Source organism: Oxyura jamaicensis, chromosome 4 (genome assembly GCF_011077185.1).
Source record: "Oxyura jamaicensis isolate SHBP4307 breed ruddy duck chromosome 4, BPBGC_Ojam_1.0, whole genome shotgun sequence".
In the NCBI taxonomy this organism is placed as follows: Eukaryota; Metazoa; Chordata; class Aves; order Anseriformes; family Anatidae; genus Oxyura; species Oxyura jamaicensis.
In genome coordinates, this window is record NC_048896.1 from 70163563 (window position 1) to 70235651 (window position 72089).

The 72089-nt window shown below is 36.0% G+C and overlaps 1 protein-coding gene across 4 annotated transcripts; it reads left to right on the forward strand.

Annotated features, from left to right (window-relative positions):
- Positions 1–1155: 1155 nt before the first annotated feature.
- On the forward strand, positions 1156–57752 carry GABRA2 (gamma-aminobutyric acid type A receptor subunit alpha2). 4 transcript variants are annotated; one of them, XM_035323921.1, is made up of 10 exons: positions 1156–1222; positions 1966–2054; positions 4625–4740; positions 25630–25697; positions 36819–37039; positions 39711–39793; positions 42676–42819; positions 43876–44028; positions 53311–53513; positions 53993–57752. In XM_035323921.1, exons 2-10 carry the CDS (start codon positions 1984–1986, stop codon positions 54299–54301), a joined length of 1368 nt encoding a protein of 455 aa, XP_035179812.1. In that variant the 5' UTR covers positions 1156–1222; positions 1966–1983; the 3' UTR covers positions 54302–57752. The 4 variants fall into 4 exon arrangements, with proteins under 4 accessions (XP_035179812.1, XP_035179811.1, XP_035179813.1 ...); XM_035323920.1 differs by lacking the exon at positions 1156–1222 and adding an exon at positions 1241–1427; XM_035323923.1 differs by lacking the exons at positions 1156–1222; positions 1966–2054 and adding an exon at positions 8264–8296.
- Positions 57753–72089: the final 14337 nt, after the last annotated feature.

Here is a 72089-nt window from a genome sequence, read left to right on the forward strand (position 1 = left end):
TCAGATACCTGATTAGATAATGAGGAACTGCGAGCAGAGGGTATTTTCACATCAGCGGACATGAGGCCATGGGATCTTAGGCCCAGGGTGAGAAGGCTGAAGAATGAATGATCTTCAGATTGCAGTTTTTGCATTCGTGTGCTTACCATCGTCATTTTACTGATTATTTAATATCAAAGAAAACCAGCTTGTTCCCTCTCTTGTCCCAGTCTTGCTGCAGGTTATGAAAAAAGCTCAGAGCTGGAAGAGACAGAACAACCTGACAGCCCAAGCACTTTCTTACTTCTTTTGTCTCAGGCTCTGCTGTGGAGTCGCTCAGCCACTAGAGGAGAAGGAAAACAGGAGGACCTCTGGTTGCAATCAGCAACAATTAGGAAGCAAGAAACTGAGGGAAAACAGCAGAGAGTAGGAATTCCTAAATCCCCAGATTTTTGCAGTTGATTCTATAGATAACTGGGAAAAAAAAAAAAAAAAAAAAAAAAAAAGTAACAATTCTTCCTTTTGCTCCTCCCCACATACACCATGTCTGTACACAAAATTTCACATGTTCATTCAGGAACTGGTCATGATTCAGAAGCAAGCAAAAACTCTTCACTCTAAGTGCAACAGACAGGTAGGCCAGCAATGTTAACAGGATAAGTGAGAACTGTGTTTTCTGCAACTAATGGTTTGAAAGGAAAGGAGATAGACATTGGCTTAAAAAATAAATAAATAATAAAATAACGCAATGTTATTGCTGGTGCTCTTTTCAAGTTAACAGTGAGGGTACTCTAAATATAAACCCTTATCTTTGTCAAGACTGTCCTCATCCACTTGCACTGGAAAACCTAAAATTCACGGGAAGGGATCCTAGCATAGGGCTGGCTGTTATTGAAGGAGGATCGCGCATTACCAAGGAGGGCAGCATGACTGAAAAGACAACACAACAGAAAGTAATGCCAAAAAAAATAAAAATAAATAAAGAAGAAGAAAAAGAAAAAAGAAAGAAAACGCGAGTTTCGTTTCCTTTCATTGTCTTGGCTGCATGCACCCTCCGCTCACTTGCAATGACAGACTTTTCTTCTCTCCGCATCTCAATTAGGCTGTGCCAACGGGCGGGGAAGGGAATGGCGATGACAGGGGGCCGGGGGGTGGCCACTTGCCCGCACCACACCGCAGGCCGTACCCACGGCGCGCTCAACAAGCGGCGACCGAAAGGCCGAGGAGGGCCACCCAAAGCGCTGTTTGTTGTTTATTTATTTATTTATTCTGGGGGGGTGGCGTTCCGTTGCGGACGCGAGGCCACCGCAGCCCCCCTGTCAGGAGCGGCCGTTTCGGCAGGGTGACTTGCATCTTCCCTGCCCCCGCGCCGGCACCGGGGCCGGGGGGGGGCCGTTCCCTCACCCTCCCCATCTGAAGCCCCCCCTTCCCACCCCGGCTGCTCCCAGGTAGGGTCCCTGGGGGTCGCCGCCGGCCGCGGGTAGCCCTATGGCCATTAATGGTCACTGCGTGGCCACTAACGGGGGCTGCCCCCCCGGCGGTGGGCGCTCGGCTGAGGGTGGCTCGACCGCGGTCCCCTCGCCGAGCCCCGTGACACCCCCGTGGCTCCCCTCCCTTGGCTGCGGTGTGCCGTAGAGAGGCGAGGAATGGTTAAACCCCGGTCTTTTTATACATGCGTCTTTTTTTTTTTTTTTTTTTTTTTTTTTTTTTCGTCTTGGGGCTTTCAGCTTACGGAAGAGGAAAGCATCTGATGCGTCTGCTCACATGCCACTTTTGGTCATACGTTGCCTCTTTGCACAGAGCAGGATCGCTGGGAAAGATGGAGATACAATAAGTTGCTAGTAGTGAAAAGTGCTGCAGAAATAAGCCGGCGGTTTCCCTTCTCCACCAAAGTGACATATTTTTTCCTTGGGTTAAGTTGAAACCGCTGCCTGGCGGAGCCTGACTGTAGCTGAGAGTGGGTTTGTGTTTTTCTTGCACCGTTAGGTTTTGCAAAGAGGAGCAATGAAGAGGAAGCTGGCACTCTCCAAGATGCAGTTGGTTCTTCTCGTTTTATTGGTGTGGCTACCAACAAGGTGAGGGGATGTTTAATTGTGTCATTTGCTGCAAACGTGTATGTTATGATCTTCTAAGGGTAAGCTTGTGTGAGAGGTTATTGAAGTGGAGTGTATAGTAATGTAATAAAAATCTCTCTTAGCTGTTCGAATGCAGTATTGCATAGTTTCCAGAGCAAATGCTGTGGGAGAAGGCAGTCCAGGGATAATATAAACGTTAACGACTTGTCCTTAAGCAGTTTGTGAATTGCTGCTTTATTTCATCGTGTCAGAGAAGAACTAAATTTTAAATGCCTTATTGTAAAATCAGATTCTTAAAGATATATTGGAGTTACCCTATCACAGTGATTCTGTACCATACAGAACAGTTAAGATGGAGAAATAGATTATTCTGGTCAAATAGCAGATCACAGTCTGAAATAATGTCTTTTTTTTTTTTTTTTTTTTTTTTTTTTTTTTAAATATGGGCATGTCTTTTTTTTGGTCTCTTTTTCGGTCAACATAACAGAATTCAGAATGATACTTAAGCTTTACACCTCTAGGTGGAGATAGCATACAACTTCACAATCACATATAATAAAACAATAGCTTCATTTATTAATCAACTTTTTTATTTTGTTTGAAGTTCCCCATTTCTAAAGTGACAACGTAAGAGAAAGCAATTTTAATCATACAATTAGTTTTGTGTTTCTCATGGACCCTAAACATCCCTAAATTGTAGTTTGTAACTTTGGTTTACTTGCTTTGGTTCTCACTGCAGTAGGTCTCGTCCTAATATGGTACTGGTCATAAGCTAAATAATGCAAGTTTCAGATGATTTAAAATGTCTACATTCATCTTTGTCTATTTCCTAGTGAACAAAACATTTCCTGAAACTATATTTCCTATTTCACTTTATACCTAACAGTGGTGCAGTATTAGTTGAGTCACAGTGGGCCAGATCCTGCAAACCCTACTCAAGTGAGTAATCGCACTGACGTCAAAGAGGCTACCTGCGTAATTAAGGAGTTTATGCCTGAGTAAAGTTTGCAGGATTAAACCCTAATTTTGATACAATTGTATGATCTAGTTTTTTTTTATGGTATCCTGACTTCAAAAAAACTGTTATATCTGAAAAAGAAGCTTAAAAATGGCAGATACTTAGAGCACAGAAATACATTAAAAATAAAATGTGAATCATCTAGTAATTAAGAATAAACTCACATATCAGTAATATCACACATGATATTTTGGTATTTGTTATAAGTTATCTGATTTGGGTTGATTATGTGGTTTGTGTAATGGAAAGCACAGACTGCAATGATTTACATGTAAATACTTCCTCCATGCTGTTGAATTGGGGACCAACAAAAAGCCATGTCTTTAATCATTTTATATCTTGCTTGAAAGAAAATGTCACCTAAGCACACTTCTGGTTTAGAGTAGGAAGAAAACATGCTCGTTTATATGTTGTAATTAGTTATTCAGAATGGCTTGATCAGTAGATTATTTAGGGATGATAACTACTCAAAATTTCAGATTAAACATGTAAATGGCTAAAAACGCTATAAATTATAGTGCATGTAGCAAATGATGCTTTGCTTCCTTAATACTTAATGCTCTGGTATTAAGTAGGTACGATAGATGAGCTTGTGCATTTCACATGCATAGTACTTAAAACTGTCGCTACAGTAACATTTGCATGTGTAAGGGTTTCTGCAAGGCAGGGTTTTCCTAGTATGCAAAACCTTTGGTTTGGGTGTCCAGGTTTGGGAGGACTGTTCCTAACCATAGCTGTCTGGGCAGCAGGTTCGTGCTCCAGCCTCTAGTCTATTCTACAAATATGTGACCCATAAATACTGGAACATCTCTTTCTTTGTCTGGAAAGTTTGCAGCTATCAATGACCTATAGATTCTTCTTGACACTACATATATGTTTTTGCTTTTTCTATCTAACTTTTATAAGGTTTGTCTGCATCTAGTGGAACCCCAGACAGTGTTTTTTATAACAAAACAGCATTTTAAAAACAGGAAGGCTATCCACAGCTATCCTGCAGCTTGCTAGTCAGCATTGTTGTTCCCACCCACCAAATACTGACATCAGAGGACTCCCTGAGCATGATTGCTGGAGTTTTCCCTCATGTTAGTTCTTCTGGTCATGTACTTAACATGACCATTGGGTGGAGGCATATCCACAGGATTTATCCAGAGAGAGAGTACACTTAGGTGCGGACTGGTAGGATGGAGCTGGAAGGAAACAGTTTTGTGTGTGGGAACTCAGGTTATCAGTCTGGGAGTGACATGCCACTGGGACCTGGGAAGCTCTTTCAGGCTTTTCTACCTGGACAGCCAAATGTGTTAGTGCAGCCTCACTGTGATGTAATATTGGATAGAAGTAGAGTCTACTGGAGAATCACTACCAGGAAATTTTAAGTGATGAAGTTATGTTTCTGACCATGTTATACATAAATTGTGTATTTGTAGACTCTTAATTGCACTCTTTGTGTTAGAAGGAAAAAAGATAAATATTCAAGGCCAGATGGCAAACACTGAATGTTGAGTGTACATTAAAACATAACTAGCACTTTCTAAAATGTAAAATGTCCATTTAGATCAGTGCTGGCTGACTCCCTGGAAGATGAAGCTAAGAATAACATCACCATCTTTACAAGAATTCTAGACAGACTTCTGGATGGTTATGATAATCGTCTTAGACCTGGATTAGGAGGTAAAAAAAAAGAAACAATTAAAGATTGATTTTAAAAAGCCAGTTTTACTGTACAGATTTTATGTGGTGATATATATATATTTTTTCCTAACAACTGATACGTATTTTTATAAATTATTTATAAATCTATATTCACACAGTTGAATCATTTGAAGTTTGAGGAAGTTAACATCTATGAATGGAAAGGAGGCACTTTCACACATTTATCTTAAGTAAATAGAAAAAAATCTGGAGATTTAACATAGTAAAATGGAATGAGAACAAAAATAACATCTAAATCTGTTATTCCAGTCAGGATTTTTTTTTTGAGCTACAAACACAGGCTTGATTTTCTGCAATGTGACAAGTGTATGTTTTCAGAAATATGCACAAGTGTTTTGTATGGTATATAAAATTCACATTTTAGATTCATTCCTCGGCCTGGTAAATCCAACGGAAATGTTGTGTTTTTTACTTCTTTTAAAATTAGGGTTTGACTCATGAATAGAATTTGTTCCTGGGTACCTTTGGTCATTAAAAAAAAGGGGGAGGGAGGAAAGAGAGAGTACTAGAGGACAGAAATCCCTGCATTTGTGCCATGTCTGTCTTTTTTTTTTTTTTTTTTTTTTTTTCCAAAATGTCAGTTCACATTATCATTTTCAAGCTGTATGCCAGCTCATGCAAGTATGCAAGCAAGGAGTTTAATTGGTGTTGCAAGTATTGTGCAGAATGATCTGTACGGTATGGGGAGGGGCACGATGCCTTGTTTTTGACAATACTTTGCCTACTGTTACTATTTGTGTGCTATTTATACTGAGTAACAAATATTTATACATCGATAATAACACTATTATTATTATTATTCATAACAGTTTTGGTAATGGTAATTTTCAGCCTGGGTACTATTTCAGCTTACTAAAGCTAATTCTAGTGCAAAATTCCTGGGAGCTGTTGCTGCTCCTGTTGATTTCAGTGAGATCAGGATCAAAGCTAGAGATCTGCTGTGACCTCCATGGAAATTACCCCAAGAAACTCCATTTGATCAAATTAGGAGTTAGTTAAAGCTCACAGTTTTAACAAACACTCTTCCATCCTGACCTGTGGCTCTGCTGCTGTTCTAGTTCTGGAGAATCTTGACTTGCATCTGACGCAGCATAAAGTGGGAGCTAGCACTGGCTGGCAACAGCTTTCTCATTTTACATTAGTTTTAATCTGAAATGTCTTCATTTTTTTCAGTTCTGTCCTCTGATACACTTGAGACTTGTGAAATAGTTTATGTTAAGGACTTTTTTATTTACATAATCCATAAAAAGAGACTTACAGCACTGTAGATGTGAGGATCCATATAATGATATTTTACATGGAGATTCAATTTCTCTGCAAAATACTTGATCTTAAGAACTTAGACATAATATGAACATACAATGCTTTGCAGGTAACTTGCAGAAACATTTCATATCACAAGCTTAAGTTTAATTTGCAGGGCTTGTAATCATGATTTTTATTAGAAAAATAATGGTAAGTTCTTTTCCTGTTTACAGAAAAAAATATGTGCTATTTAATGAGAGCAGTCTGCAATTCCTTTGCATATCACGTGTTCTTTTGAATATTATTTTTTTATTGTTTATAACATGAATTTTGAAAACAAATTTGCTAACATATATTTATTTTATATTTTCTATTAAATCTACTTCAAAATATCTTAATCTTTTTCTTTGCCAGGCCTTCTAGGTAATTAAAGTATACTTTGGGAGCATAAAAATTAAAGAATTAACATCTGTTTGGTACTGGCATACATGGCAATCAACCCATGCAGAACATGTGTGAAATGAAACTGTGTCATGCATATTAAACCGTGATGATTCATGATGCATTAATGTTAATCTGCAAGAGTCCTTCAGTTGTGGATGGATAGATTCGGATAGTTTAAAAGAATACTTGTAAAATTCAGTCGTGATAATCTATGATACAAAACACGCCAAGCAACGTTTTTTTAGATAATTCTTAATAATTGTAGAGACTCCTATTTCAGAAATTTTGTAGCAATTTATTCCCTTTTCTTTGTTAACCTGTACTCTAAAGAGGAAAATGGAAATTAGTATTCTGTTTTCCTTTTTTAAAGACACTATGTGCTTAGTGAGTCCTGATAGTTTCTAAAAGTGCTTTTGCATAGACTACAGCACTTTGACCATGCTGCATGTCATTAATTTCATATCCTTAGGTTCAATTCTGTTCCAGTTGCATTTATATGATTCTGAAATAATTCAATTGAAACTAGTAGAGCATTTGCTTTGGCATAGCAGCTTGCATTATCCTCCTAGGCTGCTATGACTGAGATCACAATCTGGCCTAACGCGTGGTACACCAGAACAGTCGAGGGGCTGAGATAGATTCTTTTAAAGTATTTTCTGAAAGCAAGAGTTGTTCACCAGCTCACTTTCACCTGTTGTGAAAGACATTTTTAGAGATGTCTTATAGAAAAATTCAGCTCATTGTAAAGAATTACTCAGCTCACAAATGTTTTTAAAAATGAAAAGAGCTAGCTTAACATTGGCTATTTTAGCTAATTATTGATAAGTAAAATGGAAATGTAAAGGCTTTTTCAGAGGGTGTATATAAATTCAAATAAATAATTGCTTGAGAATTTGTTCTAGATTTTAGGGATAGATTTATAATGGATTTTACAGTGAGACTTCTTGTGAGTGTTTTCAATGGGTAACTTGGTGCTTTACTGATACAAAGATACACTGGAGAACTGAATTATTTCATATGCACTCTTAGGGAAGCTTTAATGTTTACTGTTGATGCAGCGCTCTCATAAAACAGGTTTTGGCTATTGGAAAGTCTTCCTAGCATCTGGGATCCTTGAATGATGTATGATCACTATAGCAATGCAGAAGCTTGCAAAATGGATGTGGGTAGGGAAAGGAAGACACTGCACTGTCCCCATCTCATACCACTTAAATAATACTCAGACGTACTACATTGAAATGGATATGCATAAGGATATTCAAAGGGAGATAAAATTTTCTCTGCACTCATATTAACACTGGATTGTAGCTGGAACTGTCTTGACTACCCTCACATTTTTTGACATGAACTATTTTACCTGAACTTCACATGCAATTTCTGTTTAGTAATCAAAATAAATTCCAACTTCTGTTTCAAAACAGATTCCTATTCAAAACAAATATGACATTAGTACTATTTTGAAAGAAACACAGCCATTCAAATGACAAGCCATAAAGAGTTCCATTGTTTACAATATTCTTGAAAATCATGAAGGTATTTTCTTCTATTTATTTGCTGCAATATTTGTAAGAAGCTTGGATAGAATTTTTTTCTAAATCCTTTGATTTTTATTATCACATCAAAAAAGCAATCTACAAGCAATGGGCACTAAAAGTGAGCAAGGGAACAAAAGAGACTTTAGAGTTTTAAACAGTGAGACAACAGAATGTTGAAGCTGAGATACAGCTACATTCAAACTGGGAACTAATTAAATTATGTATGTTCTGTCTGCTTTCCTCTGCCCTATGGACAGCCATGATTAAAGGAAGCTGAGCCATAGAATAAGGTAATCCCTTCTTGTAATATTTTGATACTTGTTTGGATTAGGTATCTTAGCAATAACATACTTCTTTATTTAAATGGTAGCTTCTTTTTAAATACAGAAATGAGAAGTAAAGGATAAGTAATGGAGATGGTGCTAGGATTTTGATATTATGTTGGGTACTTCAATAGGCTTGCTATCTCTATAAGCTAGTCAGCCCGCATTCCTTTCTCATGTTTGAAATATATGATTGAATACAAGAGTTAATTAGAAAATACCAAATGTAAATGTTGAAAAAAAGTAGTGGGAAGTAGGAAGAAAAGACAGAGGACTGGACTTCACAGCCTAGATGATAAATTTTCAATTAACGTGTTGTCATTGAAAATAGCTACACAAATTTATACCACTTGAGAATCTTTCCACAAATTGTGATCAATCTCACCAACTTCAGGAATGGCATTGGAGATAAATGCTGGTTATTCAAAAAACTGGAAAAGATCAGACAGTAGGTAGGTGGAAACTACACACCATTGGAGGTCCCATTTTGAAGGATCTATCTCCACTGCGAGGTGACTTTCAGATGTTTTGGTTGATTTAAACAAGAATCTCCATTGTGTTTAGTTAGAAACATACAGAATTATTTTTTTTCACAACGTTTTAGAAATAAATTGAACAGGAAAACTAAAGAGAACTGAGAATTATTGCTGGTTATTGTTATGAGAGAGATGGTGAACAGTGAGCACTTAAGGGCTTGATCATCCATCTTTGTAGTGGTGGATGTATTGTTGCCTTGAATTGGTGTAGTAGTGTAGAAAATCAGACTGATTAAAAGTTGTATGATGTGCTCACTAATACAAGCTAAAAAGGAAGAAATATTTTTTTCAGTGAAATTCATTTTCAATATCAGGAGAGCTATATGCATTCAGATATGTATGTATCAGAGATACATATGTCTTCGGTTGCCAGGAAGCAAGGCCATCATCATATGCTGATAATCTGGAATATGCTAAGTTTAGGGCAGTATATTTATATGTCACCATGATTCAGAGAGTTTTTAATCAGCTTCAGAAACATCAATAGCTGTTTTAACAGTCCTTCAGCCAAGAATTCAAAACTTCAGAGGTTTTTGGTAGCCTTGTTGTGCTTGATACACATTCAGAGCACCTTAAAGGAAGGCCCTCGGACTCTTTTTGTTGCAGAACACTACAGGAAAGCTATCACTACTGTTTTTAAAGGAAAGTTTCACTACTGATTCTAAAGGAACATGTGCTCAGTCTGTTCCCTTGCTCAGTCTGGTTGCTACCTTAGTGCTTCTTTGCTTCAATTTAATCTTTTGGAGAAGGTAATGACTCTGCCTGTATGTAGTGCAGAGTAGTTCAGAGCAGCAGCTGCATTTTCTGAAAGCCCACTATATATGTAGTTATATTGGGATGCAAAAGTGTAAATACTGTATGCTTTTCTTTAAGGTTCACATGGAGTCTGGCCATAATGTTAGTTATTGTTAGTTATTCACATAATATTAATTAGGTCCTAATAGTTCATTCAGAGGCGTCATTGAGAAACTCAGATTAATTTATGTTAGAATTGCTGATAATAATAATAATAACAATAATCTAGGGAATAAATTGGTATGGGACTGGAAGGTTAAAAACCCTAAGAAACTTTTGTGCCACTGAAGAACAAACCAGTGAAAATGTTACAGAATAGGATACTGGCTGAGGAGCTTTTTTTTTTTTTTTTTTTTTTTTTTTTTCAAGGTGGAAGTCTGTGGATAAAACAACAGTGAAGATGTGAAAATAAAATCTTTACAACTGTGAAAAGTATTGCAATTATGGAAAGTGTTGCACAGTGCAAAGTGACAAAATGTTATGCTTCACAATGTTTACCAAAAATCTGGGTATTTTGCTGTAAAGTTTATACGCCTATAAAAGGAACTTGTCTGAAAAGATCTCCCAGTTCACTCTACATGTATATTCTGTATCTTTTTTATTTACTTTTTCTTGGCAAAGTATCAGCATTTGCTTATAGTACTAGAAATACTGCTGATGAAACCAAGACTTTATTAAGGATATTAAAATGTGGAAGAAGATACTGCAGTATCTTCAAATTTCTGTGGGGCTCATTGTAGCTCGTTGTAAATCAGACTGACAGGATTCTTTAGTTTTTCAGACAGTTTTGATGGGCTAAGACAAACATTACTTTTTTTTTTTTTTTTTTTTTTTTTTTTCCCAATGATATGTTAGTAATACATACCTAGAATACTAGGTTATTGAGAAACTGTTGCAATTCAGTGGCCTTGCTGGTCTCTGAGGTGTTCTACTGTTGGTTGCTTCCCTGTAAGAACTTTTACCATTTTAAATGAATCTTGCAATCAGTTTGCTATCTGAAATACAGATGTATTTTTTACTCCAGTTGACTGGTTTTGATAGACAAGGATCAAAGGATTGCATTTCTGTTATTCCAAAATTCTTATTACTCTTATGAAATGATACCAGGTATGTATTTGAATTAGAAGCATAAGTATTGTTTAATTAACTAACTCAGAAACATCTTCAGAAATATTTAAGTATATTGGAAATTCATCCAGGATATGTTTACTAGATTTTAATGAATTTCATGGATTTTATCAGTGGATTTTATCCAAGACTAGAGTGAATTTAAAATGTAGAAATCAATGTATATATTGCTTACAATTAAACAAACAAACAAACAAAAACCACGTTAGTTATTCTGTAGCAATAAAGACCCATTTCATAATACAAAATTAATAGTATTCTGGCTTACACTAGCAAGTGTACTTACAAACTATATCAGGAAGTATCAGGAATGCTTATTGGTATGATGTAGCCTTGGAGTATTCCATTTTGTATATTCTTTGTATAGTAGACATAGAGAAAGTTACATGTCAAATCTTTTCTTTAATAAGGTATACCAAAATAGAGTGCCAACTGAAGAATGTAAGAAGGAAGCTGTTGAGATCTCTTATTCAACTGTATAAACACACAAAGGTTTAAAAGTTTTGGTGAAAAACCGGCAGCTAATAAAAGCATTGATCTAAAAATAAAAATTCACAGAGCATATGTAGGACGCTGACAATATTTGGAGTAACTCTGCCTTCAGAGAGTTGGCAAAATGGACCATATGAATACGCTGAATTTAAGAAAAAATAGTAGATACATCATACAGTGTATGAGTCGATATCACTGTTTTGTTTATGTTTTTGGTTATGCAACAGTGACCAATCTTTAAGCAAACAGTTGTGCATAGCTATCTCTTTCAAGACAATTCATTAGCAAAAGTCGACATTTTATTTTTAATGGCAACTTAAATAGACATCAGAACTCCTTCAGCTTCTTTGCATACAAAAAAGATTTTATTTTTTTATTATTTTTTTTTTTAAAAACCTTAGTTCTTGCAGCATCTAATGGCAAATATATATTTAATTATATTTCCTGTGTTTTAGCACCTCAGAAAAAGCTGCCATGAGACTGACCTGTTACTAAGGTCTGGAGAAATGCAGAGGATACATCCATCATATGGTCTTTGTCTTAAATTAGTCAACATTCAGCAGAAACTGGTACTTGACTGATAGTCTAAAAATGACTATAGACATCTTTTTTTTTTTTTTTTTTTTTTTTTTTTCCCACCATCACAATAACCTAGAGTCCTGAAGGTCGTTAAATATGGGAAGAAGTATCTCTGAGGAGAGGTATTGTATTTCATCGAACATCCCCAGTATACTTTGTCATCATTAGATAGGCAGCGTATGGAGAACTGAAAAATTTTACGGTGCTGTCTGTGCATTCTGAAGCCTGGCACTTCCTCAGGGAACACCGAGGAACATGCTAAACTTTTTCTTTCTCAAATGTTTTCCTGAGGGAGATCTGCCTTTTTTCTTTGACATCTCTCTCTCTGTATTTTTTCTTCATATTTGCCCCTCTGTCCTTCTGAATATCAAACTAGGAGTATATCTACCTCACAGTCTGAGGACTCCGTTTCATGCATTCTTCTAGAAAATACCTAACTCTCTTCTTTATCAAAATTCCATCAATTTATGTCACTCCATCTAAATGCAGTTCTACCCAGATCCAGACCTGCTGTGCTGTACAGAAGCAGTTGTCTAATTTTGGATTTTTTTGTGGTGTGAAACTCAGACTTGCCTTAGCCTCCTCCCAGGTATGGTTGCTTACATCCAGCTTCCTGAAAGATTTCATATCTAAGAAAACCCGATTAAGGAGGTTGAGAGTGAGGCAAAGGCAGCTTCCTTGATAGATAGAAAATAAAGATCCTTTTCTACCCACAAATTGTGTGGCCTTCCTTTTGTGCTGGTACATTTTTGTTGGTGTTATTTAGTGGCCTGTGATAGACTGTTGCTTCTGGCAATATTGCTGTCTACATATTATGCTTCTGTTTTCATGGAGAGTCACAATTTCATGACCATTTTTAAGAATAATCTTTTCAATGCACAAACTAGTGTATTCAATTTCTAGAATTAGTAGCATGTAGAGAGAGAGTTATGTCATCAACAAGGATCATGCAGGACATTGTAATTGCCTGTACATTAATACTGGATTTACTTTTTTTTTTTTTTTTTTCAATATTTCTTGAAGTAGATAGATAAAATGGCAGTTGTCTGCTTTGAAAAAACTGTCAGATTAAGACTGCTGAATCTTTTTTTTTTTTTTTTTTTTTTAATACATTCTGAAAACTTGGAAGTGGAATAAAAAAAATCAGTTTTACCTGAGGATATGCATAATTTCCTACATAAATGTTGTTCAACAGTGAGTACTCTGTCTCAAAAACAGCAATATCAGATAAAGTTTGTGTTGCTGTAGAATTTGACTGCTAAATTAAAATATTGGTAGAAGATTTTGAGTTAATATTGTCAAAAGTCCAATATATTCTGATTAGAAGAATTAAGGTACTTTAATATGTCAAGGGTAATCTTTAAACACATTTTAATGTCTGTTTTTTTCAGGTTATACATGAATTAAATTAATCACAAGCTGAAGGAATTTTTATTTACCACTGTCAACCTAATAGCAGTTTGCTTTTTAATGCAAAATACATGAACGCTATTTTTATGAAATTGTCTTTACATTAAGATAGTATGATTCTGCTGACTTTCTGAAAGTGTTTTTTCTATGTGGGAACCATTTATATGATTATTTTGTAGCAAATAACTCTTAATTTAAATTCCATGATTCCTTGCCATATGTTGAGAGCTATTTAATAATTAGAGCAGTTAGCTCTGTGAAAAATAGTATAAATCAATCTCCCTCTTGCTTGGGATTATTGTGCACCTCAAAGGACATGAAACATTTTAGTTAAGTTGTGTAGCTGCTGTCAGAGATTGAATTTACTTATATCTGACCAAATTACATTAATTTGCCTGTCAGTACATTTGTATGTAGTCCTGTGCATACATTTCTTGTTGAACCAGTAGAAATCCTGCTTCAAAAGTCATGATATGCAACTTGTGCAGGAAAAAATGTGGATGCCCCATGTTCAGTCTGCTTACTCTATGTTTTGTACAAACTTTGTTATGTATCTCATAATCTTGTAATTATATGGCTATTAGAATTGATTGCAATCCAAATTCAGTGCAGTGGACCACTGACTATCATTATATTCTAACATACAGTTCAATAATTACTGGTTAAAAACTGATGTATGCTATAAAATATGCATGTCCATTATATATTCATCATGGCTCTCAGAGCAGTGACTCTGAAAGTGTATTGGAGAACATGGACTACTTTGCAAAAGAGGTAACCTTTCCATTTGAGTAAGTACTAAAGGTACACGAGGGTGAAATAACTGGGAAGTATGGTCCAACTTGATCATCCAGTGATGGAACAAACCCACATCTTCAAGTCCAAATACTGTGCTGTTTTACAGGTCCTATAATTTCTAACACTGATTTGACTTGAATGGAGAAGTTTATACAGAAAATACATTCCAGCTGGAAAGATGACTTCTAAATGCTGTTTCTTTTGACATACTGTTTTTCATCGAAGTGTACAAAGGTTTCTTGCATTTGGGATCTTTCATGTGAATGTAGTTTCCTGGAGTTACTAATTTGTATTTATCATGGTTTTTGTTTTAATTTCAAAAAGACATCTTCCTGATCTCTTAAATACCTGTATGGCAGAAAAAAAATAAATGACTGAAAGATTTTCCTGTCATTAGGAATGCTTCATCTCTTTGTTGGTGTCCATTGCTCGGCACTAATTCTCTCATCCAGGAGAGGTAATTACCTTCCTACACATTCCCTGATTTTTCTGTCTTGCATCCATTTTTAGTTGTCTTGAAATAACAGATTCTTCAGACTACTTCTGTGAGAATACTGGGAGTGATTAGTGTCATCCCTTTCCATTCCCTCTAGTGTGAGAGACTTTCAGCAGAACAGCAGAGAGCAGGAGGAGAAAGGATAGTCTATTTGTCTTTGAGAATTTAGATGTGGGCTGGAGGGACAATCCCTGTCCTGAGTAGATCAGTCTAATGTTTTAGATATTTCCTCACTGACAATTTAACAGCTGCTGTGGACACCTTTTCATTCTCATTATTTGAAGTCACTAATATTTTTCCACACTGAATCAAAGAATAAGGAAAAAAGTCCCTTTGCATGAGAAGTTGAGGAGCAACAGTAGTGTGGAGTATATAAATGAGAAAAAGCAGAAGGTTGAGCCTTACATTAAGTACTGTGTTGATAAAAACCCTCTGTCATCCTGAGGGTATGCCATGGTATTTCACTGACTGTATTTATCAGTGTTCCCAGTGTTAACTGAGTACCAAACCATTAACTTCTTTATACTAGATCTTTACATGTGAACTTGGTACTGCATTGCCTCATATAGTTTCTGAACAACAGTTTTCCTCCTGGAAAATGTAATAATTAAATAAAGATGAGAGGAAGAAAAATAAATGCCTGTTGTTTGAGATAAAGGAATGGTCGCATCCTGAATAATACCTTTCAGCCTGTGGGGTGTTAAAGAAGTTAGAGTATTCTATATTCTTGTTGCCAGGCTTTTTGTCTTCAGTTGACCATAAGAAAAATGAACAGATAATCTTGTTTGCATAAAAAGCTAATTTTAAATTAACTAAATGTTTTAAGATTCTGTGATAAATGCTGTCTGCATTCTCAGAAAGCCAAAGTATCTGCTTAGGAGAATATGTACATTAAGAAATTGGGACTTCACTGGTTCTAATTATACTCATGTTACCATCATTTTAAAAAATATAATAATACTGTTTTGTGTAGCCAAGACAAACATTTTGTATTTTCTGCCTGTACAAAACTGTTAATTTAATAATAAATGAAAATCCTGTGCCATATATATACACCTGTCCACATATAGAAGCTTGAACAGGTTCTGAAAGTCCTGTGGACAGCCAGCCAGGAATTCTTTTGCCCGAGCAACCATAAAAGACGAATTGGAGGCTGCTTAATCCAAGCTCTGGGAGTACTCTCAGAGTATGCTTTAGAGGAAATTCCAGGAGACACTGCTATCTGTAAAGTAGCTTGGAGACTCAGCCATGGTACTTTTGAGTCCTTCAGTACACTTCTTGTAGGCACATTACACAGCCTTAATGTAAAATGGTTTAAAGAATAAGGAAAAAATCCAGAAATATGTCTAGGTAATTAACTGCTATTTTAATCACTTGGCAGTTGATACCTCTGAGATTGTAAAAATCTTGCTTGAGGTGCCAAATGTCTGTGAAGTCCAACAATAATGTCCAAGAGTATCTAGTTTTTGCACTTCTGATTTGCTTTAAGCCCTCTCTTGTGCTTCAGTAGAAGCAGTATTCAAGATAGACACTGTTTCATTGGCTGGCCTGATGTGATATGGGTTGCTCCAGATAGTACTTCTCATCAGGAATGCAGTATATACTTGCTTAAACATCTTATTTATTTTTTACCTGATTTAGAAAATTTATCTGAATCTATGTCTCCTACTTTCCAACTGTGTTAACAAGACATAGGGCTTTTGGTTGCTCTGAGAAAGTTATCCCTTCCAGTAGGGATGTTTCATGTATCAGAGCACAGAGTGAGACCTATATTTTTTACTGCTGGACCGTAAAGCCATTCACAGTCTTTGGCCAATTTGCCCCATATATACTTAGATTTGGCAATGCCTAGCTTTTATGGACAGTGAAATTAATTGCTTCAAACATTCAGGTTTCCTTTGTGGAACACAGGTAAAGCAAGACGTTGTCACACCTTGGAAATGATGTGGACCTACCCTTAACTGTCTGTAAAAGCAGCTTAAAAGCCAATACACTCAATGTGGATCTGTCAAGATAAGTTATTAAAAGTGCTGAAGAGTTGCATGCAGCAGAAGCTATTTCTTGCCAACACAGGTGAAAAATCTAAGTTTGGGTTGGAAAATGCTACCAATCTCTACTTTTTTCTGTCCACATTTTTGTGCCCCCTCTAGAGCTCATGCTATTCCTCATCTCCTGAAAACAGAGCTGTGAGATGAGCTGACAGCTTGGGATGATGAAAACTTGGGAGAGAGATAGCATCCTTTGTCATGTGCTTGTACTGATGTAAAGCAGAGACATGAACTAAGTTACTGTGTATCGGGGTCTGTCTTGGCCACAAAGGTGAATTTTCTAACATAGGGCATGTTTCCTCAGTCTTTGAAAGGAATTGATCTGCTTTGTATAGATAATTAGATATTGAGCAGAAACCTCAGTTTCTGTCTGCTACATCCCATGAGTACTGCTAGGCTGTGGAATCAGTCTCTTGCTTGTTTTCTTACTTTTTTTCTAAGTGTCTTTCTGGCCCAGTAAATTTGTAATTATATATAGTTTGAGGAACTCAATGGGACTTGGTTGAGAGCCAGTTCTTTAGGCTGCTTGGCAGCATCAGGATATTTTTGCCTTAAGGTGGAAATATAAGCAGCCACGGAATTTTAGGTACTGACAATGTTAGACAGGAGTTTGGGACTAAGGGGAATTCGAACAAATATAAGTGAAAAATTTAGTCATTATGATCTGGACCACTGAGACATTCAGATTAACTTTTATTGATTTCAGTGGAAACTGGAAGTTTAAACAGCTTTGCGGAGCTTGTTCAATGTACTTAAAAGGATAATTGGGCACCAAGGTCTGTCGTTAGCCCTACCCTTCAGTGACTTTCTTAAACTTGAGTAGGAAGTCCACAATAAAGTTAAAATTGTGCCTCAAATATCACTTGGATCTAAGCTTTTCATTTATAGATCCCTTTGGAAATATATTTAATTTGCTTCTTGAAGCAATGAGATTTGTAAATTAAAGGTCTATTGGTAGAGAGAGAAGAGAAATTAGTAAGGATAACATTTGTATATGTGATCTATGTTCTTTTCTTCTTTTTGAGTGAGAGTTAAAGCCCAAATCTGTCACATACATGTGTAAATTATCTTTGTAATGTGTAAATGTATCAGCACAGAGAGAACTTCTAATTTTTATTTTGCTAGGTGGAAACAGTGCTTTTACAGTTTGCACCAGTATCTTACATGCAGGACAAATCCCAGTAATTATCTGACTGTGGAGACAATATCACATTATGTGAATTGCAGATATGCCTACATTTCATTCTGTGCACATTTTGTGGGTAACCTATACCTAAAAAAGACGTCAGCTAAAAGCATACCAGAAAAATGTTATACAAAGTCATATATTTTTCTCCAGAAGGAGGAAGGTTGTCCAACTTCATGAGTTCTGTGTAGGCCGTTGTAGGGTCTCTGACAGTCTTTACATGTAGCTGTGTATTTACTGTTGTAGTGGATTTATGTGGCAAGGTTTTGGTAGCAGGGGGCCCTAGGGGTGGCTTCTGTGAGAAGGATCTAGAAGCTGCCCCATGTTTGGTAAGGGCCCCACTGCCGACCAGAACTGAGCCAATAAGTGATTTTGTTTGCGCCTCTGTGAGAGCATATTTAAGACAGGGAAAAAAAACACACTGCGCCACACAGCAGCTGGGAGAGTGAGAGGAGTGAGGAACAGCCTTGCAGGAGCCAAGGTCAGTGAAGAAGGAGGGGGAGAGGTGCTCCAGGCGCCGGAGCAGAAGTCCCCTGTGGCCTGTGGTGAGGACCATGGTGAAGCAGGCTGTCCCCCTGCAGCCCATGGAGTACCACGGTGGAGCAGGGTTCCACGCTGCAGCCCGTGGAGGAGACCACGGTGGAGCAGGTGGCCCTGCACCGACGGAGACTGCGGCCTGTGGAAGACCCCTGCCAGAGCAGATTCCGGGCCGGACCTGCAGCCCGTGGAGAGGAGACCACGCAGGAGCAGGTGACCTGGCAGGAGCTGCTGCCCGTGGGGGACCCAGGTTGGAGCAGTGTGCTCCCGAGGGATGGACCCCGTGGTACGGACCCATATCTGGAGCAGTTCTTGAAGAACTGCTGCCTGTGGGAAGCCCACGCTGGATCAGTTCAGCAAGGACTGCATCCCGTGGGTGGTACCCCACAGCACAGGGGACGAGAGTGACCAAGAAGGAGCGGCAGAGAAGAATTTCTATAGACTGACCATAGCCCCCATTCCCCCATTCCCCTGCGTCGCTCGGGGGGAGGAGGTGGAAGAGGGTGGATGGGGGGGGAAGGTGCTTTTGGTTTCTTTCCTTTGTTTCTCACTTCTCTAGCTCATTCGTAATAGGCAATAAATCTTACTATCTCCCTATGCTGAGTCTGTTTTGCCCATCACAATAATTACCGCGCAATCTCCTCGTCCTTATCTCAACCCTTGAGCCCCTTTCATCGTATTTTCTCCCTGTTCCTCTTTGAGGAGGGGGAGTGAGAGAGCGGTTGTGGTGGAGCTCGGTCACCCACCCAAGCGAAACCATCACAACTGTATGATACAATGTCTGCTGATAAAAGCTCTTCAGAGGCAAGTCTCTTTGTGTCTGTTGGCTTACTGGCTGTCAGTTCCTGTGTCTTTCAAGTATGTCTTCAGTATATGTTTTCCTCCTTTCTTCAGATTTTCCACTAATGTCCTACTAAGTAATTGAGAGGATGGAGTTCTTTAATCCGTAACACAGGTGGATTATATGTGAATAAAACTTCAATGATCTCTTGAAGAAAAGGCATCTCTTACTGGGTGTAGTAGATTATTGTTCCTGCCCTACTGCCCAAAGTGTCTGTCTGGACCATAAACATCTGTCCTTTTCTAGGCTACTGTCAGATTATCCTTTATACTGTTAAACTGCTATAGACTGTGTTCAAACAAACCACTGTTTTGCTGCAAAAGTAGCAGAGAGCACATTCTTGTTTTGGTTAACACCACAAGACATAAAATACAGGGCCTGATTCTGTTTTCATTTATACCAAAGAGAACAAAGAGAGTAACTGTTAACAGTCACTCTTGCAGATATTGCTAGGTCTTAATGGTAAGCACTCTACATACACATTGTTAAAGATGGAGATTTGAAAGAGGAGTTTCCATGTATTAAGAAATTGTCTTGCCACTAGATCAAGGATAGAGTGAAGCTATTGGAAGTGAAACACTCATGTCAAGGAGAGAAGTGAAGTTGCTTCCTCTGCAAAGCCCTCTTCAGTTTACAAATTGCAACTGTATTTGTGTATGTCCATGAAGCTTTGAAACTGTTCTAAGTTAACGGTGGTTAATGAATGGAGATGGTAAGTACTTGGCTAGATAAAACTGTCATATAAAGCGCCCCCCAAAAATATAAACAAGAACTGGCATAACAGTATTCTGAAATATCTGCATTCCTATGGATTTTACTGCTCCCATGGCTCCAGATTGCTTGACCTTCTTTGACCCTTCATTCTATTGCAGCCAGAGAGTGACTTGAGCTGTCGATAGACACACTAAAGAGCTTGTCAGATAAGGGCAGCATGTTGAGTTCAAACAGTGTTTGATGGATTAAGACCCTGGCTGTTTCACCTGTGCAATTCCTGACTTGTATTACGAATGACAATTTCAAAGCCTTTGGGCAACACTGCCAAGCATGTCCTTGGAGACCATATTACAATGTCAGAACAATGTCAATTCCAGTTAAATAATTTTAATTGCAAAATAATTAAACTAACGTCAAGCTTTTGACAACACTTCCACAAAAACTCAGAAATCCTCCATCAAGTCTCCCACAACACTCCAACTTGATCTTTTTTCTTTTTTTGTTGATGTAATTAAAGAACAGTATTTCATTTTCAAATTTTTATGCATGCTGTAGCAGCCCTTCAATTACAGTCTTGCGCTGTTCTCCTGGGTACTATTTACTCTACATTTAAAATAATGTTTTTAAGAGAAAGATGAATTGTTTCATTCCATGCATTAGAACTATATATATGTATACTTTAAAAGCTCTGTCCCACCAATAAGTATTTTTGATAGTTTTGATTACTTCAGGCAGATTGGCTTTTATTTTAGCTGTCCAAACCCTGAACTTACAATTTTAGTATTATGACTAAAATTTTGAATACATAAAAATTCCAACCCAATCTAGGAACCTTTTCATAGGACTTTTCTGACCATCTGCATTACTCAACCTGTGATTGATTTACATTTCAGCCACTGCAATTCTCTGCCAATTGATCTACTTTAGCTGAGCCAGCTCTTCTGCTAAGGAACAAGTCGGTGGTATTTCATACCACCAGAGAGGGTATCCCAAGAACAGGAGAGCTGGTGCATTGAAGTGGACTGATACCAACTCCAGCTAGGCTCTGAACTCCTTTTACAATTTCAGACAAGTCAGTGAGCATTTTTCAATATGGATATTTAATGTTGGACAGCTAAATCCAGATTTGGCAAACACCTATATTTCATATTATTTATATTTTGCTTAATCCATCAGAAAGCTTCAGCTTCCCAAGTATGGAAAAACGCAGATAGTAGAATTATTGTCTTCAGAGAGAGGTTATTATAATTAAAGTTTATAAAATCCTAAATGGCATTCAAACACACAATAAAACTCCCAGCTAAGAATACATATGATCTATAAGTCTTCTGCAGTTTGGTATATTTAATACTTTTTTAATTTCCTGTTTTGTTTTTGTTTGTTTGTTTGTTTGTTTGTTTGTTTTCAATATTGATAGCATGACAGATCAAATAAGGAAAGCAAATCAGAAGAAACCAGTGTTTGAGAATCATCTGAAACATGATCCTAACAGTTCTTGCATCTTGCATTTACTGATTTTTTTAGGATGGGCGTTTCTTCATCTCTTTATTCTTAACTATCCATTTCTTTTCAGCTACTTTTGGCTTCTGCCTTCTGAGAAATTAGCCTAAGCTAAGTCAGATAAGACTATATTTCTCTTTTAACAGCTATGGCTACTTTCATTAAAAATATATATATATAATAAAAAAAATTATTTTAGCTGAGCTATATTTACTGAATTTCAGGGCAGTCTGTGTAATGTTGGCATCTATATATCATATTCTACATCTGAGACTTTTACCCCTTAATGGGAGCATCAGAAGTGAAAAATACATTTTTACCCTTTCCTGTTCCTGGTTCATTATTCAGCCTTCAAAGGAAATGATTCAGAATAACTTAAGAGATCACAACTATAAATATTAACCACAACTCCTCCCAACAAACAGTTCTTTAAAAGCTGGACTGTTTTTCAAAAGCACTAGGCTTCCATTGATTTAAGCACTTTCAAAAATCAGGCCTTTCAGTGAGGTGTTGACATATCAATTTAAGAAAAAGACTTTATACTGGAAAAATCTTGACTTTATTTTTTTCTCACAAAAATAACTGCAGATGTGTACACAAATGCATGTTGCATTGAACATTCATTAGCTGAGTACATTCCTTTGGCTTTTGCAGAAGTATTTATGATACAGAACTGTTTGAATCTCCAGTGATTTAAGAGAGACTGAGATAACTAGTGCTGTTCTTAACAGAATGTGAGTTATATAAAGCCTGCAGCTGTAGTGCCTGCTGGATGAATTCTCATCAGAAAGTCTTCTGAAACTGTCTGTTTTTATCTGAATTGTTTTCAGTAAGTTACTAGTCGGACAAAATGATATGCTCTAATTCAGACTTTATTTGAAAAGCATGCATACATTCAAAGTGAAAACTAGAATATTTGTTGCAAAAAAAAGGGATTATCTTATTTTTTTCTACATAGATAATGATTACAAAACACTGCATTCAAATTTGTAATTCAGATGAACCTTTGTTGTAACAGTAAGTAAACTAATAAATGAAGAGGCACAAGGCTCAGTCTGCTAACATTAACATATTATAACTGGAATAATTCAAGATTTATTACATTTCTGCTTCTTAAGGACCATTTTCCTTGTATGTAGGATATGAATAGAAATGTAAAATATGCAGAACGTTGAGTGGAGGCAGAAAAGGGTCTGCCAGTTCCTCTTTTCCGTTCTTCTGTTCTTCAGTTTATTATTATTATTATTATTATCTTATTTTGCTCTGTTTTTGTTTATCCTTCCCTTTCCCTCAGTCTTCTCATCTGTTGTAACTTTCCAACTTCTCTTGTTCTCTTCATAACCCTGTTTCAAGATGTTCTGCACACTCCCTTCATTCTGAGCTGCAATGTGACTCTCGCCTGAGGAGAAGCAGCCTGGTGGAGTGCCTGCAGTTAGGATGAACCCTCACTTCAGGGAAAAGTAACTGGTTGCATTGAAACTTACTGCTGTCACCACTACCTGGAGCTATGATGGCTTAAAGGCAGTTTTAGCAGACAGAAAATAGTAGTTATGGATAATTTGTATTCATTCTCATTCCTGAGGCTATCAGGGATGAATTTGCCCCAGTACTTTTTATATGCATTGAAGTACTTTTCTTAATTATGATGACCTAAAATGAAGCTCTTACAGCTGAGAATCTCTGGATAGCATGCCTCTTCTTTCCCCCATCCATTCCTCCTCCTCTCCCTCAGTCTTGGTCCTTGACTCAAGGATAATTAGGATCCCTGATTTGAAGTGGTTAATGCACACCAACAGGAGGAATCTACAGGCTGTTGTAATAACAATTCAACAATTTCAGTCTTCTTTGCTCATTTCTGATGGCAGGATTGATCCAGAAGTATCCAGAAACAGAAATAATGTTATTAGATATAGGATTTTATTTTTTTTTTAATATAAAAACTTAAAATGCAAGGCAAACATTAAGATTTTATGTCCTTTAATTTACTACATGCAAATTGTAAAGACAAATAGTATGTCAGATGCAAACAACAGGTATCATTAGGGTGAAGTTACAAGAGGACCATGCTCCAACCATGTTTTTTTTTTTGCGGGGGGGGGGGGGGGGGGGGGTGGGGGAGTGGGGGAAGGGGAAGGAAACAGATTCAGATTTGCCAAATGATTTTCTTGCCTCTGACAGAGTTCCTTCAGATTATACCAGTTTAATTGAAATTAACCCTGGTTCTTTGCCATTGGAATACTTGATTGTCAGTCATATATTTGTAACAGCACTGTTTTTTGTGGAATTGTAATTAAGATTGTGTGTTATCATTACAGTAGAGGCCAAATTTCACAGTTAGTCCCTGCAGCACTGTTTTACCCCCTGAAGAGTAGTCTGTCTTGTCACTTCTCCGTTGCATCTCACCCTGTGCCAGGTAATCATTTGGAGAGAATAATTCTTTTTCTGGAGAGTCTCCCACAGGCACCATGCAGTCACTAGTCTTTCGAACTGTACCTGTTTCAGTATCATACTTCAGCCAGACGCATACTTTATGTGTGTTGAATATTAAGAATGGTACAGACACAGCACTTTCTGTTGTCCATTGACTTAAAATTAGTTTCTAAATTCTTTGGAGTAGAAATCAACTCTGCTTTTTTTTTTTTTTTTTTTTTTTTTTTGTGTAAATGCTGCAGGAAAAATTACTGAGATCTCTATCACACAAATAAACAACTCTCAAGATATGCAGGGAATGAACTTTCAGAGTGCCTGAATGACACATAGTAACAGTCTGTCTTATTTATTTGCTTGAAAAGCAAAGACAGTCCTGGAAAGAAGGTTCTCTTTTTGGAGGAAAGGCTTTACCAAGTCTTATATTCTAAATAATATGTGTCTAGTGTTGGTCTAAGGAAGCAAATTCAAGTTTCCTTAAAAGTGGAAGTGTGGGAGTGTGCTCTCATCATGCTCCAGAAGTTCATTGAAAGCATTGTATCACCTCCATCTCTGCTTTGGGTGCAGCTACATCTATTTGATAATACACTGCTCTCTGTGCAGCCACACATGGAACAGTCTTGCCTTTGCCTGGTGGCTGGTAGAGCTTCTCCAGTCATGGGTGAGTACTGCTGATTTTTTCCAATAGAGGGCAGTGATTATTGGCCTCAGTACAATTACACATAAAATCTGTCTGTGCCACATACTTGTCAAAAGGTAGTTTTAGCAATATAAAAAGTATTAACCATACATTTTATATGATGCTTAAATATAGAAATGATAATACAATAGCAGGATAAGTCATGTCACAGGCATGTATTTTTTTAGGAATGGAAAATTCTGGGTTGAGTCAAAGTGCGGCTAGTTGTATTCAAATATTTATTATCCAGCCAGCAACTGGCTTTAAGGCAAAGAATTCCTTGTGTTTACTGCTTTGAATGCAGACAGCAGCTGGCAATGGCTGTGAGAAATTTCCTGCAAGTGTGTGCTATCCCTCTTAGCGAATATCATTCAGTTTTGAGTCTAATTGAAAACTGAAGACAGAAAGCTCAGCAATTATTTTTCCCTGCAGTACAATATTTAATATTCTGATTTCATGGCTGTCTGGCTCCAGTGATTGGGAAGCACTTTTTTTTTTTTTTTTTTTTTTTAACACTGTTTACAGTACCACAGCAGTATCTCAAGATCATCATGTATCAAGGGAAAGAACTATTATGTTAAAGCATGCCACTTAAAAAATACCCAATTCAAACATAGAACATGGTCGAGTGTTACATTTGGTGTAGTGTGTAATTGTTTTGTAACGTCTTTTTTGTCTTTGGCTTTGAAAAAACCTGTTCAGGATGAAGAAAACAGCCTTGAACTAGAAAGGCTTTAATAGGAATTATCTGCAAAAACAGAGATAATACCTCTGCAAAAAAGTCATTACATGTTTAGAACTGCACTACCTCATTCAGTCCAATACAGTGTAATTATTTATGCTGATAGAGATATGGGAAATATGTATGTAGTTTCTGATAGCTGTATAGTCATTTAACTGAAATGAACTACACAGTGGGACAAACTCTTGCCTGATAACCTCTTTGTAATCACAGTGTAACTAAGTGGGGTAGAGACCCCAAGTATTTACCACAGGATTCTGGTTCAGAGGAATAAATAAGGGCATAAACTTGCTCAAAATGTTGCATAATTTTGTATACAGAGTTTGAAGTACTATAGATTTAAAGTGATTACTTTTTTTTGTTTTGTTTTGTTTTGTTTTGTTTTTTATCAGATAGTATTACTGAAGTCTTCACTAACATCTATGTGACCAGTTTTGGACCTGTTTCAGACACAGATATGGTGAGTTTCTGAGTCTTTTGCTTGTGTGGTAAAAGATGTAAAGAGATATGCTATAATCTTGCTTTTAAAGTTGTATTCTGCTTTCATTTGTTGTGGGAAGATTAGGCGCAATTTTCCTGAAGTCAGGAAGTACCAAATCTCAGAAGTTCCAAAGATGGAAATTGGTTTATAGACCCTAGATGATAAGTACATCTGTATTAACTGTTCAGTTTGTACCAGTGAATCTCCTGATTATTGCGCCCTTGACTATACTTATGGTTCATATTCTGAGAGCAGTCTTGAGGTGGGTGAACTGAATTCCTTTTGGATGAAACCAAACTGCAAAGTGCACTGTAAAAAGCACACTTAATGTGGGACTTGTCTGGAGTTAGTTTGCAAAAATAGTCTTGAAATTTAGCTTGGAAGTTGGCTCTTCAGCACTGATTGTGTGGTTTTACTAATCTGTCCTGCATCATTTGCACTGTTTAGTAAACTAACTTTGTGGAAAAAAGGTTTATCAAAATTTCCACTATTTTGGCAAGTTTTTTTTATGGATTTTTTTTTAATGAAATTCATATAAACGTAGTCATCAGTGGATCACCTTGTGAATTGACTTTTAGCAAAAATTTCTGTAATGATAATATATGAAAAAATATTTCAGGGAAGCAAGATTTTCTGGCCAGATATTCTTACGAGCCCCAAACCAAGAGGTTATAATTTTTATTGAGCGCTTAAGGTTTTCATAGTCCCTGGATCTAGTAGTGTTAGCAGGAACCATCTAAATGAAGTCAGTGACATTATAAAGAAAGAAAATATCAAAATATTGCTCTGGATCACAATTTTTCATGAAAACAGCATTGGAAAAATACTCTGAGACAAGGGGTTCTTTGTAGGCTCACTGCAAATCAAATGCAGATTAGGGAGAATGTGTTGCATTAGTGAGAAAGATCTTCATGGATAAAACACCTCTGATAGGAAAGAAGGGAAGAATGACATAATCAGAAAGTTCATCTAGCTGCCGTTATCACTCTCTGCTGGTCCTTTACAATATGAGAGCCCTATGAGTATCTGGGTTATTATGTTTCTAAGACACATATACCAGATGAATGGACATAGGACTAAGTGAGATACAGAAAGCAGGTTATGTGTAATTGTGGTGAAAAAGTGATAAAATTATTTATGAAGAATTTTAAACATTATTGGTAACATATGAAATATAACACACTATATTTGTATATGCATAAGAAAATTAATATTTTTAAAGCCAGTCTATATTTACTTTTTTTTTTTTTTTTTTTTTCCTGTGAAAACTTTCACATTATGCATCATACAAAACAGGAAGCATTTTGATTCTACATGCTAGGTTGCAATGGAACTAAATATTATTTATAGCACAGTGTGTGTTTTTAAAGGTATTCGTTCACTGACTAGCAATCATAGCTATTGAGAATACATTCTGTTATTTTATTTTATTTATTTAATTATTTATTTTTGTGGTGGTTTCATTTTTTGAGCTTTGTTTCCACTGTGAAGAATAAATTACTGATGCTTCACATGAAAAGTTGTTTTCACAGAAAAAATGAATATTTGTTTTCTTTTGACACTGCATGTGTTACTAATTCTCTTGAGGTGTTTTTCCTAATGATGTTAAGTTTCTGAATTGATTCTTGTTTATTAGGAATTATAAAAAATGGGTATCCACACTATACACAAAGGCAATATGAACATCACTTGACCTGTAAAGCATGACTTCACAGTCCTCACATCTACAGCATTCCTGAAAAATTGGGAGATGAAGTTAAACCAAGTTTAAAGATGTGATGTTTGTGGTACAGGGATATATATCAAAGGCTGTGCAGGTGACTTGTGGTGAAATGGGGCATTAATGAAAAGCTCCTTGACCAAGCTCCTGGAATACTTTTGACATAAGTGTGTAAATGTATGGAGAACTCTGGATATCCATTTACACAGGCAGATATGACAACACAGTAAGCTCTCAGGTCATTTGATGTCACTACTGTAACTGCTGTATTCAGAGGTATTATCGAAGCAGACTGTAGTATATTAGAATGGCAGCTGTTACTGTAATGGGGAGGTTTATTTGAAAAAAAAAAAAAAAAAAGTAGATAAGAACATTTTAATACCTACTGCTACAAGTTTCAGGGTTAATTTAACTTAAGTAGCTAATTATTACATCATTTTGAAATGATTTGTCTTCCGAAGTCTTCATAGGAGCCCAAACTGAATTGCAGGGCTTTTTAGGAAGGTTGGGTTCCAGCCCCTGAGGTTCTCCATTGTTCCAGTGTTAAATGAAGCCTTCAGTCCCATCAGGGTTTCAAGCTGGGCACTGCTGTTGTCCAAAACTTTCATAGTCACTGCTGCCAGCAGAATTCCTTCCCCTGGGATTTTTATTAACAAAGAAGGTCAGCAGACATATGACTGGACCCGTTTGCATTATCTATTTTTTTTTTTCCTTCTATTTTTTATTTATTTATCTTTGGCAGTTAGCATCTTGTGAAAAGCCAGAGTGCTTAGGAAGAAAGCTTATTGAAAACAGGAAGGGAACTCACTACTGTTGGAGATGGTTGATATGTGATTATAGCATGGAACAGAGAAGTGGCACACTGAAAATTACAGGTAGAATTACAGGTTGATTGGTTCTAAGGACGCTGTTGTTGCATAACAGTTTTGATTCAAAAAGTTGATAAAATGTCATCCTAACCTTAACTGGTTTGGGGTTCATAGGAATTTGTGAGGTTTCTGTATTCCTCACTAGGTACAGTAGTTCACATTAATGATAATATGTTATTGTGTACAGCCTGTGACTCAGTATGATTGCTGGAGTGTAGGATTTCATACAAATTCTCTGTGTTTTTCCAGTAGCATGAAGTAATTGACATAAAGAGGTAAGTCCAGGCAAATTTGATCTCTGACCATTTTTAGACTAGCTGAAGTTGTAGTTGAGAAATTCAGGAGGTAAAATCTGAAGCTCAGATTATTCTGCAAATATGTTTAGAGTCAAAGTTTTTGATCCTCCTGAATTAACATTTTGACTAAATAAATAATAATAAAAAATGCTACTTTCTGTTCTGCCCCAGATAGTCATCTACCTAATCTGTTTAATCTTTGCTAGAACTCTTTTGCAAACTGCAATTCAAGTGAACTGCTGTGACTAAAATATGGCTGCACCCATATTATCTCTGTTACAAAAATGCTATTGTATATTACCCACAGTATGTAATGTCAAAGAAAATGCCAATATACAACAGGATTTTTTTTTTTTTTTTCAAACTGATGAGCATCAAAGAAGGAAAACAAAAATAGGATTAAACAGGTTTTGTTTTCACTGTTCTGTCTTTCTGAGATGTTATTTCTCTGAAATGTTTAAGTTCAGTATTATGATGCTACGCCTTATGGGCTTGCAGCCAGATCAGTAATACAAATTTACTTTGACATTAGCCTGGGAGAAGAAAAGCTGCATTATTTAAAACAAAACAAAAGAGAACAAAACAGAACAAACCCCCCAAAATTAACAGAACAATTGAAAAACAAAACATCTCTTAATTTTCTAAGGAGAATTGTAAGGTTAATTTTAATTTTAATTATTTCATTTCTGAACATTCTAAAGTGAAAGATAATTTTGGTTGGAATATGGTCCCCAGGATGACAAAATGGAAATGATTTAACTTAAGAAATTATTATTATTTTTTTTTTCAAAATTAGTAAATGATATTTATCCTAGTCTGATAGACTGGCATAGCTTTATAGATATGCCAATAGCTCTGGTTTTAGTACTGCAAGCAAATTACTTTTACAGATTTTTCTCAGAATTACTTTCCGTCCAGACTCACCTAACACTCTGGCTTCTATAATTTCCCAGATAAGTGCTGCTCTGCTTGAGAGGAAAAATATATATAAAAAAATGAAAGCTTATTTGCTCCTCCAGCAACAGTTATTGTATATAAGACAGAGCATATAGCCACTGAGAACTTTTATATGAGGTCTGCTGAGGAGAAAACTCTGCCAAGCTTTTGCAAAGTATTGCCTCACAGCAGCCTTTCTAATTATCACTGGGAACTGTCTTTCCTACTTCCCTACAATACACAGTTAGTAGGTGACAGGACTTATATCAGTTTTGCTTAATATTAAAACTAACAGGCTTTCTTACAGTTTTATATTTCAACCTCTAACCTTAGCTTTTTATTGTGTTTGGAGAATTTTGTTTACTGTGGTTATGTCTTTATCTTTTCTTTGTGTTTATACACAATATTTTTTCCTAATCTCTTGCCGAGAGACTTGTTTTTCACTCACTCTAGCTTTGAGAAACATGACCATTTCTCTGCATAGATGGTTATACCTAGACCACCTACAAGTTCATTGCAACACAGCCTTTCATATTGTCAATTTGCAATTAAACTTTCAAGATGCATTTCCGATTTTTCAAATATAGCCAGTACACAATTTTTAATGAAGACTGAAGGTCAAACCAGAAATGACCACAAGGACTGTTATAACACCTCTTGCTGCAATGGAGGATTGTTCTTCAGAGAAGAGGCTGAACTCCAGATCACATTTATTTTTGTGTGTCTGCTTTTCAGATTTCATAATTCCATTCTGTATTTCAGATTTTATTTTATTTTTTTTTCTGTGAAAGGTAATGTCTTAGCTGTTTCAAAACCTGATTATTAGGTACGTTTTCATAAATGCGAAGAGGCTCTAGAGGGGATGTGTGGTCCAGACAGAATAAGGGAATGCTTGATTATGATTTTTTTTTTCCCAAGGATTAAAAAAAAAAAAAAAAAAAAAAAAAGTAAAGCAATTATTTTACTGTAGATTTTATTTTAGTTCAGTTACAGAAGTGTAGATTAAGACTAAAAGGCAAACAGAAATGGTAAATACAATTCATTCTCTAGGGCACTGGGGAGCTTCTAGGTTGTCTTTTTATCATGGATATATTTCTGAAAAGTCAGTAAATTGGTAGCTCTATTCCCTTTTATTATAGGCCAAGATCATTGCCTTTGCAAGGAGATCCATAGGCAGTTTTTAAGGAGGATACCTCACATGATGGTCTGCACAATTTCTGTCCTTTTATCCTCTTAGGAAGCATTGTTTTCCTGTGCAGTATCCTGTCAAGTGGATAAATATCAGAGTTCCATTTGTCAGAGACTGTGCCCAAGCACTGATATTAGCTCCCAATGTACTTTCTATTTGGATTCCTGTCCCTGGCACCAGGTATCCATTGTGTTTCAGGGTTGCTCTTTCTCCATGTCTGAACTAGAAAGGGTAATGAGAAATGTTTGTATTTTCAGTGACAGTACTGTGAATAATATTGTTCAATCTCTAAGTAAGCCCAATTTATATCTTTCCCATTCCTCTCTTATCTGTCCTCAGTGCTTATTTTAGACTCAGAGTTCATTCTGCATCAGATCTATGGAAAGAGAAAGAGCCATTCAGAGAATCACCTTTTCATAAATGGATATAAATAAGAAGACATTTTCTTCCCTTAGACACAATCATTCAAACTGGTTAAACACTTTTTTCCAGACTTTTTTCAAATACTTAATTTAGATTAAATGCTTAGATAAAAATGACTGAAGTTGACTTGAAATAAATTCTTCAAACAGAGGAAAAGCTTGCTACAGTTCCCTAGAAATATACCACATTTTCTTTATAGCATTAAAAGTCAAAAATATCTAGCAGACATTTATATATTTAAAAATGAATGAAGGTTTGTTTGAAATGTAGTGCTTGTTAAGAGAATATTTGAGATTTTAATAGAGCTGTTAAGTATTTTGTTAAAAAATAATGAACAGTGCCATTCAAATCTCAGCCCTGCTCCTTGAGGGTGTTTATTTGTAACACTTTCAAGATTTCTATTCACCAGCGTATAAGACCCGCTTCTCTCAAAAACCTAAAAGGAGTATCTGTCTGTCTGCTATTTTTGTCTATGTTCTGTGGTTTATACACATCAGAAAATAAAGTTTGGAAAAGGACAAATGGACTCTATACATCTGTGCAGTAAGTTTTACTCTTAGATACATGGCTAATGTACTATTAGTACTTCTACAGAGCCCAAGTAGCCAGTGTTTGTGACTAGAGTTTTGAGGGATTTTGTGAGAGTGAATTACATCCAGAAATCTTTCAGTCCCAATACTGTTAGATGAGTGGTTTTTTGTTTGTTTGTTTTGTTTGTTTGTTTGTTTGTTTTGAAATATTTATGCTTTATTTATGATGGATTTTAGAAATATTAGAAATATTTGTCCATATTAGAAATATTTGTCCATATTAGAAATATTTGTCCAGTCTTCTAGGCAGGCCAAGGTCAAGACAAAACAAGCACCATCCAACTGTGTATTCCAAGAACTACTGGGTTGTACAGAATGTTGTTGGGTGTTAGCCCTTGTGTATAACATTTGTACCATGGATAAATCTATCCCACTGAAAATTAAATGACCAAGAATAAAAACTAAGATCTGTTCTTCCTGCTGTAAAGCTGATTTCAGTTTTAATTTGAAAGATAGATCTAAATACTTAAGATAGATCTAAATACTTATTGAGGAAGTTTGGAAAATTAATTTGCAGAATTTACATTATGCATTTGCACTCTTCAAACACACAATATCAAATTATAACAAAAATTCAGATGTATCCAAAATGCTCAGATGCCAAGCAGATGAGTTTGCTTTGAGCAACTGCATTTTTTGAGTTGCTTTTTTAAAACTGCTTCTTTGGCTTCTTGGAAGAGGTTTTGATATTTGTTTACCTGCCATGGTAGTATTCAACAATATCAGTCTCATGATAATGTTGTTAATGTTTTTAAACTAAACTAAAAGACATACTGCATTGCATCAAGGTAGATATGAATTATCCTTTTGGAGAAATAAAATCAACAAGTTGTGTAAAAATTAATATGAAGTCCCTATGAGCTATTCGAGATTTACGTCCATGAATGTCCTGTGTTTATATTACCATTGTATTAACTACAGTATTTTTGACTGTCTTTAAGCAATCAATAAAAATATGTGCTATTTTCAGTTCCTTTGCTTTTATTTTTTTATTAGTATTATTTACCTGTTTTTATTTATTTATTTATTTATTTTATAGTATTTAAAGCTTGCTTTCATGGTTATATATGTGTGTCAGTTGACAGCTTCAACAGTTGACAAGAAAAGGCCAAACATTTTAGAGTTTACTCAGAAAAATCTTTACAAGTAGGGATTGAGGAACTTTGGCCTGAACTATTCACTAAAAAAAATGCTGTGTTCCAGGAGGTTATTTAATAAAATGTTCAGTCTGCTTCACAACAATACAGCTTGCTAATGGACACTTGCAATTTTGAGATGCTTGGAACACTTCCATCTTTACTCTAGATAAAAACACTGCCAAAATCCCAAAACCATTATCTGAGAGGATGGAAGTAGATTTTGTTTTTGTTTGAGCTTTTCCCATACAAATTTAGCCTTAGCAAAAATAAATTAAAATAATAATAATAATAATAAAAGATGACTGTCATATAAAGAGAAGAGATTGCTTATACTCAGTTAAAGTTTCCCTCAGATATACTAATATATATATTTTTTTTACTGTGCATACTATTGTGCAAAACTACGATGCATTACAAGAAGAGTGCAGCTCCTTCACCATTTTATTCTTTTAACCAGTGAACTAGTAGAGCCTCAGTGCTTCTTAGTACTATTACAGTACTATTACAGAATCTCATCCTCTCCTTAAAATTAAGTGTAAGCTGGTATAATACATACTTGAATTGTTATGTTTAATTGTACTGTATTAGAGTCCAGCTATAAAAGCACCATTTCAGACATAAATCACTAGGAACCATTTGCTTGTCTAGAAGAGATCACAGAAGTCCTTTGTACTTCTGGAAGTACGCTGCTGTGATTTTGTGGAGATATTGTACTGAGCACTGGACAAGAGTTTGGTACTGTCCAGAGACATAGTGGTCTTTTTGTCATATAGGAGAATATCTGCATATTGTATTAAATGAATATCAAGTATAAATTTGAGTCTTTTTTTTTTTTTCTATAATCCAGATTTGCATTTCTAACAGAATGCTAGTTTTGATTGGCAAATAAGTACTACGCAGCATTTACCACAAAATTATATGTAGATGGAATAGGAAATGGTTATATAACATTTATGTAGAATCTCTTGGTAAATGCTGACTTCATATCGTAGTGATTAGATTCAAAATATTTTATTAGCTTCCTGTTTTGGTTGCACGGTGATCATAGTGGTATTTGTGGTCATAAGTAGAATAGATTTGGTTCAGGAAGGAACATGGATGAGTGAATACAGCACTGGGATTCAAGAGGCATGGATTGTACTTTGCATTTTGTAATCATTCTGTAAATGGACTGAAACAAGTTAAGGTCATCTCAATGTTTTAGTTTCCATTTGTATAAAATTGAGATCCCAATACTTCCTTTGCAAATGCATTGATGTCTAGAAGAACAGGTAAGAGCTATGTGGGATTTTATTGCTTTGTGATGAATGGAAGGAGGTGATATTCATGATCATTCACACCAGATCTTGGGTAACTCCCTCTTTCCATTTTCTAAATCAGATGTTCTGTCAAACAAAGTTTTCTGGCATGATTTGGTTGGAAATATGCCAATAGAGAGAACAGAATTACTTGTAGATAAATTGGGATTTATCAGTGTAAACTTTCAAGTCTGCAGATCAGGTTTTCTTCTGTTTGTTTTGCGTCCTAAGCTGTGTCCAGACATCAGATGTGCATTTTTTTATTTTTTTTTTTTAAGTATTGCTGTTTTGATTTAGTGTCATTTCATGTCTGCTTTCTTTTTCTCTTTCATATCTCCAGTAATTCTTTTTATATATGATGGAAGACAGTGAAGAAGTGGGACCTTTGAAATTCTTTTTTGATGGGCACATTACAAAAACTTATATTCTAATCATTTATGTGCAGGAGATATTTTTCAAAGGAACTTGTAGAACTTATCACTCATTTCTCTTGAATTTTAGAGGGATTTAAAAGACTTACTCCCTCAGGCTCTTCTTTCCACTTCTGTATACCTCAAACATCAATCTTCTCATGCATGGCAAGAATTTATTGGCAAAGTCCCTCAGACAGATATTAAAAGGAAGCTTCTGGGGCAGTTGTTTTCCATCAATTAGCTGCTGTTCCCAGACAAATTTCATATTTGCTGTAGCTTCAAGCATGCAGTTTTTGCTGCTCTTGTTCTTCCATTATTTTATGTGTTTTGTAACTTTCCCTGGTCCATAAATGAACTGCTAGATAACTTGGAATTTGAAAATGGGATTTTAAGTCAGAGTAAACAACATATAAATCAGAAAATAAAGCAGGACTATTAAATGTGGTCTGTTACAGAGAAATGGGCAAATTATTTGTCATGAAGCAGTGTCTGTTTACAGATATGTTTACTAAAATATTATTATAGGTAGTAACAACTGATGTTAAAGAAATCCAAAGAAATTAATTTTCAATGTATGGTAGTATTAGTTTTGTTTAATATTTGTTTGAGTAATTTCTAATTTGAATTAGAAAAATTACAAAATTGCATTATGGTAATGTAAGGTCTTTTGATATAGCTAAAAACTGGGCTTGTGTGTTTTGTCAGGCGAGTTTACAAGTACCTCATTATACCATTCCTAAAGGATCCTCCCAAGCACCTGTCACAGTTCTTAATTACAACCACTTTCTCCCCTCCCCCAGTCATGATCTTTCAGATAACAGAATTTTCTTTCCTTTATTCCACATAAAGATCTTCTTAGCTTCTGTCTCTATCTTGGAAAAGACCCTTGCAGCTCCTGGGCTTGCAGAGAATAATAGAGTCATAGAACCATAGAATATCTCAAGTTGGATGGGTGCCACAAGGATCGAGTCCAACTGCTGGGTCCCAAAAGGAACACCCAAAAAAATCAGACAATGAGGAAAAGGAACTGAGAAGGGCTATCACTTCTTGCTGTCTGCTCAGCACAGAAGGGAGACAGCATGAAGTGATGAGGACTGTTAAGTTCCTTCCAATCACTTCTGTCTGGAAATAACTTGAATATTTTATATTGGTAGAATTTTATTAGGACTTATCCATTCAAAGATAGCATTCTCAGAGATGGTTTGCTTAAGTTGTATCATTTGCAGAGTAATTTTAATAGTGCAGGCTTTTGTAATATAGTTATGCTTTGAAATCATAGGCCCATTTTGCACCTGTCCAACAAAATTGAAGATGCTCCAAGGTAACATTTGCTGGTACACAGAATGCAGTTTATTTCCAACAAAGTTTTTATGGTCCTTGATTTCCAATTTATATGTTGTGCTGACAGTAACAAACCACTAATCCATTTACAGCTTCAATTTAAAGTTAATGAAGTTACATTATCAATGTTTAATCAGCATTATTATTATTATTATTATTATTATTATTTAGAAAAGCAAAAACAAATAGCAGATGGAATATCTAGTGCTGTGTGACACAGGCATCTGGTATAGGTCATCAGTTTGTTTTGCTTGCATACTTTTCCCCTTCCTTCCCAAGATTAGGCGTCAAAGCAGACAGTTCAGCAGTGTGTGGGTCACCTGTTATTCATCAGCTTTGCTCCTTATCTCAGTATTTTTGCTAATAAAATCTATACTTCTATAGGTCCTTTTCCTTTTCCAAAGATCTTCCTTATACCCATCTGCCTGCATATATTTTACAATTTATGGATAGGCTTGTTTTCTTCCTTCCAGTCTCAGCCATTCCCCATGCTATTGAAATGCTGGATTATTCTCCTACAGGTGCATCTGCTACATGAGTAACGCTGTATCTTTCTGTGGATTTTTTCTTACTTCTTAATGTAAAAAGCTAAGTTTATTGAAATTACCTTTGTCACGGACACTAGATGTATGATGTACAGAAATCTAAATGCTGGAAGGATTTGACATACAAACAACATTTAGCACTTGTCAAGGAGAGTGTCATACCAATAGTACTTTGAGTTCCTGTTTATTATTCTCAGTATTATACAATTTCATGTGATTGTTGTTTTTCCATGACATAATCTTACCAAAGGAATTTTGCAACCACAGCTTTTCTGTTTTGGTCCTCAAAAAGCAGATACATTTTTCATTGTGTCAAAAAGCATATCTTTATTCCATTACAGGAGTACACAATAGATGTTTTCTTCCGTCAGAGATGGAAGGATGAGAGATTAAAGTTTAAGGGCCCAATGAATATTCTTAGATTGAACAACTTAATGGCCAGCAAAATCTGGACACCAGATACATTTTTTCACAATGGGAAAAAGTCAGTGGCTCATAATATGACAATGCCAAACAAGCTTCTACGAATACAAGATGATGGAACTCTCTTGTACACCATGAGGTATGTCTTTTCTTCTGTTCTTTACTCATGCTATTTATTGATATGACTTTTCCAGGTAACAATTAAATAAGATTCCAGGAAGACTCCTCTTCGTTCCATCTGTAGCCCAGCAGAAAAACACTAGGAAGATGTATGTTTCGTTTCAAATTCTGTTACAAGTCTGTTGGTTGATTTTGAGTAGATCAGTTTTCCTATGTGTTCCTCAATTTTTATACCTGTATAGCATATTAAAAGATACTGACAACCTGAATTAAGTGCTTTGAGGCCTTCAAATGGGAATTACTGTGCAAGAGTTTACAATCTCCATCTTAGAAGGATAAAACAAGCATATGACCTCTGCCTGTTACTACACACATTGTATGTAATGCCCATGTGAGCCATTAGAAAACTTTATTACTGAGATCAGTGTCAACAAGAATGTTAAAAGGAAGTGAAAGGGGTTAATACATCCTCAAATTCTTCCTAAGAACTATATGGAAAATATAGCCTACTTGCTAATAACTATTTATTTAGATCTAATTACAATATTTTACTTATTGTTTTCATTCTTGCTTCCTGGCATGACTAGAAGCTAAGATGAACATTTAGCTGGTAAAATATATTAAATTTGGTTGGAAAATAATTTATTTAAAAATTGTAAACATCATGTATGTGTAGGCATAAGCAACGTTTTTATAAAAATTGATTCTGAATCAGAAAACTGATTTCTTCTTTGATTACTCTTTTTGTAATAATGCTATCTATATGAGATTTTTGGAAATATTTTATCCAAATTTCCAGAAAGTCCTGAATTCATTTATTTCTTTTCCTTTTATTTAACAAATTTAATTGGTTGTGAAAAGAGACATAAAATCCCTGGCCTAAGTAAGATATAAAAATGTGAGCTGTAAAAAAAAATAAAAAAAATAATAAAAAAAAGTGTACTGTGCAATCTTTTCCATGCAGCCATACTGGCATCCCTTAAGCCCGATTTACTGTACAGCTCCCAAGCTCTTGTAGTACTGAGTGTAGGCAGGTAGGCTGCTAATCATATTGAATTATATGGTAGCTGGAAAGGTTCAGAAAAGTGTGCTGGAAATAGAGAACCCTAGTTATGGTATTGGGCTCAAGTCAATATTTCTAATTGTTTCTGTATAAACTAAATGAATTTCTCTCCCTCCAAAAGGTTTTCTAATTATGTACTATAAACAATAAAAAATACTGTTTGAAACTGTTTTTCAGCATGAAGAAGAAGAGAAGGCTTCAGGGAGACCTCTTTGCAGCCTTTCAATACTTAAAGGGGGCTTTTAAAAAAGATGGAAAGTGACTTTTTACTTGGGCAGATAATGACTGTACAAGAGGGAAAGGTTTTGAACTAAAAGAGGGAAGATATAGATCAGATGTTAGGAGGAAATTCTCAGAGTATGGTGACACATAGGAACACTTGGATGGGGCTTAGTCTAGCGGGTGGCAGGGGAGGTGGAGTTAAGATGATCTTTATGATTCTTTCCAACACAAGCCATTCTATAATTCTATGATCTATGATTCTATGAAACTGTTATGACGGTTGTTTTTATTTTTTTAATAAAGTGGGTCAACTCAATTAGAATTAACTAATTAGTTCATGACTTGTAAGTATGTTTCTGAGGCTGTGAGATTCATGTTTCTAAACAGCCTTCATTGCATGGATTTTAAGAAACCGTTTCTATCTCTTTCTGTTTAAAACAATATTGTGACTTCTTTCCTGTGCCTTCAGCTGTTTGCTGACTTTTTTCTGTCTTTTCACCCCTTGATTTCAGAAGCTCTTTCTTGGGGAATGGGGAAATAGAAACATAGAATATTTTTGTGTGGAAGGAGGGCAAAATATAGTGGGGAATACAATGACTGTGAACCACTGGAAGTACAGGAAAATGTAGCTGATATGTGAGGATGGATGAAGAGGAATGAAAAAGTCCAGAGAAAATCTTCACCCAAAGGGGACTTACAGAATAGAAAGGAGAAAAAGAACTTTAATTAATTAATTAATTGAGTTACAAATAATGAGGAAGAAAAGTATGTCATAACTCATTCAAACTTTTCAAAATTAGTTTTCATTGTATTATTCCACATATTTTATACTGTGATACTGCTGGGAATTTTTCACCAAATGCACAAAAACAAATGCATTGATAACATATTGTCATGCCTATAAATAAACAAAAACAGTAATCAATAGTAACAGAGAAAATGAATGTCAGCAGTGTTTTGAAAAAAAAAAAATTTTTTTTTTTACACCTTCCAATCAAACTCTAAAAAAATCAGAATACTATGGAGCACAGTCCTTTGACAAATTAACTGCATTTTATGTGCTTTTGTAATGAGCTTTTGAAAGTCATATAATCACACATGTACCTCAGAATATTATGAGAAGAAAATGACTGTTCTTAACAACCTGCAGTTACATATTTTATATTTTCATTTAAATGGCCATTCCTCATAGTTTTGAGGTCAGCTGTTTTAGTTTTCTGATGTGATAAGTCAATGCTTTCCAAAGGAATACATAAAAGGGAGGAAGCAAGAGCTGATTTAAATTTTAATTACTTTAATATAACATTTCGGTTTCATCTCCTAAATCAGCATTAACTGCTCATTTCTGTTGAATTGATTTTCTTGTCCTGCTGGCTTAAATGCATAGTGCTCTTTTGCCTTTTAGGCTTACAGTCCAAGCTGAATGCCCAATGCACTTGGAGGACTTCCCTATGGATGCTCATTCATGCCCATTGAAATTTGGCAGCTGTGAGTATATAACCAGAAGTATAGTTTTTGATTTCTAACATTGCTCGAGCATCACTTTATTTCAAAAAATAGTTACAAGAGAGGTTTAAAAAACAAGACTACATTATTATTATTATTATTATTTAATTGTAACCTGACATATGGAAATCAATTTTCTCCAATGAGTGTTTTGTCTTTTCATGTATTTTAAAGCTATCTGGGCACTATTTAACAATAAGTGCTATGCATCTGTTTTATCACTGCGGTGATCTGCATGCAAACCATACTGATGAGTATAGACCTGGGTGCACACAGCCTGTGTATAATGTACATATTGTATTAATGAAGAGCACAGCAAAGGTTTTGAAGAAAGTTTGTTTTCATTTTATTGAAGCCTTTTTTCACTTTATTTTTAATGATATTTATTTTTACATTTTTAGTCAATGAAGGCAACAAAAGGCTTCTTGTGATAAAAAATTGCACTTAGCACATCATCATGTTAGATAGGTGGACTTTGATCTCACTGGTATTATTTTTAACAGCAGTATAACTTCATTCACCTATATAGCAGTCTCTTTTTCTTCTTTGTGAATTAGAATTTCATTATATGTGTATTTCCTGGATTTCATACACCAAAATTTTCTCTTTTTTTCTTTCTTTTTTTTTTTTTTTTTCTTTGGCTGTATACATTCTCTGCTGTGTTGAGCATAGTGTTTTGTTTGTTTGTTTGTTTGTTTTGTTTTGTTCGTAAATTAGTTAATGCCAACAAATTCTGTTTAATTTTAATACCAATAAATTCTGTCTGTTCTATTAACTGTAGCCACCACAGGATGCAAAACAGGTGATGGGCTGCCACTAACAAAATTCACCATATGAACACTGTCAGAGAACTGTGCAGAGAACTGTCTTTCCATAACCCAAATGTAACCCCTTTCCCTGGAGGCTGGTGGGGTTGGTGGTAAAAATATGAGCAAATTAAACCAAGTCTGTGTTTCTGATTATGCTGCCACACAAAAGGGGATTCTTAGCTGTAGAGATAAAATATGGTTAGAATTAGTGATATTTTTTGTCATGAAACCTTTTTTCCCCTAAATATTATATTAAATTTATGTTACATACTGAAACATAAATAGGTAACTCCAGAGATCTTAGCCCAAACTAGCTACTGTCTAACAATGTTTATATATATATATGTGTGTGTGTGTGTGTGTGTGTGCAGCAAGATACTGTTGATTTATAAGATAGGGGGGAGAAAAATACTCGTGTAGTCTCAAAAAAACTTTAAACAAAAACAAACCCACAAACATAATAATGAAACTGATACTCAGGCCAAGCAGAGATTTCATAGCATTACTTGATCTTCATGTCTATGTTGGAAACCCTTCTGACGAGGTATACTGGACTTCTTGTGACAGTTTTCCTCCCCCCCCCCCCCTATTTTTTTTGGTTACTAATTTGTTCTTTGTTTTCTGCCCATGGTTTCTGCATTTCTATCAAACAGTAGAATTCAAACTGTGAGAAATGTGATGGTGATGTTAGAAAAGCTGTCTTTCTTTTCTCAGTGAAGTCACCTGTGCTCCAGCCAATTGGCACAAAAAAGACTTATTTCTGGTCATTTTGAATAGCGTCTCACTCATTTCTATTTCTTTATCTAGAATTTATTTCTAGGCCACTATACATTTTTCAGCTTTTATTCTGGGATATAATTTGAATGATAAATAGTCTTGAAATTAAGCCAGAATCCTGAGGATTTTGGTTTAGCTGAGGCAAGTCTGCCAGTGGTAGATATATGACACAGCTCTCCACATTCTGCTAAGAGGATCATCAGCCTGCAAGATTGTCTCAGTTTCTTTGTCATACTCAAGAGAAGAGCCAAGGTGAATGTACTGGAGATGCTGCAGTTTAATAAATTGCCTTTCTTCATCCTCATCAAAAAGTCTAACAGTGGAGAGGATAAGGGGTATATTGGCAATTGGAAAAAGTACTGATTTTCATTAAAGTAGAGGTCTTCTTGTGGGAATCTGAATAGTTTGAAGTGAAGTATTAAAAATTTCTGCATGCTACCACCCTGCTTTTTTTTTTTTTTTTTTTTTTTAGTCATACAGTTTATGGCTAGTTGCATGAATATGCTTCTTTCAGGACCTCCAGAGATTTCTTGAATGAAAATGTTTGCAGCCCAGCAGAAATGTTGCTTTTCTTTTTCACTTCAGTACAGATATGGATAAGATTTAAAATGTACTTGTCTCAGTTAATCAAAATGAACATACAATTTCTTCCATCAGTGGTTTACCCTTTTCCTTCATACTGCATTTAGTTAGAAGGGTATTAGACCGGAAAAATTTGCAGCACATATCCAATTTTATTTATTTATTTATTTATTTCCTGGAGAGGCTTTAGTGCTTTCTAAAATTCGGTGTTGATTTGCTTCCATTTTAGTTTATTTTGACATACTTTAAGCTAAATATATGTTTTCTCATGAATGCAATGACAGAGTATTGAAGCAGCCTGCTTACTGTCAGCACGTCCCACAAATAGATGTAATGATAGGGAGTGAAATTTAAGAGGATACACAGACCAATGCACAGAGCTCCTAAAATCTTTTAAGGGCATTGTCAGAGAACCCATCTTGCCATATTTAGGTATGAATTTCAGTTACCAGTAAAATGTGTATATTTATATATATATATATACATACAAATTATATATTTTCACCATATTTTATTATATTATATTTATTATATTTACAGAATAATATATCTTTTTAGCTTTTTTTTTTTTTTTTTTTTTTAGGTTTGGGGGTTTATTTTTGAAAGGTAACTAAGTAGTTTTTCAAATTTGGTAAGTTTTCATGGAAGCTGTTTGGTTTAAATTACTGACAAAATATTATATCTTATTTCCCACAGATGCATACACAACTTCAGAAGTGACATATATTTGGACTTACAATGCTTCAGATTCAGTACAGGTGGCACCAGATGGTTCAAGATTGAATCAGTATGATCTTTTAGGCCAAACAATTGGAAAAGAGACAGTTAAATCCAGTACAGGTTAGTAAAAAACTATCTGAGGAAAAAAAGCACTCACTTGGCTAAACAGAACATAGGCATTGCTGATGGTGGTAGAAGGCTACTAAAAACAAAACAAAACAACATCAACAAAAAAAATTACAGATGTGAGATATCAGCCAGAGCTTATTAATATATGGTACATAGAGCTCACAGCAGCACACCACTTCTTCTGATTCTCTGTAAGTTAATAAGTAGCAAATGATATTAGAAGCAAAATCCTCAGTGATTTTTTTTATTTTTTTTATGCTAAATGGAGCTCAATCTTGAATCCTAATGTTTTTAATGCAAGCTTTGGATAATTGTTTAATTTCAGATGGTAAATGACAATTTTTTGTCATAGGTGGTAAAATATGCTGGTTTCAACCCCCCCCCCCCCTTTTTTTTTTTTCCCTTTCATCATTCTTTTAGTATTAAACACTGGATTATTCTACCTGGTTCTAAACTGTGCTCCTACATGTGCAAGGCTGTGATGGACCACCACGACTGTCTTCTGATTGTAGACTTGGTGTGTTCTTATCGTGCCTACCTTCCTCAGAGGGTGGTGAGGCACTGGAACAGGTTGCCCAGAGAAGCTGTGGATGCCCGGTCCCTGAAGATGTTCAAAACCAGGTTGGATGGGGCCCTGAACAGTTTAATCTAGCAGGTGGCATCCCTGCCCATGGGAAAAAGATTGGAACTAGATGATCTTTAAGATTCCTTCCAATCTAAACCATTCTCTGGCACTCTGATTGTGTGAATGCAGAGGGTTGCTTTTGTGCAAAAGCCTGCAGGACTGAAGTTCTCCTCAGGGCATACAACAGTTCCTGTCAAGTCCCTGAACACTGATCTTTCCTGGATATCAGTGGGAGTAAGATGTAGTTGTACCCAAAGTTAAAAACATTTTTATATATCGTACTACAAAGTAAATTTTGTGCAATTTAAGTCCAGTGCATTTGGTTCACATAAATATAACAAACTTTCTTTTACCAGAGACCTGGACTTTCTTAGGATGATAACCCTTTTTTTCATTGTATTTGTTTGTTTGTGGCACCTTAGGTGAATATACAGTAATGACGGCTCATTTTCACTTGAAGAGAAAAATTGGTTATTTTGTCATTCAGACTTACCTCCCCTGTATCATGACTGTCATTCTCTCTCAAGTGTCATTCTGGCTGAACAGAGAATCTGTACCTGCCAGAACAGTCTTTGGTGAGTATACCAAGTAGCACATGTTGTTTGCAACAGCTAAAGCTGTGAGAAACCATTTCAGAAGTCTGCTTGGCAAAGGCCTTTTTTGTTCAAGTTTGTTTGTAGAATGTGATACTATTTCTAGTTCAAACAGGTTTCAACAGCAGCTTACAGAACTGCAGAGAATCCTGAAGCTTTTTGAAATTAGAACATGTGAAAACTGTCCTTATATCCTTGACTCTTTTAAACAGAAAACAAAAATCACAGGATGGAAGATGATGATAATGTTTCCATTTTAAAATTAAATTCCAGTGTTTGCTGAAATGTCTTTCTTACACTGATATTACATTACCCAAGTATTTTGGTTAAGAAGATAATATATAGTTAATAATAATAGTTAAGAATATTTCTAAATAAGTTTTTAAATTAAACAAATTAAAGACTTGAATTATTTGAATGTGTTAAACTTTGCAAACTGCAGTTCTTTAAAAGAAACTGTTTTCTGGGGGTGTGGGCAAATCTTTCTCACTTATTATATTGGAATGTACTGTAAAGTAGTGAACAGCCTCAGCAGTGCAGGATGATGGTGTTTGTCTTACATGAACGTTTTGTTCTCTTTTTAATTAAAGCAAAACAAAATCTTTCTTATATGTATACAATTTAGAGCTATTTTAATTTGTTTGATTTTAAAGAAAAAGAATAGCAGAACAAAAATAAATGTGGAACCAGACATCAAAAATGCTGCATAAGATCATATCGTTAGTCATCAGTAAACACCATGCACTCTTCAAAAAATAGGCCAAACTTAAATGCGTATTAAGTGATGCACAGCAAAGCACTCAAAGTCTCTCCTGGTGGAGAAAATGACACACAAAGTATAATCAAAATTGCAGGTTTGAACATGAGCCTTGCTGAAGTCAGATGAAATGGGTCAGTAGTTTTAGTGGGACCAGAATTCTACTATGTTTTTCGAGGCATTTAAAAGGCAGATACAATATTTTTTCTTTCTTCAAATTCTTCCGTCAATTTGTCCATTTCTGTATAACAAAATACATCTGTTAATGCATTTTTCCTGCACCTTCTTGTTTGCTAGGCTTGCAAGTACACTGTCAAATCCTACTATTATCTCTGTCCTTGCCCTTTTCTGTACCCCCTCCCATATGCTTAGGAGACTGTAGCTGGTTTGTCCAAAAAATCTGCCATCTTCTCTTCCTACAATCAACTGTTACTTATCACCAATAACAAGACACTAGGATAATTTCCCTGGAATGTTATGTCCCTTCCTGCATATCTGTTTCTTGTCCTTCATTTATTTTTTATTTAATTTATGTTCTGGGGAAAGAAGTAATATTTGCATAGTACCCTGCTGCTTTACTCTGCTGGGGCTTTAGCATAATCTAGATAATGAACGGCATGTATTAGTGAATAATGTGATATGTGATCATTTTGCCTGTGTCTTGAAGAAACTGGGTAAGGTGGCTGCAAGAACAGAACCACACCATCCAGTAACATGAAATCTGAATTACATTTACTAAGCTCAATGGTTATAGGGAGCAAATAGCAATTTCTATTCTAGTATTTTCTTACTGCCACAAAAACACACACCTCAGGCACCAGTCAGGGCTTCATCCCCTCCAGGCCAGCTTGTCCCGGCACCATGAACCCAGGACACTTGCTGTGAGTTTTTGATGTGTCTGGGCTCTGCCTGATGGAGCAGCCTAGACCCTTCATGCAGAAGTTGCACCACATGCTTAGCCTTCTGCACAGGGTTGGACGTTGCCGCAGGAACTGTTTTCTAAAAATTTTTTTACACTCTAGATGAGATTGTCAGCATAAGCTGCCGATGGTTGCTCTAATCATGTAGCCCAAGGCAAATCTTCCAGTCTTTCTCCATAGATACTGGCAGCAGTTGTCACTGGGATTTCTATTACCCTCTTGTCTCCTGCCTAAATATATTATAAAAATGTGAGGTTATCCATGTTTTTATTACAAAGTTCATCTATTGCATCGTAGAGTCTTCTGGCTTGTACTAAATTAATCTTGACAGAGCTGCACAGGTGTACTCACTGTCTCCTTTGTTTGGGTGGTGCTTTCAGGTAGATTCTACCTAGTGATACAGGAAACCCATATCATAGCTAAGGTAATAAAATAAACTACTTCCAGCATAAAATATAATCACTTGCAAGACAGCTTGCATTGATCATACTGTGGTGGTTTTACCCTACTGGGCAGATGAACTCCACCATAGCCACTCTCACTTCCACTCAAAGGAAAAGGGGGAGAAAATATGATGGCAGGGGCTCAAGGGTTGAGATAAGGACAGGGAGAACACTCACCAATTATCATCATGGGCAAAACAAACACAGCATAGGGAGATTAATATAATTCATTGCCTATCATGAGCAGTCCAGCACAAAGACAAAGTAAAAGCAAACTAAAAACACCTTCCTCCCTATCAACCCTCTTCTATCTCCTTCCCCCAAGTGGTACAGGGGAAAGAGGAATGAGGAAGGGGGACTGCAGGCAGTCCCTAACTCTTTGTCTCTGCTGTTTCTTCACAGTTACTCTCTTCCCCTGCTCCACGTGGGGTCCCTCCCATGGAATACTGTCCTTCCCGAACTGATCCTGTGTGGGCTTCCCACAGGCAGCAGCTTTTCAAGAACTGCTCCCACATGGGTGCATATCATTGGGCCCATCCCCCAGGAGCAAACTGCTCCAGCACAGGTCCCCCACAGGCGGCAGCTCCCCCCAGACCCCTGCTCCATGAGCTCCCGTGGGCTCCTCTCCACGGGCTGCAGCTCTGGCCCGGGGCCTGCTCCTGCGGGGGCTCTCCATGGGCCGCAGCCTCCTCCAGGCCACATCCACCTGCTCTGCCAGGGTCTCCTCCACGGGCTGCAGCGTGGAGATCTGCTCCATGTGGGACCCATGGGCTGCAGGGGGACAGCCTGCTCCACCAGGGGCCTCTCCACAGGCCGCAGGGGAACTGCTGCTCCCTGCCTGGTGCACTTACTTCTGTGCTGAACTTCATGTCTGCAGGGCAGTTTCTCTGACATTTTCTCATTCCTTGCTCTCCCAGCTGCTGTTACACAGCAGTTTTCTTCCTTCAGTCTGCTCTCCCAGAGGCCCACACAGTGTCGTTCCCTGGCTCAGCTCTGGCCAGCAGCTGGTCCCCTTTGGAGGTGGCTGGAGCTGGCTCTGATCTGACATGGGGCAGCTGCTGGGCTCTGCTCACAGAGGCCACCCTGGAAAACCCGCTGCTGCTAAACCCCTGTCACGTAAACTGAATCTACATACTTATTTTTTATATGGAGTGGTCACTTGCTAGGTACCCATTTCTGCATTGCATAGTAAATATAAGAATATTTAAAAATAGGATTAAGTAGAAAGCATTAGTTTTGATGAGGTGTTTTTCAGAATTGGTGGGATTTATTTAAAGTATCTTAAGAGTTACCAAGTCCTGGAAAGGATTAACTGCTTGAGTACTGTTCTTTCAAAGAAACATAACTCCCAGTTATTCAAAGCACCACTTAGCATTTGGTATTTCATGTTTGCAAGTTACTTTTTCTTTCTCTTTTCTATTCTTTTGCAATGTACTTTCAAATTGTAGGTTAACATTAAGGGCTTGGTATAACGAGGCTCTTTTTGTTGTTGAGCTCCTTAATCCCTTTCCTTTATGACATCTATTTAATATTGTTGACCTAAGCTATCCCAAATGAATTATATCCTAATGTTATATTGCTTCAACTTTGCTTGAAATTATCGGAAGAAAATTTTATCACTGTTAATTAAATAAGCATTGAATGTGTTTTCTCTAACAGATAAAATTGAAAAGTATTTGACTGCCTTTTTAACAGAAAGGAATAAACCTGATTCATAATACCTTAATTTAGTGCAATATTATGATCCGTTTCATTTAGTAATATTTTTATTGTTACGCATTTAGTATCAGCAATATTAGCAAACCTAATCTTATGCAGGTTATTGAATTCTCACTTCCTTTTTAATGAGTCATTACATTTAGAAGCATCACATGTATTTGAATAGCAACATTAGATGCAGGTGACAAAAATCAGAATTTAGTTTTCTTAGTTCCACATTTATCTATGTGTTTTAAATCACACACAGTACGAATGAGAATGTTAGAACAAATGCACTTAGATTTATATTTCTTGATCTCTGAAGTAGGCAAGAACAAATATAAGTTGTATTTTTTTTAGTACATTGTCCAAGATGTAGAATTTTAAATTCAGAACTCTATGACCATTTTATTCTTATGCTCCCTTCATTTCCCTGTGCTTTTTTTTTTTTGTTCTTGGTTTATCTTTTCTGAACCTTGATGTATATTTTGAGACAGAACGCCATTAAGACCTTAAACAGGCAGATTTTTATTTGTTTTTAATTCTGCATGTACAGTAATGGTCCTAAGTCGAATTCAGAGTTCTTCTCTGGTTGTTTATATATGGGAATTGAATGAGGTAGACCCTAAGTTTTGAACAATTCTGTATGTACAAAGTTTCTTTTTCCTATTTTGTTGGAAAAAAATAAATCTCACCTGTATTTATTTCTTTCGTAGGCCGCACTTCCTTTTGTGCCCTTAGAGTTATCCCACAGCTCTGAACCTGCATGCTATAATTTCTTAATTAGGGATTTTTGTTATCTGTAAACATAGTATTCTAGTGGTACGCAGTGGGCAAGCACACCTGCTAAACTGTACCACTTGGTTAGAGGCTGATCTGGCTGCCAACAAACTAGTGTCTTCCCAGCTCATTGCTGGGCCATAACTCTAGCTCCTGTGCCAATGACAGTGTAGTCACATAAGAGCAGTATGGAAGCTGGGGTACACAGCACTTGCTGTTCAGCTTTGGCCAAGCCAATTCCCAATTGGAGATCTCTGTTCCGCTGCTCAGTATTGTTACAGTGAAATAAAATATGCACCAGCTTTACTATATGTGTATACATAGCTGAACCACTGGCTGAATGCAACCTCTCTGTAAATAGATAGTGCTGTGGGTCTTGTCCTTTCATGCTATTTAAAAGGGCTTCTGGCCTTTTGAGCTGTTCCTTTAGTAGGAAGGGTGGACAGGGCACTTGAGCTATTTTCTGCAATCTTTATCTAGATGGTTATTCAGAATTGCCAGGCTGTGTCTAGGCAGAATCAACCTACACTCTGTATTGTATTCTGAAGTAGTATATATATATACATTTAAACAGTATGGTGTGTAGCCAAACGACATAATACTTTAAAATTACACTACCTCCAGAGGTTATCTACTTTTGTTTAGGCCTTTTTTTGTTTAGGCCTTAGTCCTTAGGCCTTAGGACTGTTACACTTGGTGTAGTAAGTTTAAGCAGTAATCTGTGTTTCTGTAAAAGGACAAGAGTCTTTACTTTCTTTTATATTCATGTTTATTAATCTATTCCGTTTTTGTACCAGATTGAGTGATTTAATTACCTGTCAACATTTACAATTACTGTTAAAAAATGGAATATTAAAACAATAGAATTATCTTCTTAATAAAAAATAATTCATTTCTTAATCCTTCTGTGATATGTTCTTCAACAGTTGTGTCTATATTTTCAAAGTGTTGTGATGAAAAGATAAAAGTTGTGGAAAGAGCAGCATATTAAAGGACTATGTATAGGACTATAGGATTATAGCTTTCATACAAATGATTTGCAAAGCTGAAGTACTTCTTTTGTTACACAAATGTCCTTTTGGAAATTTGTTAGTTAGGCCTATTACTTTCGTTTTCAAAGGAGATGTCCACATCCAAACACAATAAGGTTAGAATGTGATTTAGACTACTAAATCTGTTCAAATTAGAAAAATCAGTTGATAAACAAGACATAACATTAGGATATGAAATAACTTGTCCCTCTGAAGGAATAGGCTGATTTTTGCGTGCAAACATAGGCATAAACCTAGTCATCACAACAGACTAACTTGAGTATGCATGTGCCAGCTCCCTTAATTTCATTATGTTTTTAGTTACATATTTTCAGTTTTTCAGTTTCACTCTTCAGCTGTTGTGTACTGTGCTCTGTACTGTTGAGTAAGAGACATTGCTGAAAGGCATCTGCCTACCTTTAAACACATCTTGAATGGTATCCACGTATCCTGGCATCAAAATATGGCAGAGATGGTATTTTTCATATATGTAAATTTAGTGCCAGTGAAACGTGTTGAATTTTACAGCCCAGTAGATGGATATTGTCTCTTCAGTGAGCAGATGAAGTTTCAAAAGCTGCACCATAAATCCTAGGCAATCAAATAGTTCTAATCTCATCCTGAATGGATAAACCCATAGTGCTAGAAGATATTAAGCTTTTACAGACATACATTGTTGAGAAGAAAAGTTGTAATCATGTGGTATATTTACTGCCAAGTATAAAATGCTTGATCCTCTTCAGAGAAAGGAAATATTATCAAAAAGATCTATTAAAAGCTTCTTTTCTGGACACTTTTTAAAGACAAACGGATGATTGCTTGTTGCTGCTTACAACATAATGTTGTCCTTGTCTTTCTGACACCCATTCAGTGCCACATCTGCTGGATGCTGAGCTGTAGAAGATAGTTCTTACCTGTATAAAAACTGTGGTGTTTCTTCACCATAGTGAGATAACATGCAGTCTTTACATAGACTGTGAAATTATTTAGGCTGTTCAGAGTAGTATATGATTTAGGATAGAAGACTGTTTTCCTCTAATATTCTGACTACCTCTTATTGTAAGAGGACAGTTTATTTACTGCTTTTTATTACGATTTTAGTTCACTGGTGTTATGAATTAGATAATGCAGTGGGGATTTGTATTTTTTATTTTTTTATTTTTTTTTTTTTAAATCTGGTCAGTGTATGGGTTTTGTGGGGTTTTAAGTTAATCTCTGTGAAATAAATAGATTTTATTTTACAACAATTCGACCATATTCCTATATATTAATAATTTTTCAGTCTTCTCAGGTTAAGCAGTCACAATGAGACAAGTTTTTTCCATTCAGTTCTTTTTCTTAATGATGACTTGACAATACTGCTTTTTGAAATTAACTATAGTTTGCAAAATAATCTGTCTTTTGAAAAAAGAACAGGAAGTGCAAAAATGCAGGAGCTTCTTAAGCTGACAGGCATCACAGACTAAATTTTCTGTCCAATTTTTTTTGCCACTCAGTTCAGGTTAAATGAATGCTATAGCTTGACCATCATTGAATTTATAGAATGAAGGAATACATGAAAATACATTGGCAACTGTCCGACAATGTGCTGTTTGATTAGCATTTGAGTGAGAAAGTAGCATGGCTTGCTGAAATTTTTAGAGAAATTGTCAACTGGTAGCAAGACAAGATGTAAATTCATGGTGTTTTGAGACTAGAAAAAGTGAGCAGTTAATCTTAAATTAGGTTTCTAAAGAAGGCAATGGAACATCAAGAAGCTTAGTTTATTCTAAAAGGCAGGACTTAACCAGAATAATACCTTAGCAACTGTATATATATGGATAAGGTCATCTTATCTCTGAGAAACAATCACTTCATTGATACTTCTGTGTAATTAAGATGATTTATGAGCAGCTCAAGACCTGTGTTAAAATTTGCATGTGGTAATTTTAAATGTAAGATAGACTGCATTTTTCTCTGAGGTATGGGAAAAAATTAAGCCATGTATTATGTAAGTATAAGATGATAAGTTTTTCAGAACTACTTTGTCTACATGTTTTCATACAATACAGTGTTATAGCTGCTTCCTTGTCATTGTATAGGTTTTTGGATCATAACAGTGTAACAGCTGATTCCAGACCAAATCTACTTATTTCATATATGGAGGCTGAAAAATAGCAATTAGTGAATTATGTTTGCTTAAGTGTGTGGACACTGCATAAATCAGTGGGATGCTTCTGTGCCTTGTTTTCCATTTGGAAGCATGGCTTTTAGAAACATTTCAACATTTCAGCACTGAGGCTGAGTCCACTTAGGTTTTCTCCATCATCCTGTGGTACACAGGATTCTTTACAGAAGGAATGGAACTTGCACAGTCTGAAGAGGACTGAGTAGGTGTAATTGCCAGTTCTTTTTCATTTTCCAAAGTCCTTAAAAATGGGGGAAAAAAAAAAAAAAAATAGGTTGCTAAGTTGATCCTGCAGAACCTTGGTAACAGATTGCTAACAGTGGAGGATCTGATTTAGAGAGTAACTTTTCTCTGTCTTGGGAATCAAAGAATCCAATTACAACAACTTTATGAGTTTGTACTCGCTGAAGCTATGATTTGCTGTTACTAATATTTCTGCCTGTCAATGGAATGTAGGTTTGCTATCTATGATAAGTATATCTCTTTGTATTGCTTTTCATTCTGGAGACATATTTAGCGGGTGCCACAAAAGGAGTAGTTTAGTTTGTCTAAGTATGATTGAGCCTGGGCTGTAAGAACTGATTTGCTTAAGGAATGGAGATTGCATGTCTAGCCGTGGGTTTCTGCTTGCTAATACTGATTCAGAAAAATATTCTCTTTCTTCCTTTTTTTTTTTTGTATTATAATTTCTGTCTTCTTACTAGGTTTTCATTAAGCACTGTAAAATGCTTTTAATAACGGCCACAGTGAAGAACAGTCTTCTTGGATTATCAAGTCTTATTTTCTGACGTCATATGCATGTGATGTATATATTATATAAAAATCTGACCATTTCAAATCAATATAATAATCTAGAAAAAAATCTATGTTACCTGAATGAAAAGTAAACCTCTTTACATTTTCAAATATGTTGCTGGATGGTTAGTGAGAAAGCTACTGGCAGAAAAAAGAAATCATTATTTCTAATAAAAAAATGGCAAGTTGTGTGATACTGTCAGGAAAAATGCCAGACCTGTAGCCACTGCAGAGAAGCCAGAAGCCAGCCACCAAAGATGTGTGGTAGGCAGCTGTCTTCAACCTTTCTTAAGTGAGAATCTATACCTGTATGGTTAAGATGTAGTGGAAAGACAACATTTCATTAAAGAATTGTTAATTTTGTCCCTTACCTATCCTGATAGCCAATAAACAAATAAATAAATAAATGAGTAAAAGAATGTTTATCTCCAAATAAAAATATCTGTAAATAAAATCTTCAAATGATTAAAAAAAGTGACTTTTAGACAATTAAGTTGAGCTAAAATACTTCAAGGGAAACGCCAGATGCAGCCTTTAATATGTCACCACATTAGACAGGCAATATTTTCCATTTTGTTTCAAAAACCTACCATCATAATTTCTGCTTTGCATTTTGTTAACATTCAAAATCCAAGTAAAATTGTTGATCTCCTTTTATTTTATCCCCCTACAGGAGTAACAACTGTGTTGACAATGACAACACTGAGCATCAGTGCTCGAAATTCACTCCCCAAAGTAGCATATGCAACAGCTATGGATTGGTTTATTGCTGTTTGTTATGCATTTGTATTCTCTGCATTAATTGAATTTGCAACTGTAAATTATTTCACAAAACGAGGATGGGCCTGGGATGGAAAAAGTGTAGTGAATGATAAGGTAAGTTCTAAGGAAACAGCCTGATTTCCAATCAGCTATAATAAACTGTTTTGATAAAATTGGCTATTACTAGAAAATACATGATGTTTTAAATCAGAAGAAGATCCTCTAGTTCTCTTAACTGAGGACACTTTAAAGATCTTGTAATTATGTTGTAAGGAGTTAGAAACAAAACAGAGTAAGACTGATACTTTTCCAGTTATTCTTACAAACGCAGTAACAGACCTTTACTCATATAACTTCAGCAAGGCTTTTGATGTCCAATGTCCATGTTTTTAGAGCATTCTTATGTTATCTGCACCTTCTTTTTGGATAAACTGCAAGCATGTTTCTTCATATTTGAATTGATCATTATGATATTCCTGGCACTTATTTCAACGTACTCACTTGTTTATTTTACATTTGAAATGTTGTTTTATTAAGTCTAATACAAAAAAAAAATACACATTAAATACTTGACTTCGTGCTGTTTCCAATAGAAAAAAGAAAAAGCGTCTGTCATTAAGAAAAACAATGCCTATGCAGTGGCTGTTGCCAACTATGCTCCAAATATTACCAAGGACTCAGTGCTACCAACCATCTCCAAGAGTGCTACAACTGCAGAACCCAACAAGGCAAAACCAGAAGCGAAGCCACAGGAAGCAAAGAAGACATTCAACAGTGTTAGCAAAATTGACAGAATGTCTAGAATAGTGTTTCCTGTCTTATTTGGTACTTTTAATTTAGTGTATTGGGCTACATATTTAAACAGGGAGCCTGTCTTACTTGGCTTTGCGCCATCAACCTAAAAGCTGAATTGCACTGAGGACTTAAAACATCATTCTAATCAGATAGGTTGTTCGCTATGTACAGTACGACTAATAACTGCTAATCTGTGAACCATTATGTACAGAGTGTATATAGATGTCTTATCTGTGTATCTCCAAAGGAGGGACACAGTGTTAATTCATGGGTCTGTAAACAGATACCACCCATGGCGAATATAGCCAGCTCTTTAAAAGTTATACCCAGGGGAGTTCTGTTAAACTACAATTCAAATATACAGAATTATATTCTCTCCATACAATGAAATGAAGATATGATCCTACTTAATTATTTAGGAACAGTATTTTTTTAATTTAAAGTTAAGATATTTTTCTATAAAGTACCTAATTCTACTTTAATGAAATAAGCTGTCATTTAAAAAAGTGATTTTTTTAAAAAGGGTATAATTGTTTCGTACAATAGTATGAAACAATGTACATGTACCCATGTACATAAGAGTACAGAGGTCGTACAGTTCTATTGTTCACAACCATTCTGGATACTAGTTAGGCTGAAGAAATAGTAAAGGCAAAAGCCACAAGTTTCTTACTTCTGTCCTGTTTGAAGTTGTTAATAAACTATTCCAATTGATTTCAGGGAAAAGTAGGTGTTAATCAAATTTCTAATATCAGGCAACTTCCAGTCATATTCTTTTCACTGTTTTCTTTATATGATGTTGCTAAACCAGGTTGTCTGGTTCAGCAAAGTTGGATTTTTCTGCTTCTTGACTTTGTTCTTAATTATATTATTGTCGGGTTCATAAAAGCACTCAAATTTTGGGGGATTAAGTTTATCAGTAATATAATATACTCTTTTCCTTGCTTAGTGATATGCTAAAACCTGCCATTGAAAGATTTACCTGTGTTTGTCCCAGAAAGCATATTTTTCAAAGGAAACAAGCATTCATGATTTAAGTTCAGGAAATTGTCCATATGAATAAAATTTACTGCTGCTTTTGTAAATTGCAACTTTACATTTCGCTGACATAAATTTCCAACAACTTTGTATACTAGAAATGATTTTGCTAAGATTTGAATGTTATTTTTTTAATAAAAGGTCATGCATCATCAGTAGGCATCAATTGTATTTCATATATACGATTATGACAAAATTGGAGCTGCCATTTGCAATTTTATATGAACATTTAATATTGATCAGTATATATATATTTTTTTTCTTCTAAGCCTTTGCAAACATTCTTTATGCCCCTAAAGGCCTGGTAAATTATGACGTAAGTAATAACTGTGTACTGTATTTAGATTTTAGTATATGTGGCCAATCCAAAATATTTTGATTCACACATACATTAGCAGTTATTAGTTGACCTTTAAAAAAGATACACCTTTATGATGATGTCTTCTAGTAGAGACATACGTAGTCGTATAGTGTCATTTATTGCAGTTTTGTACAGTATTTGAGTATAGTGCATAAAATAGGTATGTTCAGAGTTTAACAAAGTTGTACAAATATTTCTAAAATCAAATAAAAGAGTATCTTAAGACATGGAAATGTGCTAAAATCAACAAAGAGAAACTGCTTTCATTTGCTGTTTTATTTTTTTGATTTTTTTTTGCTTTTAATGTGGTTCTGTTTTGTACTTTGTGTGACAGTATAGATGCCAAGGTCACAAATGCATTTTAAGAACAGAATTAATAGTTAAGACAGAGTTGACATCAACAAAATAAGTCAGCAAAATAAAGGGAGAAGCATTGACAAGGTGTGTATCCCTTTAAGTCCCTCTAATTAAACTCTCAGATTGAACCTTTCTCATCAACAGTAGTTAAAAAATGAGCACTTTACTTAGAACATTAAAATAAAAATATCCTTATTTTCATATATAATTATATATATATGTAGATCTTCCATGTAATATGGAGATGCGTGCAATAGTGTGATTATGAGCATAAGGCTGGAAGGCAAGCAATAAAATTAAAAAAAAAAAAAAAAAAGGTTCTTTTCATGGTATAATTATACATTTTTAAAATGTTTCACTTGTAAGTTTAAAATTTTCCCTTTAATGCCACATTGTCCAGGTATGAATAAATATATAAATATGTACATATGTACAAATAATTGTAAATATTAGAACTGTAGAAAAATCCTTTCACTTTTAACTCTGTTTTTGGCAAAGGGCTCTGAATGTATAGTTTAATGGAGGCCCATGCTTAACTGCTCTTGGACTTGAGTAGCTTACGTTTTCTGTAGCTGAGGTCTGTGACCTAGTGCGAGTTCTTACGTTCAGTTCACATCAGCAAGATTTAGGGACTCTGAACCACAATGAACTTGGGAATGAGAAAGAGGTTTGTGTTTCACCCTTGGCCACATCCCAGATACTCCCAACACTTCACAATATTTAAATAATGTTGTGCATTACTCCACAGATGACACTGTGTAGTCAGCTCTCCCCACTACAAACATGAGTATTCTTGGAGGCATGTTGGATAACAATAAGGAAAGATTTTACATCCTTATGTAAGAATGGGTACCCTGGATGTGTTTTAACTGTACAAGTCTTCTTCTCCAGCAAGTACTCTTCTTTTCTCTGGTAGATAGCATCTGTGTAATTTTCAACTGCATGCAAAAAGCATATCTTCAGTTTGCACAAGAAGCCTGATGCTGTTTCATGTGAGTCAGCTCTGCTGCTACTACTTTTATTGGGTGCAACTACTTTTTTCTTCACTGACCATTTTCTCTATGCTTGTGTTATGCATAGAGACAATCGAGCAAAAGAATGGGTGCTTATCACATGCTAAAGATATATTTTTCACATACTACTATAGAAAAATGAGCATATTATTATGCCTACTATACTATTATTTATTACTATAAATTCACTCTGTAAAAGTTAATCATGTTAAGTATCTCCATTCAGTTCCTGTGGGCATCAGCAAGGTTTTGGATTGTATACACTACAGAAGAGGTTTACTGTTAAATTTAGTTCAGTTGGTCTGCATTAAAGCAAACTCCTGTGGGAGTTAGGAGTCTGATTTATTATTCACTACCAAAACATCTAAAATAAGTAAGCTGGCTACAAAAAAATTGCTAATTTTTAAGACTAACAACTGGATAAGTGAATTTGAATGTAAACATTAAAGTGAACACAAGCATCATGCAAGGAACACTAAAATACTATAGTTAGGCCTTCTTTCCATTTAGCAGTATAGCTAGTCTGTGTGGGATTTTAATGCTTGTCTCAGAAATGTATATGCCAAACAAAAATTTATTTTATTTTTAATAAGACTTGCTGATATTAAACACTTAAAACAAAGAGAGAGCATCAACGAACTAATGCAAATTATCTCACTGTTAGAGATTTGCACATGGAATCTATCTGTGAAATTTTTGGTTGACATAATAATTTATTTTTTCTATTCTTGCAGGGTGTCATGTCATATTCTATGTGACTTAAGAAACAAAAAGAATAAATGCAATGATTTAACACTAGTAAACATGGATCGAAGTTATCATAATTCTGAACAAAGTTAATGAAATAGGTTTCCAATGTAGTACTGGGACATGTAATTCTGGATGCATGTGGTCAGTAATTTAACAGTAATTTATAAATCAGCATGGGAAGAATATATAAATCAGCAGGGTTTATCAGCCAGGGTTGTCTGCTGGAGACTTAAGAGATTGCTTTTAAAACAGGTTTCTACAGTTTTTGATTATGTTGTAGGCAATGAAATGAGCTTCACTTTCTGTATGTGGGTAAATCAAATAATAACTGCTGCATTACTGAGCATCTTAAAAATTATTATGGTAGATAGGAGCTTTAGCTTGGATTACTCATACTACTATAGTTATGCTAAATTAAGGGGGTAGTCTGCCTGTATTGTTACAGGAGAGCATGAAAGAGCTTCATTAGACACCAAACAGGAACATTACTAAATGACCTTATGAATATATTGGGGAGGAAAGCGGTAAAGAGAATAAAGTGGCTGTGTAACTGTGCCTGTGGATTGCAAAATTATTGATGAAGAAGCCATTGAAGGAGGTAATGTGTATTTTTGTTTTGGGTTCAGGTCTGAGCTTTCATTATGGGAGTTGTGGTAAAGTAACTTCGAGCGTGTGAAATTGGAATACTTCTTGTATATATATATACTTCTTGTATATAATACTTCTTCCACTGAAATGATTGAGAGAAATGATTTGTGTCTTTGAAAGTGAAAAGCTTCTGCTGACAGCATTATGAAAACCATGCAAAATGTTGTATGTCTTGTGTCATTTCTGCTGTCTAAGGCAGAAGGAGGAAAGAAACTTCAGGAATAGAGCAGAAAAATATATATATATTTCCAGGTTTTGTTTTCTTAAGAGCTGTGACTTTCAGTTATGCGTACAGTCATCATCCATCCTCCATACCTCTCATTCCTATTCTGAAAGCTTAGTGTTGCACAAGTTTTTGCTTTGGCCTTTTACAAAATAGATAAAAGACCATGCTTCTGAATATTTCCATTCCTAAAAAAAAAAAATGCATGAAAGAGAATTTCAGTATGGATATGAAGAGATCAGTCTATGGCCTATTTTGTGCAAACATGCAATGCTAAAGTTTAGATAAGTAATGCAGTGAGTTTTGAAACAGAGTAAGAAGACATTCAAAAATGAGCCAAGAAAGTTAAATAGCTTCACTAAAATGAAAACAAAAATAAAAGCAAAACAAGTCAAACAACAACAGAGCATGATAAATATGCAAGTGTTTAAACAAATTAAATATAAGTATGGTATAATCTGAGTATGGTATAATTTGACTTTGAAACATTAAAATAAATGAAATTAAAGTCATGTCACACCAGCCTTTAGAAAGAAGAGTTTTTGGATTCCTTTCACCCCTTCCCAATGACAGTGTATCTTCTGCTACAAGGCTGTCAGTTTGCAGTATAACTTTAAGTATCCCTTTAACATTACCTTGTTTTGTAGGTTTTTTTTCTAGTCAAGGGAATCTTCTGCTGCTTCATTTCTGTAGATAACCCAAACTTCCTACCAACCAGAATGTTTAATTCTGCTATTATGAATCCAAATGTTAATTCCAGCCTTCTGAGGATCCACAAGTTGCTTCATCATTTTAGAACTTCAGTAGTGAAAGCTAAAGGCTCAAAATATTGTTTCTCTGAATGACATATGTTAATTATACTAAAAGTTTGTTTACTTCATTTAATTTCCCTTCTTCTAGACTTAGATCTCTCTAGGTGAATCCTTGTGCACGTTTGAAGTCTGTGATTAGATCTTACTGAAAGAGATTAAGCTTTGAGGGTTTGACCTCTTTGACTGAGATTGGGGTGAAACTTGCACTGAATTTAAAGGAAAAATGTTTGGGATCCTATTCCTCTATATCACTGAAGTCATTAAGTTTTTTTTTTTTTCAGAAGGGCAGTACACCTAGGAGTACACCTGGACTCTCCTTTGGATAGAGGTCTTTAGTTCTTTAACCCAAGAGAAAAGCCCTTAAAAGAAGAAACACTCATACTGAAATATGAGACTTGATGTCCTTGAGTCCTGGTATATATTAATGCCTTTTAAGAATATCGTGCAAGTGCTGTGAGTTAGGAGTGGGTGATAACACTCACAAAAAGTAATTTGGAGGATGTTTTAAAATATGCAAGATGATGTATAATCTTCTTCTAGTGTTGGCGTCTACATAAATATATATGAATATATTTTTATTGTTGGATGATTTAGAAGTTATATTTTGCTTTCAAACTTATATTCCTTATACAACATTCTGAATTCTTCACTTGATCAAGTGGCCTGGAGCACATATTTGTGCATTCAAGATGTTTAATGATTGCACTGAGTGGTTTCATTCATCTGATATTCAAAGAGGTGAGCTTCAACAAGTTGAAGTGTTGTTTTGTTTTCCAGTACTTCATCTGTCTATCTATGCTGTTGGGGATGGATGCAAATAGAGAATGGAATGAGATAATGCTTTGATCAACTGCTTTTGATATTCTTTATTAGATGTTCATTTTGGCTGAATTTATCAGTTTATAGGCTACTGTAGCTTAGCATTAGCACGGAATGCAATGTAGTTCTTTACATCTATTAGAATACACATGTACAATATGCACCGTATCTATAAACTGTTAAAAAATCAGTTCCTAAAAAGCACCCTTTCACCTTCCAGAATAGTCACTTTGTTAGGAAACATTTGAAGGCACTTTAATTTTAATGGAAGTGATTACACTAAATCTTGTTATACTTGATTAAAAAAAAAAAAAAAAAAAAAAAAGTAAAAATAATGTGAAATCTGTTTCAGACATAGCAATTTCTCAGCTGGACTGCAGTCAGAAAAGATTTATGCATTGAAGGACAAATTTATTTCAGTGAGTTGGCTAGATGTGAAAATGTATGGGAAAATACATGCTTCCACTATATTAACAAGAAATATAGCAAAAGGAAGAATGGAACCAATAATTCTAAAGAAAATTAAACACCAATCAAATATGCACATTAAGAAACTGCATGATAAATGTAAGTATTCTTAACCGTGAACATCAACATCATATAAAATCTTCTGAGTGACAGTTCACTTATTTAGTAGGTTTCATAGTTACAAATAATTAAAGAGGATGATAATATTCTGTAATTTGTGACCTTGTTTTAACTGGAAAACGTTCTTACTTTTCTAAAATGTAAAAGAAATAACTGGATTTATGTTTGAATGTGTCACTTTGCTTGCTATTGAAGAATATTTATTAATCACATGCAAAATATTGCTTAACATTATCTTTTTGTACTTCTTATTAAAGTTAATTTAAATATAGCACACTTCGTATTTTTGTTTTTAATGCTTTGACAGCACAAATGTTTAATTCTTCTCATGGCTTTTGTCTCAGGATTTGTGTGTGGGTTTTCTTGTTTGTTTGTTTTTATTTGTTTGTTTTTAAGCAACCCATTAAAGCCTCTGCAAAGGTGCAAATAGAATTCCCAAAGGAAGAAAATAATATTTTGGAAAGAAAATATTCCTTAGCTAGGTGACAGTTAGGTCTTCTATTTATGTAATGAGAATATCCTCATGTATTCATATTACACATAGCAATGTTTCATGTTTTCAGAAGGATTTAAAACATAATGCTGTAGGGTATACACTAACCCCCAGTTGATGGGCAACATAAGAAAACTGCTAATCGACAGTTTAGTTCATCACTGGTAGTAGGTAGGGTAACAAAGCTTGACTAGAAACAACCCAATTTGTCAGCTACCACAGACTGATAGCAGCCCATTGTTCTGCTCTAATGTGATATTGCCATGTATGTTTCAGTCAAAATCCATACTTGCTTTCTTTTCTTTTTAATATACAGTATAGTTTATATGAATATATCTATCTATATATTATAATATGTATATAGAAAATAAAAATACCCAATTATGTGCTCCATGAAGACATCTGGGTTAATGCGTATTGCAGCATCTGCTGTGACATCCCCAAGTGCCAATGCTTTGAGTAGGTGTTCTGTTGTTTTTGTTTATTTATTTTTCCTTATTTATTTTTTTATTTTTTTTTATGTGTCTTCTGAGTTTCATGTCTTTCCGTGGAATTAGCTATACTTTAGGATGTCCCCTTTCTTTTCCCATGTAGCTGTAGCTTCAGATCACAGGCACATAAATTCTCTTCAAGGAAGATGGAAGTGACATGGCTGATAAGCAGGGATGTTGGACTCCTTGTGTCAGGGCTTGGGCTATACAACACTCTCATGGAATACCTGCAAATGTGAGGACAGTGTATGAGCAATCTGTGTTGAAAATATATAAATATTTTCTAGTTCTAGTGCTTTATACTGGAAAGGATCTCTGGAGGCCATCCTGTCAAATTCTCCATTGAAAGCACAGCTACTTTCACAAAGTTCTATGAGACCTCATCCAGTCAAGTGTTGAGTACCTCCAAGGACGGAGATGCCACAACCTCTCTGGGTCTATGTCCCACTTTTACCAGCCTCATGACAAAGGAACACATTTCTTTGCTTTTTATTGGAATTTCCCAGGTTGCAACTTGTAGTTGTTGCTACTCACTTTGGACCTCTGAGACAAGTGTCTCTATATGTATAGTCCAAGCTATAGCCATTGTGACTTAGCACAATACCCTTTGCATGTGTGTGATGACTTCTGTCAATCAAAGTGATGCAGCAGAAAAGCCTTGCTATTGCATATCCCTGGAAAATAACACTAGATGATTTTGTACTTTCTTTGGCACAGCAACTTCTCAGGTATTGAGGTGCTAAGAAATACGTATTATACCAAGTGAGGAAAAACCTCTCTTTTGTACATTGATTGCCTTTGGTCATGACGTAAGGGTCATAATGTGGTTGATGGACTTTTTTTTTTTAAAAAAAAAAAAAAATCAACTGCATGTAAGTACTTGGCTACAGAGATCTGTGTTCTTAATACAAACCATGAAAGATGGAAAGAAAGATACTACCACATGGAGGAGAAGAAAGGGAAAATTCAAATGTTATCACTTTCTAGACTAGTTTTGCTGCCATTTCATATGCAAGTCTGAGATGGGCCATTTTGCCAGTGCAGAGACTATTTAATTCTATCCTGAACTTGTAGTGGCTGTTAACTGAAAGAAGGAGCAAGGGATATGTTCAGGAGGTAAAGATTTTTCAGGATGGAGGACTTCATTAGGTGGGAAAAGCTACAAGGGATTTTAGATCAGATAGTTTCAACTCTCAGCTCAAAGAGTGGCATATCCCTGTGCTGGAACAAATGCATAACACCTTGGCACTTCCTGCATGACAAGCCCAGTCAGAGCAGGATTCTGTGCTAAAAATGCAGAGAAGATTTGCAGGCAGCCTGCTCAGACAACATGCTCTTTCCTTGGGGAAAAGGGCCCTGTACTGCTTATGCAGCCCTTTGGTCTGGAAAACCCCATGCTTCAGTGCCAGCACCTCCCTGTGGGAAGCCAAGAACCTGTAACTGCAAGGCTGGGTAGTGGTCCCAAGGCAACATAGTACAGCTCCTGCTCGTACTCTGTATGCCAGCAGCTGCTGGCAGGGCAGAATGCACCAACTGTGTGCCCGGTGTCTGCACCAGTCTGCCTTCAGCTCAGAAACACCTCTGAAAATCCTCCTCCTCCTTGTGGCCCTTGGCAGGATCTCTTTATGAGGTCTGTGATGTTACTTGTAGGTTTCAAGATATTATGCTGTGGTGGTTGATTGCATTATATTGGAAGGTTCATCTTGATTCTTGTTTCAGGCTTGTAAACTCTGAGTGGGAAAGGCACAAACAACTCCCAACAAATGCCTTTGTAGGTGTCTGTCAGAGAATACAGCTTTGCTATCACTCCAGTCTCCTGGATTTGAAAGGAAAATCAAAATGTGAGGAGTAAATAAATGTCAGCGAAAGCTGACTTCCTTTCTTCAGGTCAAAATGCTATTTACAGCATAGCTCTAACTGTGTCCTGCTCTGGGAGGTTCACTCCACGTGCAGATGGGTGCATGCTGAATGAGGGTATTGCTTTTCTGTTAGGGGGACTTGCTCTTTCTTTGATTGCTCTGGGATATCTCCAAATTTTGTGTGTGTGTTTGTTGTTTGATTATGTGGTTGGTTTTGTTTGCTTGTTCGTAGTGTATCTTGCACTGTTGTTCTAGTCTTGATCCCAAGGTTCCAAAGAGCCTGTGTTAGAGACTGAAGCAGCAGTACAATATTGTAGAGAGACAATATGTGACCCTCCATCCTGATGTAACAGCCATTACAGGGTTACCTTTCCAAGTGGAACTGCACTCAGTCATGGGCCATGGACAACACAATCACTGAGTGCCTGCAGTAGGGCAGCCATACCTCTACTGGGTGAATTAGTGACTCCTATATGTTGCAATCCTAAACTATACATTAGCTCAAAACACGCTTGCACTGACTCCATTTTGCTGATAAACTGAGTTTGTCATCCTTATATCAATATTTATTGAAGCTCAGTGAGCTTCAGGCCTCATGCAACAAGGTCACCAACATATTTCAGGGAAAATCCTGTGAACAGGACACACACGCTGCATATTGGGCAATACACCGGCCAATGTGTGAGACTGATTCTTGTTGCCACTTCCTAGCTTGCTATTTCTCCCAGTGCTCCAAAACAAACAATCCTCTGCTGGAGTGGGTTGAGAGTTTGACTGTCTCCAGGAAACACCAGGGTGCAGTCAGGAAAAAGCTGGAGTTGTTCTTCAAATGCACTGGTAGATGTGTACCTGTGCCATTTCTGCGCTGCTCCATGCTTTTTCTTAGAGCTGTAAATCAGTATCCTTTGAGTCTGCATAGACAGGGTCCAATCTCAGTTGCATGACCAGTGTGTTTCTTACATATCTATTTGTTGTAGTTTAGCCCCAGTAGGCAGCTCAGCATGACCCAGCTGCTCCCTTGCTTTCCCCTGGTGTGAAGGGGGAGAGAATTAGAAAGGCAAAGGTACAACTCATGTGTTGAGATAAAGAAAGTTTACTAGGTAAAGCAAAAGCCACCTGTGAAAGCAAAGCAAGACAAGGAATCCATTCACTGCTTCCCAATGGCAGGCAGGTATTCAGCCACTTCTAGCAAACAGAGCTCATCAGAGGCAATGTTTCTTGGGAAGGCAAATGCCATCACTCCCAATGTTCCCCCACTTTCTCCTTTACCCCAGCTGTTATTGCTGAGCATGATGCCCCATGGTATGGAATGTGTCTTTGGACAGTCTGGATCAGCTGCCCTGGCTGTGTCCCTTCCCAGCACCTTATGCACTCCCAGCCTCCTCGCTGGCTGGGCAGCATGAGAAGCTGAAAAGTCCTTGGCTCTGTGTTGGCACTGCTCTGCAACAACTAAAAATGTTGTAGTATCACTAAAGATCGAAACATGGCATCATACAAACCTGTACAAAGAAAATTAACTCTTTCCCAGTCAAAGCCACGACACTATGCTATTTTCTTATAAAGAGGTTTACTGATTTATTAGGACACTGCAAATAACACTTCCTGGAGCCACAGGATGAATTTGACTTCCTCGTCATTTCTTCGCTTGCAGAGACAATATTGTAATATAAAGCAAGGCAACATCCTAATGCCAAGATAAAAATAAGGGTGAAGTTATTGGTGAAGAAGCACACTGTTCTACTTATCTGTTTATACATTTCCTTCTTTGTGGATGCAAAAATGTATGCAGACAAAATATGGTTGGAGGGCAAAATATACTTGTAATACTTTCTTATTAGCAACCTCTCAAAGATGACTATTGTTCCACTGGAAAGTGTTTTTCTTTAGTTTGATTTTTCCCCTGAACACTAGCATCAAAGAGTGTTTTTATGCTCTTATAGGATGCTAAGGAATTAATAGCAGTACAGAAAGTGGTCTAGAACACAGTATTTTCTTCAGGAAAATTGGAATCCAAAAAACAGATTCTAATGGGTACAATTTATTTATTTATTTATTTATTTATTTTAAGTATGTAGTGATACTAAGTAAACAGGAGACCTGGATAATATTTGCAGACTTGACAAATCATATAGGAGAAGAGAAGCATTTAGCTAGATACAGCATTTAAAACATTTTGAACACTTGTCCTTTGCATTTGTGGTGGATAAGAGCCACAGTAAAAATGAAGGTTGAATATTCATAATGTTTTAAATATTGAAAGCAACTCTGCTTTCAATTTATTTGCAGATCTTTTGAGACTCTGGTGTAAATTATTAAAGAGGAAGAAATTCAATGTCTCTTCCACTTTCCAAAGACTAGCATCATTTTTGCTAATATGGTACATGAGCAGCAAATGCAAAAAATGTGGCATAGCTTTATGAAGATTGCTATTTTGTGCAGAGCAACTTGTTTAAGTGGTGCTCTCCTCTCCCTTCCCAAATCAGTTGTCAATATTTCAAGATAGTGAGAACTAGCAAGGAAAATTCTTCTCAGTTGTTGTGGCTTTGCATATTGCTGTTAAACCTTCTGATGAAACACATTTCCCTTCAAAAACCCTTTCTCCTTTCTATTGCAGCCACCTCACACTAAGCAGGCTAGAGTTTGCAGAAATGACAGGGACAGGAATTTAGAGTCAAGCCATGCTTCATGCCACATTTTAGGTAGAGTTCAACTGCTTTTACTGTCGATTGTGCACAGCAGTCAATATTTCTATTTTTTTCTGACAGAATTAGTGCACTCTAACAAACGTCCAGCAGTGAGACAGTGGCCAGGTGGTACTGGTACTATCAAAGACTAGACCCATCTGGTCATGCTGCCATTTACCAAAGGTGAGAGTACCTCACACTTCACATTGAGGCACAATTAAAAAAAAAAAAAAAAAAAGAGAAAAAAAAAAAAAGGCAAAGCAACATAGGAAGCTTCTGCAGTTCCTTGATGACAACTTCCTGATACAGATGGTGGAGTTGCCAATGAGGGACTACTAGACTTGTTTACTTGACTTCAAGTAAACTTGTTTACTTGTTTACTTTGACTTCAGTAAGGCTTTTGTCACTGTCTCCTATAACATCCTCATAGACTAACAGGTGGAGTGAATTGAAAATTGGCTGAACAACCAGCCTCAGAGGGTTGTGATCAGCAGTTCAAAGTCCACCTGGAGGTAAGTAAATAGTGCTTTATTACTGGGGCCAATAGTGTTTAAAATCATTGCTAATGAGTTAGTTGATGGGATAGGGTGTGCTGTGCTCTCAGTAAGATCACAGACAATACAAAACCAGGAGGGGTGGCTGGTATATGAGAGGTCTGTGTTGCCATCCAGGATTGGAAGCCTGGACAGAGAAAAACTTTGTGAAGTTCAACATAGGAAGATGTCATGAGCTGCAACAGGAGAAGAATAATCCTGTTCACCTGTACAGCCTGGAAAGCATCTATGCATAGTACATCAGAGTCCTTGTGGACAAGATGCAGAGCCAGCACTGTGCTGTTGCAGCGAGGAAGACCAACGGTTTCCTGGGTTGCAATAGGAAGCTTATTGGCAGCAGGTCTTACTCAGCCCTGGTGAGACCTCATATGGAACATAGTCCATATGTACTGGAAACAAAAGAGAAATGGATGTACTGGAGCAGGTCCAGCAAAGGGCTGCAAGATGACTAAGGACTTGGAAATTCTGAAATATGAGAAACTGAGAGGACTGGGACCATTCAGCCTGGAAAAGGCTCAGAATGCATCTTATCAAGGTATACATATAGCTAATGGGAGGGAGTAAAGTAAACCAAGCTAGACTGTTCTCAGTTTTATCCACTGAAAGGACATGAGGCAGAAATTGAAATACAGAATGTTCCAATTAATATTCCAAAAAGAAAAAAGTTTTACTGTGAGGGTGAGAACTGGCACAGGTTGCCCAGAGAGGCTGTAGAGTCTGCCTCCCTGGAAAACTTCAAAAGCCTACTGGATATTGACCTGGGCACCCTGCTGTGGGTGGTTGAACAGGTGGCTGGACCCGATGGACTCCAGGTCCCTTCCAACCTCAGTGATCCTGTGAATTTGTATAAATCTGTCAAAGCTACTGTTAGAAAGAAGGCTGAATTTGTAAATGTAATTTGCTTCTGAAGGTACCAAGTAGATGGCTTTGTACCTCATAGCACAAAATTAAACATGCTCTAGGTTCAACCTTATTTCTTCTTCTGTGAATGTGTTCTTGGGTTTCTTGGCCTTATGCCTTGGAAATCATCAGCTCCAGGTTCTATGCTAAATCTAAGCAGTACAGTTCCACAAGACAGGACATTTCCAGTGGTCCAGATCTCTTCTGGTCAGAAGAGATCATTTTGACCTCTCAGATTATGCAGCCCTACTGAAAGTTTTTTGCTGGGGTGGACTGTGGGGTAACCTGACACCAGCAATAGCATTCCCTATAACACAGGGCCGCAAATTAATGCATTCATCCCTTTTTCACTTTCAAAGCCCAAATCTATAGGAATAGCAGCCAGGTTTTATTCATATCCCACTACAAACATAAGCTATATAAAGAACATGTGAATAAGTTAGAAGTCACACTGATAACCTTTTAGCTCTAGAAATAGACTGACTTGAATATAAATCTATTACTAAAAAAAGTGAATACCTACCTTTTTAAAATGGAGCCTATAAGCTCACTGAGAACTTAATTTACCAAATTCCTGAAGATATTTCAAGACTTACAACTGAGCCTGAGGCAGTATGTGACTCATCTTGCTTTCTGTCACCCTCTATTTGACCTAGCCAATCTGAAAGGTCCAGAATTTGGTTGTTGAAGAATTATATAGTAATAAATATATATATATTGCCAAATATATAATATATAGCCTTGATTAAACAGCAACAACAAAAAGAAACAGCAGATAAAGGCAGGAAGGTATATGGGGATATATTTGGATACATGAATGCATGGATATATTGCCATCTTCAAATTCTAAAACACTGAATAAAAGGGTTGTGCACAAGAGGGAATATAGTTCATTTCTGTATAGGAAAAGACACAGATTGTTAAAGTCCAGGCAATGATTTCTTTTAGAAAATAAGGAGCATGACATTAGGGGACCATTGAGTGTGACTGAAAAAAAAAGGATTCAGCACAGCTTGAGCTAACATGCACCCTGTCACTTTACCAAACCTGACCAAATTCCTAGCCTCTTTGGCTTAGTGTCTGCTTTTGAATCTCACATCACATTACACAGTGTATGTAACACCAATTGGCTCAAAAAAAACACAGAATTTAATATACTCTGCTACACTGTAATTCAGTGGCAATCCATGTGTGTTTTACCAGAAGTAATACTCATATTTTATAAATATGATACAGCCTGTATTTTGTTATGCACACCAAACAGCATGAGTTATACCTGATATTAATGCAGCATGCATTATTAGAAGAATGTTCTGCATAAGCCATGTCTTTATGGTAAGTATATTTGTGTTATAACTTGTGAAAGACTAAAAACTTTTGCTTGGATCATGGTTCTGGAAACCTAGAGAAGAACAGTTAATATCTATAGAGCAAAACTGTTACATCAATGAAGAAACTTCCTAATCTAGGTTGATACTAATACTACAAAATGTTCAAATAATTACAGAATTAAAAACCTAGGCTGACATTCATAACTCTCAGGCTGTGCTTTAACAATGTGTACAAGGTGATACCAGACCAAGGTAATAACAGAAGTCCTGCCCATGCCTCACATTTGACAATACGCTTCTGCTTCCTTGTGACAGCTCTGTGGTGAGTTGGGAACTGCTATGGATAACAATCAATCTGTGAAAATAAACACTGATTTTATTTATTTATTTTGGCTGGATTAGCTCCCTGATTTTTACCAGCTGAGCTACAGCAGAAAACAAGTGCTGGCTGAAAGTAAGATATAGGAAGGAGCCTCCAGAGCTAAGGCTAGGACTTAGGACAGCTGTGAACCCACATCTTCCAGCTTTGTTTTCTCTGTCACAGTTTGAATCCTTGGGTAGAATCCTGGCCTGATTCCTGTAAGTTGGGAAGCTCCCTTTGTCTCCAAGGTTTGTCACCCACCTTAATATTAGCATATATTTTGTCTGTAATTTAGCCTTTTGGCAAGTATGTCAAACTTATTTGGTATTTTTCATAGAAAACATATTTCCTGTCTATCAGCAGCTTCTTTGTTTACTTAAGTTCTCTTTATATTCACTGTCATCCTTTCAGAGCCTGTGTGGTTAGCCAGCCAGGAAAGCAGAGTCCACTCTCTATGACCACAATCCAAATCCTTCTATAGAGATGAATAACTTTAATGATGTTAACAGATCTGTTTAACTCCTGGAACAATGTGGTGTTATGCATTAAAGTGCTGCATCAAGGGCTGCATCTTTTCCAAAATTAGGAGCATATAGCAGTACATTGCTATTAGGGTTGTTAGGATTTTTGCTAATTCTTCAGTATTTTTCTCCTACATTAAGGGAATTTAGGAAAAATGAACTATATCTCTTGCATTCCCATGACAGTCAACACAATGTGTGACCCACTGTCATTGCTGCCCCCCCCTCCATTTTTTTTTTTTCCTAATATGCAGGTGTTTCAATTTTCCTTAAAACAGTTTGTATTCCTTACATGTTTAAAGAAAGTCTCCAAGCTGTGAGCTCAGCATCAAAAGTTATAACAGCCTCTGTATCTCCAGACAATCTGAGTCAATGGATCACTATTGAGAAGTGTTATTTTAGTGTGCTGTGGACTAATCAGTTAATTATTTAATTGGTACTCCAATTAGGATAATTTAAGTAATTTGGGCAAGGAAGAGGTTTGTTTCCCCTACTAGGCTACAAATACATATTTTTAACTCTCTGGGGTGCTAAGGAAATGGAAAAGAGGAAATCATAAAAGAAGAACAAACTGAAGTTGCTATTGCACCAACATTCTGAATCAAATAGAACTAAAAACTGCAGACTGTAAGGCAATGAAGAACTTTTTAAAATGTTCCTATAAAAGCTACTACAAAAGCAGTAGATTTTATCAACAATATAAACACTTGCCCTCTAATAAGGAAATGGGAAATGGACACAGTCTAGAATTGCAGCTGCACCTAATTTTGGTGATAGTGCCATGAATAATTTTTTTGGTCCACCACAGAAAAGCCAGTATGTGAGAAAACTTTTCACAGTGTGTTTTAGGTTGTCAGCAGTTTCATCTTTATTACATGGTTAGATCTCTTATTAAACTTTAATATCTTATGTTTATTAGTCTAAAGTTATTTGGAATAATCCTTTTTATGTTATGATACTGCAACTGACTCAGTGTCCTGATCTCCTGCTATTCATTCTCTGCTTTTGCAATGAAAATTTCTAAATTATCCATTCAGTCTTGCAGAACATTAATGACAATAAGATGATTTCCAATTATTCTGAGCTTTTCACAATGTCATAAATAACTGACTACTTGAAATTATTCCCTTTCTTGCTATTCACACATTATACTGGTTGCTAAGGCCTAAGTATTTATGCCTGAACAGTAGTTGGTTTGTTGCTAAGTTATAATAATGATAACATGTTAACTTTCAAGTTTAGTAAGCATAACACACATATCAATACTCTTTTAATTATTTAAATATTGATGAAATAGTGATCATCAATGCTGAAGAAAAAAATTTATGCTAATGAAAATTTGCTATGAGTGATATTTTGTTAATTTTAGCAATGTATTTAGGTCATGATAGGATGTCTTAACCATTGTTTCCTCCTGACTCCCACTGCAGATCTTGATATATTTTTTTTTGTTCAGACTTTCCACTTGTCTTTATTAACTGCATTTTTTTTTAAGAGGTGGAAAAACTACTCTATTTCCACATATAAGAATTATTTCTGATGTTTTATTATTATTATTATTATTTTTTTTTTTTTTTGGATGTTGACATTTGATTTCTCATGTTAGTAATTATACTTGAATCCCTTACAACTGCTCAAGTAGCAATTGCATATTACATCCCTGCATCCAATTACATTTTCTGGTAACAATTATTATTATTTTTTTTTTTCTAATCCTGGTATGTGTTGCAATACCACATTGAGTTCTGCTGTTCAGAACATTCATAAGTCTCCTTCATTAGAATTTATTTTGATCAGTTTTGAAGGACCAGAGAGGGCCACAAAGATGGTCGAGGGGATGGAGCACCTCTCTTATAACAAGAAGCTGAGAGACTTGGGACTGGAGGAGGCTCAGGTGGGATCTTAGGGTTTATAAATAGCAGAAGGGAGGGTACAAAGAGGATAGTGCCAGGATAAGAGGCACAAACTGAAACACACGAGGTTCCCTCTGAACATCGCAAAGCACTTCTTTACTGTGTGGGTGACGGAACACTGACACAGGGTGCCCAGAGAGGCTGTGGAGTCTCCCTCCTTGGAGATCTTCAAAAGCTAT

Bases quoted from the DNA above. Each gene is read 5' to 3' on its own strand.
- GABRA2 (XM_035323921.1), top strand. From the start codon at position 1,984: ATGAAGAGGAAGCTGGCACTCTCCAAGATGCAGTTGGTTCTTCTCGTT. The intron at 42,820-43,875 runs GTTAGTAAAAAA...GTGGCACCTTAG, and splicing joins GACAGTTAAATCCAGTACAG to GTGAATATACAGTAATGACG. The intron at 53,514-53,992 runs GTAAGTTCTAAG...TGTTTCCAATAG, and splicing joins AAAGTGTAGTGAATGATAAG to AAAAAAGAAAAAGCGTCTGT.